The sequence below is a fragment of the Perissodus microlepis genome, chromosome 2 (genome assembly GCF_051167445.1).
Source record: "Perissodus microlepis isolate ML-2025 ecotype Zambia chromosome 2, ASM5116744v1, whole genome shotgun sequence".
NCBI lineage: Eukaryota > Metazoa > Chordata > Actinopteri > Cichliformes > Cichlidae > Perissodus > Perissodus microlepis.
The window spans coordinates 6,330,583-6,402,052 of NC_140462.1; the positions used below are offsets into that span (position 1 = coordinate 6,330,583).

General features: G+C 40.0%; 4 protein-coding genes across 6 annotated transcripts; all 4 read left to right on the forward strand.

The window, feature by feature from the left end:
• Positions 1-21,568: 21,568 nt before the first annotated feature.
• On the forward strand, positions 21,569-28,048 carry stc2a (stanniocalcin 2a). Its single transcript, XM_084942214.1, has 4 exons — positions 21,569-21,929; positions 23,932-24,074; positions 24,688-24,899; positions 25,108-28,048. Exons 1-4 carry the CDS (start codon positions 21,788-21,790, stop codon positions 25,469-25,471), a joined length of 861 nt encoding a protein of 286 aa, XP_084798340.1. The 5' UTR covers positions 21,569-21,787; the 3' UTR covers positions 25,472-28,048.
• Positions 28,049-32,536: 4,488 nt separating this feature from the next.
• LOC146392134 (cytoplasmic polyadenylation element-binding protein 4-like) lies at positions 32,537-43,237 on the forward strand. Of its 3 annotated transcripts, none has more exons than XM_084942227.1 (11): positions 32,537-32,673; positions 33,547-34,660; positions 34,769-34,867; positions 35,727-35,820; positions 38,023-38,046; positions 38,414-38,590; positions 38,855-38,944; positions 39,044-39,162; positions 39,648-39,762; positions 39,848-40,029; positions 40,188-43,237. In XM_084942227.1, the coding sequence occupies exons 2-11, from the start codon at positions 33,602-33,604 to the stop codon at positions 40,413-40,415; spliced, it is 2,187 nt and encodes a 728-aa protein (XP_084798353.1). In that variant the 5' UTR covers positions 32,537-32,673; positions 33,547-33,601; the 3' UTR covers positions 40,416-43,237. The 3 variants fall into 3 exon arrangements, with proteins under 3 accessions (XP_084798353.1, XP_084798369.1, XP_084798361.1); XM_084942243.1 differs by having other exon boundaries at positions 35,730-35,820; XM_084942235.1 differs by lacking the exon at positions 32,537-32,673 and adding an exon at positions 32,715-33,115.
• A 2,514-nt stretch (positions 43,238-45,751) lies between these two features.
• LOC146392135 (uncharacterized) lies at positions 45,752-49,527 on the forward strand. Its single transcript, XM_084938634.1, has 3 exons — positions 45,752-46,122; positions 48,433-48,509; positions 49,201-49,527. The coding sequence occupies exons 1-3, from the start codon at positions 45,810-45,812 to the stop codon at positions 49,291-49,293; spliced, it is 483 nt and encodes a 160-aa protein (XP_084794760.1). The 5' UTR covers positions 45,752-45,809; the 3' UTR covers positions 49,294-49,527.
• Positions 49,528-59,546: 10,019 nt separating this feature from the next.
• On the forward strand, positions 59,547-61,446 carry LOC146392136 (homeobox protein MSX-2-like). The gene is made up of 2 exons (XM_084938644.1): positions 59,547-59,990; positions 60,548-61,446. The coding sequence occupies exons 1-2, from the start codon at positions 59,687-59,689 to the stop codon at positions 60,982-60,984; spliced, it is 741 nt and encodes a 246-aa protein (XP_084794770.1). The 5' UTR covers positions 59,547-59,686; the 3' UTR covers positions 60,985-61,446.
• The last annotated feature ends 10,024 nt before the right edge of the window (positions 61,447-71,470 follow it).

The window sequence follows — 71,470 nt, forward strand, 5'->3', positions numbered from 1 at the left end:
TTTCAACCAATCAGATCAACAAACCGCAAGACACACAGAAAAACAAGCTGCTTAAGGAGCTTTAAAGGCTGTCAGTGATTACAGCCATCATTGTAAGGAAAATTTATCTCTACAAGGCATTCACAGGCTCTCACAAAATACTTGGCAAGCGTTTGGATTAATCATTGGCCTGTTGTCACACCAAAAAACACTCCTGTTCCAGCCAGAGTACAGGTTGGTCTGAACTCACTGTGGTTTGCCTCCATACATATATCTTGCAGGCTAGTAGGCTGGATTCAGTCATGATCTTGCCATCTAACGAGGATCCAGATGAAAAAGCAAAGAAAAAAGTAAAGTACCAGGACATGTGATGGGCATGTTAACATGATAATATTTCTGTCAAGTCAGAATTTAAAACACGTGCCCTCTTTATCCAAGAACATCTACTTTGAAATCGGCTTCATCTTTCCGTGCTCTTGGATTGTGAAACTCCACCGTTTGTAATGACAAGACACCTGGAACTATATGTGGACAATTACTAGTTCATTTTTATGCTAAGCTAATTATCTCTGGCCTGCAGCCTCATATTTGGCATGAAGACCAAAAGAGGTGCATTAAATTTATCACCTAACTCTTGGCACAAGAAATATAGCCGTTTCTCAAACTATCGAGCTGATTTTTTAGTATCTTTGGAAAAACGTAATCTGCATCCACTTCAGGAATTGATGGTAGTTATCCATCTGGCTCCACTGTCCAGCTGAATAATGAAAAGGTAACAGAGAGAGACAAAAGCTGCTGTCATTGCTGAGACCTCAGGTTCAGGTATGAGGCAGTGAATGGAGTGAGGTCATCTTGGACCTCAATGGGTAACAAACAGAAAAGGAGTGAGAGCATTCAAGAACTGCCCCCTGGCTGAACTTTAGTTGATCAATTAACTCCATTATGTTAATCTGGGATGCACTCCATGTTCCCTGTGGCTCTTAGTCTACACAGGAACCTACGGACGAGCCAAGACACAGAGAAGTTTATTTCCCCGCTTATCGGTGAATGAGGTCACGAAATGAGGAGCCTGGGGGCATCTGTCCTTGTGTGAGGTCACTCAAGGTCCAAAAATACAATACACGTCCTATGAGTGTCCGCTTAGATGCTTTGTCATGTTCAAATGAAGATTTAGTAGACTGTCTATTTTTATTGTGTTGTCATTTGCCAAAACTTTAATGAGCTTCAGATTTTTCAGTGCATGATACCATTTAAACCTGATGGAGTGAGGGGCGAAATCAAACACACACGCCTTCTTGTAAATGCACACCCAAACATGAGCCGTCACACGGAAGAGCTAAAAGACAGACACATTCTTGTTTCCCAACAGATCCAGGTGAGTGGTCACATCTGCGGCTTTTAAAAGCAAAACAGAGCTCCTTTTTGTGTTGGTCGGAAAGGTTGTGACTGTGGGGAAGAATGCATCCCAAAGGTGATTCATGACAGTTTAGGATCTGTCGCTTTGAACTAACACACCACATCAAGGCCATTTAAATGACCCAGAGAAGCAGCCCTGACTAAAAATAAAGAGGCAGCAAGGCCAAGAATAGCCTTGGCATGAAAGGAAGGAGTGAATTACTGCCGCGATAAGCCATGATTCCTACACATGCAGTTGGATCACGATGTGGCGGGGGAATGCAAATTGGTACCAGCTGTGTGGCCTTGGAGTATGCCGCTGCAGACAGGAGACAGGGTCCAACTATGCGGATTAATCATTTACTCATATAACACAGCCATGCTGGAAACCTCAGGCACTCACTGCATTTATCTCCATTCATGTGTGGTGGCACTCAGGCTTGGCTCTGGGCAATCGCCGTGCGTGTGCGTGCATGTGTGCATGCGTGTGACTTCGAAAACAATGCAGGCCTCAGTGCCCACCAACTAGTCCATCAAGGTTACCAAAGAAGAATGCTCACTCAGTTGATCAGTCATTTCAGTGCTCCATATCACAAGTAATAAGACCCAACCACAACCCCATATCATCTTATTTGCAACTATAAAGTTCTCTATTGAGATAGCCCAAAATGTCTTCGTGTTAGTCCGATACCAAGTTTGACTTTCGTAGAAACCATTTTGGTTTTTGAGGCATTCCAGAGATTTTGCACCCAGTTTTCTAGGAGCAAGGAATTCTGGGAACACTTCACCATGCAGTATTTCAGAGAACTATACTTCACTGGAATTTTTGATTCAGGGACCTGTGATTTTGAAAGTCAAGCCAGTGGGAGAGCCAGCCAACACATAAAGTTTATTACCATGAGAAACCCAGGCCTTCAAGGAAAAGCTGAGATGTCAATAAGGAGTTTGCTGACACAGTGCTAAAAAGACTACAGATATGCAGCATCTCTCGTCAGGTCCAATTAACTGCTGTGATCCTGTATACACAATCACACACCTGATTTTATAGATTAGGGTTAAACTCTCTGTGTTACAACCGAATTTTAAAGGCAGCACACACACATACAAGCACATATAGTAAAACCATTGCCTTGATGAGCTGTTGGTTTACGGGACGAGACCCCCATGTGTTACTCAGTGAAGCCTCTGTTTATGGTGCTGTTTTTATAGGTCTATAAAATATTAGTCTGAACCACTCTGCTCATGTGTGTGCAAAAAAGCCACATCTGAAGCCAGCTGGTTTGTCATGAGTGGCTGTGGGGAATAGGAGCTAATGCCGTGGCTTGGGACCCTTCCTGTAACAACACAGACTTCTTCAAGGGTCCCACTGTGACAGCCATGACCACTGCTTGGACCTTGAACATCAAACACTCTACAGGGGACCTGTGCTGTGTTTACCAACCAACCTGTCTGGTCATTTGCCAGGAGCAGGCTCTCAGACATAAGACATTACTCTGACATCACTGCACGTTGCAGCCTGGGAAGGATGGATGGTAGTGCTGTGTGAAGCTATAAGAAACTACGATTAGACTAAAGCAATGCATGCAAACCTCTGGTTTCTGGAGAAGAAGAGGAGGTTTGGTATGTCCCTGTAAAACCTTCAGCCTGTCTCCATTAGCATTCTGTCCTATGTACAGTTTTGTTACTGTAAATTACACTCTTTTGGATCTTAAAAGCCTCAAAACCTTCCTTAACTCTTAGTAAAGGAATATCATTGTTAGCTGACTGGATTATAATAATAAGTCTTTATTTGCTGGTCTCTATTATTTATTCATCATGCAATAATGATGTATACTTTATTGATCCCCGTGGGGAAATTACTTGCTTTTCTCTGCATGTGACCCATTCACTCAGTGAAGCAGTGGGCAGCCCCTAAGCAGGCGCCCGGGGAGCAGTGTGTAGGGATGGTACCTTGCTGAGGGGTACCTCAGCATAACCGTTCAGTGGATTCGAACCCCCGACCTTCCGATCATGGGGCGACCACTCTACCTACTGAGCTATCCCTGCCCTAATACACAATCATATCAGTTCAGACACATAGACAAGTATATGTGTGTGCATAAGTTCTTGGATTTTTCACTTGCATAGCCAAGATCTCTGCTCATTTACAGTCCTGTGAAAAGCTAACATGATTCAATAGTTTGTAGAATCACCATTATTATGAAATAATCATTTTCTATGTGACTTTATCAGTTTCTCACATCATTGTAGAGGAGTTTGGATTTGTGTATTCACAGCTTTTTTGCTTTTTGGATATTGCCAAATATTGCATTGTGCATTATGGATAAACATTCAGATTTGTCCATAAACATGACTTCTTGACTTTTTAAACATGTCCAAAGGACATTGTTTAAGAAGTCTTGCTGTTTGCTCAAATGCAATTTTGCAAACCTTATGCAAAATTGGGTTTTGCATTAGGTTGGCAAACTTAATGCAACATACATATGCAACAGCTTTAAGGTTTAACATACTAACTGAGACCTGTAGAGTGTGAGACATAACTCTGGCTTTTTACAGTTTCTCTGAGCATTACACAGTATGAATATCAGGTGAATTTGTGAGGACATCCACTCCTGAGAAGATCATGGCATTATATTAACACACTCAAATGCTCCAGACTCCAGAGGTGCTCTCACTTGCTGATGACCAATTAACCAAGTGCATTTGATCATCAGTATCTGCTTGCTACTTGCCCTCTCGATTCCTATGAAAGCAGTATGGGTGTACTTACCTTTTCATTCACAGAGTCTTGTGAAAACTGTCTTTTTCCCATGACTGATATTTGGAAGGTATTTATGGAGGGTGATGCTAGCTCATTTCATAACAGGTACACTTCAAACCCATACCAGCAATGTCAGCCAAGCAGATGTTGATATCTTTGCTTATCTGGAAAGTGTGCAAACAAGAGATGCGAAAAAGCACTTTTTTCCTAATGAAAAGAATTCATCCTCTCTGGAGACAGGCACAACTAATGCAGCTAAGGCTTTGCACATCATTACAAGGAGAATGTTTGGAATCTAACATACACACAACATATAAACAGACTGAGCTATATTTGTATATTTAGCAAATAACTCAGTCGCTGAAAAATGTAAATAACTCAAAAAGATAAACTGAATCTGTACAGGGGATATAAACCATGAGAAAATAAAGAAGTGAGAGAGAAAGGGAGAGCACTTGGACAATTAGGCATTACAATGGAAGATGGCCCAAGGCTTTGAATGTGGTGGTACACACCATATGCAACACTTTGAGTACTGAATGCATGCATTTACCACACACACGCATGTGCGCGAGCACACACACACACACACATAAAGTGCATCATAGCCACCAACCCAGCAGGAGGAATGCAGGTCCAGTAAATATCTAGAAGGAGAGTTGACAGATTGCAGTGCTGAACACAATAATTACCACATACTTCCCACCACTGTGCATGTCTGCTACATCCTCAGCTCCTCAGGCCAACTCCCTCTAACCCAACCAACAGCGCACATTCAACCAGCAAGTAGCCCACACAGCAAAGTCATCCAGCTTAGATCTCATAAACAAAGCCTGGCTTCCAATTATCAGCTCAGCTTTACCCACTGCGCATATAGACTGGCTAGCTATTAACTAAAGGCACTAGCCCAAAGACATATAGGTTTAACCTAACTTGAATCATGTGGTACTGCAGCTGAGATCAGCTCTCACTAACCACAGAAGCACCAGAGGAGCCATTGCCTGTTTCTCTCACCAAACCTACCGTGACAGACTCCACTAAAACCACGCTTAGACCCAGGGCTGCTTCTCACACCATAAACGCTCAAATTCAATTCACTAGCTGTCTGCATCTCCCACCCAACCCACAGGTATGACTGTACAATCCTGAATGGCCGAGACAGTGATCATTAGATTTGGGGGGGGAGGGGGGTTGAAACCATGAGGATGAGTGGCGCCCACCATTACACTGTCATGAAAACTAAGCTGCACCTCCCTGAGGCTCCCTGGATTTTAAAAATGTCTCGCTCTGCTATGTGGTCTCCCAGAGGCAAAAAAGAGGTCCGCACTGGAGCAGGAGGACATTAGCATTGCAACAAGTACTCGTTGGTCCAGTTTATTTCAACTTATTGCACAAGAGCAACAGAGCTTTAAATGTTTACATTATGAGTTCTGAGCCGTGGGGTCAAGATGCTATTTGTGGTTGTTTAATTTGCAAACACGGTTGCAAGAGATTTATCAAATCGATACATAAACGTCTGATATATTTAGATGAAAAACAAGAAGTTCTGAATAAATCCAAACACCCAAGGGATCTTTTTAGGAGATTCCACTTTACTCTTAAAAACAAAAAAAAACAAAAAAAAACAAAAAACAGAATTCCGACATACAGGATTTCAGGACCTGAAAACTGGGTCAAAAAGTTTCAAAAACCTTTATCCAAATGTAAGAAATAACAGCCTTTTATCTCCAACCTCACACAAAACAGATTTATTTCATGACTCAGTAAAAGTTGCTCACAGGCAATGGAAAAAAATGGGTTTAAGGGATAGATAAAGGATTGTGAGCAGGATAAAAGTGTGCTCTGTGTGTGCACAAACAACTAAAAGCAGCCTGATCCCTCTGTCTTACTGTGATCTTTCAGCACAAAGTAATGATGAAGGATGAACTGGCCTTCCAGGGTTCACTGAGTTGGTCTACAAGTCCTCCACTGGCCCCTCCTCTCGGTGCACTCAGCTCCGATGCGTGCCCATGCCAGGAATGTTCACACATACAGATACAAACACAAACACTCAACGGGCGTGGCTTTAAAACTGGTAGAAGGTTATCAAACATTCCTGACCTGAACGGCATTGGCTAAATTTGGAGATTTGACCTCACCAGAAAAAAACTAGAGCACCGGTTGTTTGTTCGAATGCCTTAAGTGACTTATGTTTATGATTTTTCTGAGAAGGATCTCGTGTGGCTGTGCGAATTATGACTGTTGTCTGTCAGAAGCGAAGGTGGAAGCTGTGTGATGTTGTTAATGGACCACAAAAAAAAAAAAAAACTTCTTATGGAAGAAATCTGGGAGACACCAGGGCTGTTGTTTACGTTCTATTCACTACCAGCTCTCAGCACCGTGACGTTGATCCTTTAATACACGTATTTATTATTTTTATCAAACCATACCCTTTTTCTAACTTTAACAAAAACACCATGCCATGCTGGCTCTGTCATTCATATATTTCAACAAACTTCCAAACTATTTTGTACAAGCAAGTTTAACCCAGTTTATATGCGAGGAATGTGTTTTGGCATTGTCCTGCTGAAGTTTGTAACACCTTCCTTAAAAAAGATATATATAGCCACATATGCTGCCTTAAAAACTGTATATATTGTTCCGTACTAATGGTGCATTCCTAGATTATTCCTAGACTTACCCATGCCACAGGCACTAATGCACCCTTATTTTTGCCAGAGCGTTTGTGCTCTGTGCTGATAAATGATAGTTCCCTTCCTCTTTATCACTGAAGCTGTGGTGCTCATGATTTGCAGAAAGAATTTAGAAGTTTGATATATATCAGGTAGATTCATCATCCGAATTTGCCTCAGGCTAGAGAGAGCGAGAGAGAGAGAAAGTGACAGCATTAATACATCTTATTTTTATGTGGGTTTTCTTTCTCTGCATTTTAGAGTTTTAAGTTGCATTTCTGGATGAAAAGATACCATAAATTGTCTATTGAGAAACCACAAATTCTCTGCAATTTTACTTTGAAAAACACGATGTTTAACTTTAGGTGAACTACATTATGTAATTTAAAAAACACAAACAAACATTTTTTCTTGGTGTGGGGTATTATGTGTGATTCCTTATGCTTCCAAATGAGAATAACACATATACTCAGCTGCCACTTTAGTAGGCACACTTTGCTAATATGGTTTTGCCTTAACTCTTCATGGTGCAGATTCAACAAGGTGCTGGAAACGTTCTTCAGGGATATTGGCCCATATTGACATGATAGCATCAGACAGTTGCTGCAAATTTCATGGCTGCGCATTTGTGAAGCAAATCTCATCATTTCACCACATCAAACAGTTCTCTATTGGACTGAGATTGGGTGACTCAGAAGCCTAATTGAGTACAGCGAACTCATTGTCCCGTTCAAGAAACCAGTTTGAGATGATTTGTATTTTGTGACATGGCACTTTATCCTATTGGAAGCAGGCATTAGAAGATGGGTAGTGTGGTCATAAAGGGATGGACATGGTCAGCCACAAGACTCAGATAGGCCACGGCATCTAAAAAATGCTCAGATGGTACTAATGCAAAATTCTGACCCTATCAAATTTGCAGCAGAAATCAAGATTTGGCAGACCTACCCTCAGTTTCCTGTCCTTAGCTGACAGGAGTGGCACACAGTGTGATCTTATGCTGCTGCAGTTCATCTGCTTTGAGGTTCAACATGTTGTGCATTCAGAGATGCTTTTTTGTATATCTTGGTACACCCATTCAACTCCTTGTTAGCATAAATATCTAGTCAGCCAATCATATGGCAGCAACTCAGTACATTTAGGGATGCAGACATGGTGAAGATGACCTGTTGAAGTTCAAAGCAAGCATCAGAATAGAGAAGAAAGGTGATTCGAGTGACTTTGAATGTGGCATGATTGTTGGCGCTAAATGTGCTCATATGAGTATTTCGGAAACTGCTGATCTGTTGTATTTTCCCACACAGACATCTCTAGGGTTTATAGAGAATGGTCTGAAAAAGTGAAAATATCCAGTGAGTGACAGAGGGAGATCAGAGAGCCATTATGATATGGCCATGTGCATTTTGAAAGGCAATAAAAAAGTTGCCATACTACCAAAAAGGGCATGGAATCAGTAAACACCATTATCAGTCATTTTAGAGTTGGATTGCATAACAAGCAATAAATCACCCAAAACTTCTGATGTAGGCTAATATAGCACTGGCTTAGAATAATTAGTAGCTTGATTTTTTTCATCCAAAAGCGGTGCTCAGAACTTTTATAAGAAGTTTAAGATATTTAACCAACTACTTCTGTATGATCTTGGTCCAGCATATCTAGAATTTGCCTTCCCTTTCTTTCTCTGTCCTTTAGTTCTGCGTTTATTCTGTCTCTTTCCTTCTCTCTACATATGTTTCTCTGGTAGAGAGAGAAAGCGAGTCTGCCTTCCAACCACGTAAGACTGGACTCTATCAGCCATGAACCATCAGTGATGGAACCACAAGCACTGGTAATCACACTACCAAATGCTTATGTCAGATGTTATAAAGTGCCCATGTGGGCCTCATGAAGGACTCCTCTGTGCCATCTCTAATAAAGGGCCCTTTTATTCCCACAGCGACTCACTGAGTGGTCTGACCAAGGCCTCAATCCTAAAAATAAAGAAACATACATATGCATTTTAGGCACTGGTATATTTTGGTCATGGAGAATTCTTGCATACTCATCGGTTGTTATATTCATTTTGAAGAATTTTATTTCAAAAGTGGAACCTCATTTCTCAATTTAAGTGATTCATTAAAACTTTATAGTCTGACAAAAGCACTAAAATAGGCAGTCTTCTGACCCTTTTTTCAGACAGCATTGGAATGAGGTTGGAAACATGTTGGTCAGTAATGCTGTTTACAGAACTGCCAAGCACATAAATTCATCTTCGCTCCCTGTGAGTTGACATATTGTCAAAATAGTAGCACTTAATCAGTGAGATTTCCCCAAGGAACAAAATGTACAGAGCAAACAGAAACACCCATGCTCAGTTCATACCTCCCACGAGTCACACCAGAGAATTTGAGTCCAAAAGCATTTCTGGCACATGAAATGAAGAGGCTGTACGTGGAGCCAAGCCTACAACACAGTTAATAAGCCATACACTGGTTGAAGTGAATGAGAAATGTTGGAGCTAGAAGATATTTTTTTGGAAAGACTACATTACTTTGCCTCCTTAGGGTGGTCGATTAACATTTCTTTAGTAACAACAGATCACATGACTAGAAAACTTGGGATCTTCCCTTAGTGAAACCATTTAAAGCCATTAGCAAAATCTGCAATTTATCATCTGTGTTTTGGCAACTTTTAGGTTATTGTTTTTAGCATTCCAACTGTCTGATTGACTGTTACTGCTCTCATTAAAAGGCTTCACATTTGCTCCTATTCAGGTGCAGGTGCATTTTTCTGATAGGGTTGGACTTTTCAAGAAGAGACAACACCCCAGTTATGAGCAGAAGCTCCATCCCGGCTATTTCTTTTGCTGTCCTGTTGAACCTAATTACATACGTTTCTTTTTCTAAAGACACCATATAATTCAGTAGCTTGTAGAACCATCATTAGCAGCATTAACTTGAATTGTTTTCTGTCTAACTTTATACATTCATCATGTCATTGTAGAGAAATTATGGTCCTTACTTCTTTTCAGTGTTGCCTTGGTTCATTGAGGTTCGCAGGTATTCATCTGTACACAGTTCTCTTAAGGTACCACCACAGTCAGGGTTGTCATCTGGACTCTGACTGGGCCATTGCAACATTTTCATTAATTTCTTTTTCAATTTTTCTTTCTCAGCCATTCTGTTATAGAGTTGCTGCTGTACTTGGGATCATTGTTCTATTGCACGATCCACATATTACCAAGCTCTAGTTGTCAGACAGATGACCTCACATTTGACTTCACAACACTTTGGAATACAAAGGAATTCATGGCTGACCCAATGGCAATGAAAACAAGGTCATGTGGTTGCAAAACAAGCCCAAATGATCACCCCACCGCCACCATGCTTGACAGTTACTACAATTTGTTTGTCCTGATATGCTGTGTTTGGTTGATGTTGAGCATTATGGCCAAACATCTCCACATTGGTCTTTTCTGTCCAAATGACATTGATCCAGAAGTCTTGTGGTCTGTTGAGTTTCAAATCTACGAACCTAAGTTGTGCTGCTATGTTATTTTTAGAGATAGGAGGATTTTTTCTTGTTAAGCATTTTCCTGATAGTACTGTCATGCAGTTTAACAGTTAACATGTTAAATAAGTCTGTAGAGTTTGAGTTATAGCTCTTAAGTTTTTTGTAGTTGATCTGCGCATTGCATGTGGTGAATTTGCTGAGGCATCCACTCCTGGAAAGATTGTAGAATTGTGTTAAAACACACTTCGATGCTGCAGATCAGCAAACTGCTCAAACTTCTGCTTTTATGGAGCTGGACACACATGCTGATGATCAATTAATCAAATGCATTTGCTTTGCAGCCCCTGGCTGATACTTACCCTCTTAATTCCAATGGAAGCAGTAAGTGTGTACTTGTATCCATTAAAAACAAACAAACTAAGAAATAAAGCCAGTATTTTTTTAAAAGCTTTGCCACGTTCCTCTGTCCATCATGCACACTGGCAGTTTTAAGCTTTGAAGTAAAACTTCAAACGACTTCAAACGACTTTAAACGACCTCATTTTGCTTTTTAGCACATCTAATTGAAAAGCCTGGGCTTTTTTCCTCCAAAAAGCTGAGCGAAAGGATAGTGTCATGGTCTGTGGGTTGGTGACCCAGAGTTTTGAGTTTTATGGATTCAAGATTTATTCTTTGGGATTTGTGATAGTAATTGTATTCGTGCTCCCTGTGTATGATAGTAGTGCTTCTGAGTTTGTCATCTTGGACTCTAGTTCTCGATTTCTCTTTAGATGATAATTCTTTTCTGTGTCCCGTCCATCCTGGCCTCATCTCTGTTTTCCTTCTGTCTGCATCTTTGTCTCAAGCATCTTTGTCTGGGTCTACGTGTTGGTCATGTCTCCATGTTTATCTTCTGTTATCTCCATGTCTTAGTCTCTATATTTGTTCACCTTCAGAGTCAAGTCTGGGTTTCTGCTCCCGTGTTCTGTTACTTCCTGTTTTATTTTGGTACCCTGTGTTCCACGTGTATTATGTTCAGTTTTGCTTCCCCTGTCTCCTCAGTCTGATTAGTGTTAGCTGTCTTCCCATCTGTGGCCTGTTCCATGTTGTTCTCTGCATTTATATATTGTCCGAGTCTCTTGCTGTTCCTCGTCGCAATCTCCCTTTTGCTGTGTGATCCATTTGAGTCTAGTTCATGAATCCCGGCTTCTTCCTTCTCAGAATCATTTTGTATTTTGTATTTTGTTTTCTTTAGTTTAGCAATAAAGCCGCCTGGAGTTGAAGTTTGTCTCGCCAGTCCTGCATTGGGGTCTTTTTCCTGCCTATCACGCAGCGATTCCTGACACATAATAGATACTGGACTTTGGTTTGTATGATTTATGTGAATAATTGCTCAAATGAAAACTGAACATTTCAGATGTTTTTTTTTTTTTTTACAGTTATCTAAAAAGTGCACCGTGTCAAGGTAAAAAGTGATCATTTGCTTTTTGTTTAAAGTTTATTGCTGCTACCACCATGTGGCCAAAATAGTCAGACATTACAGGCTTAATTCAAGTAAAAGAAAGAAAAGTAAAAATGTAGCTGTCATTTAAATTCTATGTAGCAAGGATTGACAGCTAATGTTAGCTTAGCTCAGTAGTTCAGTGAGCAGCTCTGCTTTATTAGAGAACATAGTTTATATTTCTAAATGATGAATGACTAAAACAAAGTATATTTTAATTCTAAGTAATTTATATGAAATGTTTTTTTAATATAATAGGTGCTAATAATATAAATATAAATATAAATAATAATAAAAATAACACAAATGGTTTTTATACACATTAGACTGTCAGATATAATAAGTATATCGTTATATAAACAAATGCCCATGATAAGGTTTTTCTCAAACATACCTCCAGAACTGTTAAAAATCATGGAGAGATAGAAAAGCAGAAATAGAATTAGCATGTAATTAGCTTTTCATGGGTACACTACGCAGATGTAAAAAGTGTCATAATTCTCTCAGTTGCAATAACTAACAATAATTAGCTAACGTATAACAGTCCAGTCTGGTGAGTTGGTGAAATTAAGCTAGATGGCATGTAATGATCTGCCACCATGTCGCTAGCTACAGGGGTACTGTTTAGGTTAAAAATACCTATGTATCACCACAGGTAATGCCTTTTTAGGGTGAGGTTTAAATAGTTCTAAATAACAGTACACTATACACTGAGGTCCAGTCAGCACAGCATTTTGCAAGTTCTGACAGACAAGTACCAAGATGGCACCAAGGCCACATGGTTGGACATATATTCTACAAAAAGACACGGGTAAGCTTAACATTCATTATGAATTCTTAGTTGGCCATTGGGTTAAAATATTAGTGTCCTAGACCCTGACCCCAGATGCTCTTTTGCACAAAATGCTTCCTGTTTTTGTGAAGTTTTACAAATTGAGCTTAAGCACACATAGTGCTAATAAAAAGCTGTGAAGGGTTGAATGAAATTTTTTTTTTAATGTATTATATCTTTTAAACAACAAGATGAGGGAACTGTGGCATGTTGGAACAAGAGTCCAGCTAAACAGAGGAGGCTTGGACCTGGAAGCATTATTATCTGAGAGTTCATAAGTCATCACTTAACAAGGAGACCCTTGAAGACCAGTTGCTCTTCCTTTGCCTTCCTTTGTCTCTGCATCCTTTCCTTTCTTGTACAATGCCACTTTCAATCTCTCCTCTGTGATGATGCTAGAAGGGTGGTAATTAGTATAAGTGCACTTTTGCATGTGTGCGCATGTATTTGCACAAATCTTTGTGTGTAATCTGTGTTGTAGTGCTGCTGGTGGTGGGGTTGTTGGACTTCTGCTCTACGGATGTCATAATTAGGAACTGGAATTCTGTGAATTCCTCGGAAGGCTACACGGTCCTAGAAGGCTTTTCATCTGCTGCATCAGCCCTGCCCCCTCTCAGCCTCTGGCCTTATGGAAAAATACAACATGTTCCAACACACACCATCACGGCAATCAATTACCCCTAACTGTAGAAAACACATCGTAAACAACAAATATCCCAAAACATCCTACAATTGTAACCTCATGGCACTGAGGTTCACAAACATCTGTGACATGCTGGTTTGATCTGGACCCAACCACTAATTCATGAGCTGGCTAATTAACCTCAACTATTCTAAATATATCATGTGCTTTATTTGTACCACTATAAGAAAATAGTTCCTTACTTGGTGTTTTTGTTTTCCAAACAAGAAAAAAAGTGGTAAATGCATCCTCAGCAATACAATAAAATGCTTTCCTTAAAAACAGGTACTCATATATAAGCCGGTTATATGAACACAATAACAGTCAAATGCTTTCTGCATATGCAGGCGCCAGAATAGAAACAATGCTTTCCAATCAAGCCATGTCAAACAACACTTTTCTAATGAGCTGCCTACCAGGGTTATTATTGCTCGCTGATGTTGCGTCCAACATGTATGTGAGAAGCATAAGCTAATCAACGACCCAAATAAAAGTGTGGCTACTCCTCCTACAGAAAGTAACTGCTTATATACCAGCGATTCTTCAAACCCACATAAAACTAAGCTGAGAATTCGGCAAAATTCACTATTGTTACTTTGAGGTTTGTCACTACACACCAAGAGTGAGGTAGCTTTTCTAGACATTTTTGGCTGCTGATTTTCAACTTAAATGGGGGCTTTGGTGAAAAGCCTAAAATTATCCTGCTGGTTATTGTGAGGTTAACTAAATTTTTTTGCTTCATTCTGCCATGAAGTACTCGTATTGTGATTTTTGGACTTTTATGCTATGGTTAGAAATGGAACAACAGAGGGTTCGTTTGATATCACCAGAATTACTGATACTAATACACCTGGTGCTACTATAAAAAAGACAAAAAAACAGTAATAATAAGAGTAATACATATTTAAGCAATTTTAGTTCAGTGTTTTTGGATTGGATCTGTCTCTATGTGTTAGCCCTGCGATAGACTGGCGACCTGTCCAGGGTGTACCCTGCCTCTCGCTGGTATAGGCTCCAGCTGTCTTACAGCGAGACTTACAGGCCCCCCCCCCCGCGACCCTGAAAAGGATAAGCGGAAGAGAATGGATGGACGGATGGATGACTAGTGGGTTTGTTTTTAAGGTGTACTGCCATTTCTGACATGACTGACATGTCAGTTTTTGCACTGGGAGAAATGCATGTATCTTTACATTTGGTTGCCAATTATTTAACTGCCGCTGATCAGCAGTTGATCAAGTGCCATTTCTTGGAATATCTCGTTTGAGCATTGTGTTTAGGGCTCTGTCAAGTTGTTTCCTTTGTGTTTTGAGTAATGAAATTGATTTAAATGTTCCTTCACATTTGGATACCTTTTAATAGCCCTGGATTGAAACCCATTGCCCAAGACCTCACAGTGCCTTTATGTGACAAAAATCCGGGCATACGGCCAAATTCAATTTAGTTTGCCAGCCTTAGTGATGCTGGAGACATCCAACCTATTAGTTTTTCACAGGTTGGCCTAACATCAGGTTTCACTGGCCTCCGTGTAGGCTGGTGTTACTATGTGATGATAATTACAGAATAAACATACTGAAAAGTGTAAAACGAATTTCAGCATTAATACAAAACCCTATTTATAAATCCATCAAAGTGAGGTTTCAGCCACTGAACAATGGCCTCTGTAATTCAATTACATTCAGTTCTATTTTATTTACATAGTGCCAAATCACAACAACAGTCACCTCAAGATAAAGACTCTACAATAATGATGTAATGACAGCAAAAATGTAATTGTACCGAAGCAAGATATGCCACAGGATCACGGACTGCAAGAAGTGTATGTTCGTGTAGGTTTGTGTGTGTATTTTTTTGCGTGCACATTTTTATTAAAGGGCAGTGATCAGTCACTGCTTTCTGTCATGGTAGGCGTGCTGCCAGGAGATGTGGTGACAGTTGAAATGAATGACACGGAAGAAGCTGTGTGGTTGAAAAATCCTTCAGAAACTAAATTAAGTCAAATATATATGCATACGTCACACAGTCAGCTCATTCACGTAGCTTCCATATTACCAGCAAGTGAATAAATTGATAAATGAGGTTGCCATATGCCCTCTCAAACACATTTATATGCCAGGACCAGCATTTTAGTCTTACGGTGGAAAGAGGTATTGTTCCAATGCAAGAATACTGTGAGCCAGCTTGTCTTCTAACACAGTCTAATGAGGCAGCACCAAATGACTATCCACTCTAACACTCTTTCTCTACGTGCACTTCTCTGAATATCCCCCATGTCTTGGCTGACCTGACTCTGAATATGGGTCACAGGCTACACAATCACCTTGTAATTACCAGAGAGTAAACAAGCCAAGCCAGAGGAGAAGTTTTAATGATTGTCAGGCTGCCACAAAGGACCCTTCATTTCTAATGAGGGGTAAGTGTGTCATATTATGTTGCACAATTGTTGGACCTGAACAACCAAATAAATATAGCATCCCTCCAATATTATGGGATCAAGGACATTTTGGGCGATCAGTGCAATCAAACAGAAGTGTAACCCAGAAAGACTTCCTCTGCTTCGACAATGATGTCAAAGCTGACCTTACATAATAAGCACTTTGCCCAATTCTTGAATCAGATGATTAATTGCTCACCAGTCTTTTCAGCAGCTATGACACTATGTGCCACCCACGGAGTCCACTCTGGCCTCATGTCTCACTCTCATTAAACGGGGCCTTTGTGTCCCAGCTGCTCTCGTTTTGTCCCAGCATGCCCACCTGTGTCTCTAGCCATGATGACATCACCTCTGACCTAATCGAGGTTAGAGCAGCCAAGGTGAGGGCTCTCACAGGCAGCTACAGTCCATCTCTTTCCCCTTATCACTCAATAACTCCTTTGTGCTGGCGAGGCCTGTGGGCTTATATGGACAGTAATGAGACGGGGCACTTTGTAATCTGCCAGCACTGTAGCAATATAACCCATACAGAGCAAACTCTATAATAGCACATTGTTTGAGGCAAGTTAAGTGATGGTCTGCGATGTGGTGCTTTCACACCACTTGGAGTCAGAGCCCAGAGCTGGCCTGCTGAGCTGGGCCAGTAAAACCTCTCTTTTCACGAGTCAGGTGAGTTAACACACCAAGAGACCGGGAAAGGCTTTGCAGCTTGCTGCTGAAATACTGCGATTTTTTATGCACACTCACAAAAAAAGTTTAATCTAAACACACCTAAATGATCTCATGGTTAAAGAAAAAAACTGCACTGTCGTCCCGCTAAATTCGGAATGGTCTTATAAAATAAGTTTTGAAAGTGGTCAGGGTTTGGGAGATGCAAGGAGAGGAGGCAGCATCTCATCTCTCTCTCGCGCACACACACACACACACACACACACAAATGCACACAGCCATAAACTGAGCCAGATTTAGAAACTAAGATATCATATTCAGGTTCCTCGAAGACTTTGGTATGTGATATTTCACAGCTTCTTCTTCTCACAGCCCAGCACTCCTGCTTTCTCGTGCGCTTTCTATTCTGAGAGAGTTTCTGAGTTATGTTTACACAGCAAAGTTTAAAATTCTGCTTTGATTTACTGCTTAGATTTTTTTTTTTACAGCATCGTTTTTATTAAGGTTTTTTTGTGGCTTTATTTAACAGCCCTGAGACAACGTAGCAAGTAAAGACGTGGTATGCTTGAGTAGAATTATGTCAGTGATATAGAGGTCATATGTCATCACACCGTTCCAGTGGCTCACTGGTTGGGTTGGTTTGCACAAGCGACTAACTCAGTATTAAAAACTGTTATATAACAGTTTTATTAGCATATATTTTGGTTTTAAAGGCATAGTTTACTTTTTATCTCTCTTGCTGGGAGTTATTTGAGAAGACTGGCACCACTTGTGCACATGTCTGTACTTAGCACAAAGAAAGAAAAACAGTGAGATAGTCTTGTATTACGCCCTCGGGGGAACCTCGTTTTGTCAGCATAAAACTGCACTTTACGTGTAGATTAAAAAGAAAAAAAAGACACAAGTTGCACGTTCAGAAATAATATCACCTGAGGTGACTTTTTTTTTTTTTAAGTTACTGTTTTGACAGCACAGGATACCGTAAGGTTTCGAATCAATCCTCGGTGGGGTCACTCAGGAGTTATTGTCCGGCACTTTTCCACAACAAAGCCTGAACTTGTAACCAAATTACACACACATGCTTCCCGTAAAGCACCGTAAAGAGTCTGTAAACTAGTAACATTAATTGCTGTCACAGAAGCCTCTCTCGCAGTGAAGCGTCCCCCTAATTCACACACAAATGCGCACACACTTGCACACACACCCCAGCTTGGCCTCTCTGTTGTGGTTTCATTGGTCGGTCACTTGCCAGGGCCCCAGGGGTCCCAACTCAGAACACATGTCCGCTTTCTGTATGTTTACAGTACAGCAGTCACAGTGAATGAACGTTACGGCTGTCAAAGCACACTTGTCTCTTTTCTGGACGCTGTCACCGCAAGAAGACAATGCCTTTGTGCAATGTAAACATGAAAAATATTCTTAATACACCGAAAACAAAACACAGTTAAAAAGTAAAAATAACAGCTTTAGCTGCCACGTGAACCAGACCACAATGATGCTCACACTTTAGATGTCTCTCATCCACACACCGTCACTGCTCTGCATGCATGCATGTAGATATACAAGTGTGCAGTCAAGTTGTAAATGACAAGTGCTTGGAGGCTGATGCGCCGCATCACTGTCACATCCCCAAAATGTGAAAATAGCTCAAATCAGCACTGTAGACTTTATAGATGGGAAGACATTACTTAAAACATAGTATGTTAACCTCTGTAGTGGGTACCAAGCAGTAAACTTAACCTGCTACTGACAAAGTGATTGGACTAAAGGTGCAGATTAGTCACTAAATGGAAGTTTATGTGAGATTTTTCAGTCAAATTTGCAGCTGTGTTTTGAAACTATACTGCAGCTGGACAATGTCTGATCACAGCATAAGATTATCTTTAACCTTGTGCACAACATTTTAAGTCATGTCATTCATTTGGTTTGTCAAACCGCTGAATGTTCTGGCTCTCTGTGCCAATGCTTGGTGTTTTGTGTTGCATTCAAGTAAAACATTACATACGCATTATGCGATAGAGGTCCTCGTCTCTCCACCATTCACCAAGTAACTTTTTTTTTCATTGGTTGTACTTATTTGTATTTTTGTATTTCCTTCAGATATCTGTACCTGAGCTGAGGTAATGCAAAAATTTCCCTGTCGTGGGATCAATAAAGTCTTATCTTATCTTATCTGTAAATACTGGGATGCACAATTATATGAAAAGGACGAAAATGCCACAAAACCTGTGAACCAGCTCTTGAGTTGCGATATTAGCATCAACTGCATTTATCTTGTAGGTAAAAGAAATAAATGAAAAAAATTTACATGTCTAGGTGTCCATCAGCTGGTGATTTCTCTGTTGTCTGGTAAACCTGTGTTTCTGAAACTGTATGACAGGCCCAACTAGGCTCCACATAGAGCCACTGTAAATGGGGTGTACACAGTGAAACTAAGCGAAACAAATGTTGATGCTATTGTATTTACCTAAATATTTCACTTTATTCAACTTTGATCCTTTTTTTTATTCTTAACGACTGATTTTTTTTAATGTGGTGAATGGTGAACGAAGTGAAGTTGTTTCTGCTTCCAAAGCGAGGCATGCCAGAAGAAGTTTGCAAACTGCTGATGTGCACTGACTCGCTGAGGACTCAGGTATTCCTGTGAAAAAGCTGCAGAAAGAAGCAAGTGCACGTGCCACGAGTGACACTTTTGCTGAAAGTGACTGCGGCTGTTAAAATGCCAATGATCACAGCAGAAAGGTCGTTAGGTTTTTGTGCCTAAACTCTCCAGGGGTTATTTTTCCCATACGGCCTGAATGCAGCGTCAGTAGGCAGCGGTGACGCACACGCTATTACGAGCCTGTGGTCCACTTCAGTGCCCTGATTGGGCCAAATCGAGGGTGTGTGGACAGCGTGGGCAGTTTTTAACAGACATGAATTGAGCAGGAGACTTCACTTTGTGGTACAGACACAACTGGAAACGGATCAAGCTCGTCTCCGGACACGTGCCACTGCGCGCTATACACCCTCCTGCGTGGACGTGATGGAAGTCGGCTGGACTTTTAAAATACTGGAGCGTTGCAATTTCCATTCCGTGCACATCAAGCTTAAGCCAATTCCTGACACTATGTATCACTGTACATTCTATATAGCTGTGTGTTTGAATTTAATATTAATAGCATATTCAAAAAAAATCGAGTATTAGGACAAGTAGAGAAGACAGAGTTGGGCAAGATTGTCATAAATTCATGGCAGAAAAAAAAGTCTACCACATCCACCAGAGGAATATAATGGGAATATTGAAATGCTGAGGTTTTCTGTGCTGCATCATCTCCTAGCCAAAATACCTCCCATTTCTCAGCTGTGGTGACTTCTCCAAAACTCATTCCACTGACTAAAAACCTCAATTAAAACGATAGATACTGCAGTCTCGAGACAATAATCATCTATATTTAGAGCTATAAGTGATCATCATTTTGGTTTAGGTTAAAGCGGGAGTCCAGTTCCCACTCTAGGCTAATTTCATTGATGGTCTAAATATAGCCTAGGTTCTTTTTTTCTTTTAGTTTCCTTTTTTCCTTTTAGTTTTTTCCAACAGTCAGAGCCAGAGCTTCCCAGGAAAATGATTTTTTCTTTCCCTGAAAATAAATTAAATGTTATGATAAACAGATTTCAAAGTCACAGATCTATGAAATTTGGGCTGCCACAATCAGATGCCTGCTTGTCTGTCTCTTCCTCTGTCTGTCCTTCACTCTCCCACACACATGCACACATACGCACACAACTTCCAATAGTTTATGGGGCATCTGAGCAGTGGCGTAATGTATTTATCTTGGGTTCTGGTTGTAGATGGGCCGTTACCACCCACCCTTCCACCCCCAACGTAGTTTGTTACACACCTCTGGGTTTTAATAGTCAACCAATGCCTGTGGTTTGAGGAGGTCTCCTTTCCTTGCACGTTAGGCAAAGAGGAGAGTTGCTCAGGTTGTGGACGTGAGTGCGTTCATCCTCCTGTGTGTGAGTGTAGACAGCTGGGTTCATTACAGAATGGTCGCCCTAGTGCTGTGCTGTAATTAAAAATGAAAAGGAACAGACAATTAGTATCAGTGGGCCCCCTGGAGGCTTCAGATATAAGTGCATTTCCCACATGCTGCACCTTGATGGTCATTTCCTGCTGTCCTTGCCATTTCTTTTTTCCACATGTAGCAGCCCTCTGGCATCCCAAGCCATGCACCCATGCTTGCATCACTCTACCGATTCCTATAGAGGGCTTTACCTGAAAAGCAGCAACGCCATTAGGTCACTGGAAAAATTCAGAATATGGAGACTTAATGTTCCTTCTGCAGTGAGCTTGCAGTCATTCCACATGGCATCCTCAAGTGTTGCTCTTGAAAAAGATTCCTCAAGCGTCTCCAAATGCGCAACCTTGCCAGTGTTTGTCCTCTATTCTTAGATCACTCCCTGTAGTAGTGAGTAGGAACTCATTGTCACAGACTAAACTGGGAATTGTGTAACAGAGCTCTCTGTATGTAGTTCCCCATAAAAAAAAGTTAAGGAATTCTATTTATAGCAGTCAGCAGTCAGTCATAAAAGTTATTATAATCTGACCTTAAAATCAGTGTATATTATTAATAGGCTGGTGTGCAATTGCCAGGCAGTTAAATTTCATTAAGTGTTTCTGTCACAGCAAACTTTGCACTCACCTTCTGTGGAAGCAGTGTTCTCACACATGTTGTCGACACTGCGCTTAATTTAAAAGCTGCCTTGGAATAATGAGTAGTAAGCTGCAGATCCACTGACATCAGATTGCTTTTTTATTGCAGAGTGTTTGGACATTACACATGTTACATTTTCCAGCATATTGGTAAGCGTAATGCGTCTTGAATCTCCCACTGCTCTGTGTATCCTATGTAAGTGTTTCCATGGCATGACTTTCTGTTTACTTTTCATTGCTGCAATAAAAAGCAGGAACTGCAGCTTATCTTAGATCAAATCAACTAGATAAAGACTATTAAACGTCTGGTTGGGATATTGGATGTCTGAGGGGTATGCTGATTGTAGAATTCAAGTCAGCTTACTCATGAATATTGCCTTAGAGGGCCAGTTTTTATGGCAAAAAGGGGACTTTTCACTGGACACTCCCCTAAAACCTTGGACGTGGATTTCTGCGTCTCTGATTGGTTGTAAAGCCCCGACCGACAACACCTGCTTAACTCCTTCATCCAAATTGACACCCGGGGCTCTCAGAAATATAGGCAGCATCACTTCCAGCTCTTGCATTCAGTCCAACAGCTGCCCCATAAGCCACCGAGCAGCAGCTCCGTCGATCCAAGGTGCACCCTCACCCACGCAGAGACACTCGCACTCGCCGGATCTTTGCAGTGGGGATAGAAGCTCATTGTCGGAGAAGCAATGTTTGTCAAACTGGCCGTGCTGCTGCTGCTGGTTTTGTCAGTACTGGAGCAAGTAGTGGGAACGGATAATATTGACATTTATGACACCCCCCCGGAGAAACCTGCGAGCCAGAAAGGACGCCTCTCCCTGCAGAACACAGGTAAGAAATGAGTGGCAATAAAGGTAAGAATCGTGAGGTTTGTCCGGACACGTGTTTCTCGTGGCTGCACAATTAAACCATGCAGGAGGCACGTTCAGTCGGTTTTGGCAAATCCGGTTTTTTTTAAAAAATGTTTTATTTTTATTTATTTATTTTAACTTAAATCCCGACGTTTCACTCGAGAGACGTTTTTCGATACCTGCGAAAGACGATATTCTGTAAATACTCAGATAGAAATTCAGTATGTTAGTAAACTATTAATAGAACGGCGCAAGGTAATAGGCAACGTATACGGCAGCGCATCTAGGTGTGCGTGCGCGCTTGTTAATGTGTGCGCGCGTGCCACAGCTGATTATTTCAGTGGTTAGCTGCTTAAAAAAATACATGTAAATATGTATGTCTGCGCTGTGTAGGCTGTCTCCTGATATCAGTGCTGGGTGAGGTGTGCAGGTTAGTAGAGCGGTAATGAGTGCACTAGTGCGGTGCTTGGTCTGCGCTGAAGGCAAGCTGGAGTTAATTTACTGAACCAATCCTCTGAGGCAGTAGTGCTTATTAAATACCATAAAAAAGGGGAAGTATGCTTCACCCAATTAACACAAAGCCCCAACACCAATACCACCACCACCATCACCTTCTCGGACTGCTGCTCTTTCCCTGGAACTTGCACTTTATATTGGGTGATTTTTACCCTCACAGACCGCAAGTCTTGGTCGAGACCGACCATGTGAACCTGTGTCAAAATATTAGAGCCTAGTTGTTATCTTTCCTCCACGCTGAAAAAAAAAATGGGGACAAACTCCAATGCAGGTCTCTCTCTCTCTCTCTGCAGAGACCCTGGTAACACCACTGTGTAATTCAATGCAAGCTGCGGCCAAGCTCGTACGATCCAAGCACATTCCCGTGATGCCAAAACAAGCACTGCTGACAGCGGCTCACTTTTCCTGCGCACTAAAGTTCAACTCAGTGCCTACAAAACCCCCGTAGCAGCTCCCCGCCCCTCTCTCCTCCAAACACACACACACACACACAGCCTCACCACCACCACTACCACGAAAAAAAGAGGCTCTTTGTTGACAAGCGGGATTTCTAATAAGTCACACTTAATCCTTTATTTGCTGTGGTCGAGACAGAGTCTCCTTTTCTTACAAACGGGGGCGCAACTCCGACTGTGAGACAAAAACTGTTCTCACGCCCATCAGTTACCAGCTCCAAAACGTATCACCTGTGTAATGATGTATTACTTAAGTTAACAGTTAACGGTTGTCAGAGCCAGACTGAACTGTAAATTCTCTGTTGCCTCACGGGGTAACTTGCCATTTGCCACATTAATCTAAAATTGATAGGGGTCCCACTGTGATTTGTGATGTGATTCTGCCCTTTTTTTTTGTTTTTTTGATACTTGTATCTGATGCCTGCAGTTAAAACAAAAGAAAGGGGGAAAGAGACAAGCCTTTGATGTAAATGTGAAAAGTTCTCTTTTTTGTGCTTGCATCACTGCTGTTGCATTTTCAGTATGCACACTTGATTGGCTTTGCAAATATAAGAGTGCAAGACTTGTTGATGCACATTTAGGGGGGACACTGAAATGGCTGCTTGTGTTTCCTCCACAAGTAGTTAAGGCTGTATCTGCAATGCACCATCCTATCTCAATGCTAGGCAGTGCAGATGGATTGTGGTGCAGAATGACACAGTAATATCTGTCACCAAGTGTTCCTCTGCAGGAACCCCTCAGCTTGGGGAAATTAAGACTTCCTCTCATCCCTGCACACACCCTCCCCTGCATTTTTTCTCTCTCTATTAGAGAGAACGCACACGAACAGCATCTGTGGAAATAGTTATACGCCACATCAGCTTTATGATTTGTGCAGCAATCGGTGCTGAAGTGGAGTTGTGCCTCCAAGCTGTATGGTCTTCGTTGCCAGCACGCTTGTAACGGTCTGCGTGCTTTCTATGCTGAGAGCAGATGATAAGGTCCCTCCTCTAACCTGTTCTCTGTTTCCAGCTGAGATTCAGCACTGCCTGGTGAGTGCAGGGGATGTCGGCTGCGGTGTGTTTGAGTGCTTTGAGAACAACTCCTGCGAGATACGAGGGCTACAGGAAATCTGCATGACGTTCCTGCACAACGCTGGCAAATTTGACTCTCAGGTACTAAACTAATCTGTCTGTTTGCAAAAAAGAAAATGGTAAAACAAGAGGCAGCTTTCCTTTTTATTAGTCCATTGCTTCTGAATCGTCAGTTTTCTTTTTAGAAGTGCGATCATACATGCCCTGAACTAATCATCTATTTCTTTTTCCCTTTCTTGACAAGTTCACATGCCTTTCAGCGGAGTGATGTGTGTACAGTTAGGACTAAGCGTCATGAGCCAGCTGGCTAGAAGCCCAGTTAGCTGCCTTTTCATACATAGCAGAGGTTGAAGCCCTGCCAACCCAGGCTTGACTGGGGTGTTAATATGCCTATAGGGTCACATACTAGGAACTTACATTGTTGGCAGAAGATTTCAGCAGAAGAACGGCGGTATTTGACTACTGATTACAGAATTACATGTCCATTTTCCTTGTGAATAAAGTGTAGTTACCATTTATAGAACACAACCAAAAATCCACTCCAAAACTACTAAAATAGATGTACGGTACCCACAAAATGCCAAAGCTATCTGTGTAAGTAATATACATGTAAGAGAGAAGGAACACCACATGAGCTTGCTCTATAGCTGATTTTCTAGGAACTTAAAGGGAACCCGTCTTTATGTGTACATAGGGGAAGTCCTTCATCAAGGATGCTTTGAAATGTATGGCGCATGGTCTGCGACACAAGTTCAGCTGCATCAGCAGAAAGTGTGTGTCCATTAAGGAGATGGTGTTCCAGCTCCAGAGAGAGTGCTACATCAAACACAACCTGTGCTCTGCCGCTAAGGAGAACGTGGCCGTCATGGTGGAGATGATCCATTTCCAAGATCTGTTCCCCAAAGGGTAAGGGTCTGATCTGGACCAGGTTTAGATCGGTATTTTCTCTAAGCCGTCCCTTCTCTTTAATCCCAGATCTTTTTTTAAAAAATTAAGATTTCGTGGATATTTTTATTTGTTCTTCTGTTGATTGTAAAGATACATCTCAGTGAAGTCTATCCATTTGCTAGACGCATATTGTACTTCCAAACCTAATGTGCCTCTCTCTGCCCAGTCCATATGTAGAGCTGGTGAATATTCTCCTGAGTTGTGGAGAGGAAGTGAAGGAGGCGCTGACACGCAGTGTCCGACTACAGTGTGAACAGAACTGGGGGGCCCTCTGCGACAGCTTGAGCCTCTGCACCTCAATGGCCCCCTCTCCTGCCAGCACCCCAGTCGAAAACCGTCGCCACCTCTTGCCTTCACAGCCTGAACCGGAGCACCCTCGCCTGCCGCGGCAAGGTGAAAAGGAGAAAGCTGGTAAGGCAGGCTTCAGCTCTCACCCACGTAACCGCAGCCAGGGACCCCGCCGTCATAGTCCGGAAGCTGGAGTGGTGGCTGAGGAGGAAGACCCCAAGGCCACCGACATCCGGAGGTGAAAGCTCAGGAAATGGACTTTTGACCTCCTACACCATTTAAAAGCCACACTTGCAGACTTGTGTACACCTTCACACAACTACAAACACACACATATTCACACACCTTTCAACACACACACACACACAAATTCCCATAGACTGAGCTGAAGGAAACAAGCCCCGACTTTTCCTATCCTTATTCCGCCCTTTCTAGTCATTCCAGCAGTCCCACATGGTAAATGTGCAGGGTAATCATGGTGTAGCTCATGCCAGACTGTAGGCCACATTATCATTATTATCATTATCATTATTATTATTATTTTAAAAATGAATAATAATTGTTGACTATTTCAGCTGTTAGGACTATTTTGGCTCTAATATAGCATTTTCTCAAATCATACTTACTGTAAGATTTGATTATATTTGTATTATTTATTTTATTCTTTATGCAAAGTTGAAATATCAATATGTACATAGAATATCTATATTTATATGAACATGTATAAATATAGTTACAATATGCAATACTGATATACTATAGGTGACATAGTATATGGTGTGCTGTCTGTCATTCTCTTCACAGTATTGCACCCATCACACAAAGGTCTGTAGATATGTAACATACACTATGTGCTGTTTTCAAAGTGGAGATATGTATTATAACTATAGATACTTGATGATTAATACAAATTGTACAGGATTTAAGTCCAGTTCTGGCACATATGAATTGTAGTGCATGACGGCCATTAAATGCATTCTTCAAAGTGTAAGTCCACTCGGAAGAGAATGCAAACGTAATGCTACGAATATGAGCAGTTAGTTCACACTTGTATGTATCGATAAGTCTCTCGCAAAGCTAGAAATAAGAACGCAGAGACGCTTCGTCGATGTCACCCTGGCACCGCTCTCTGGGCAGCAGTCAATGGGGATCTGTATGCTTCACGAGTATTAGATATATTCTATTCACGTGTCTTACTTTAAATGCAAGTATCACACCACTCTCATTCATTGTTAATAGAGCTCTGGAAACTGTGTGTCAGAGACATTGCAGATCGGTGTCAGTGTGTTTGGTTTCAGGAGCCGTCACTCATGTTCACAAACAGCAGCTGAACTGTCAAATGTGTGACTGTCAGCTATCAGCGGCAAAGAGGATGTTCGATTTCAAATGTCCCCCCCCCCCAAAAAAAAACCAATCACAAACATCAGCGTGCCTAAAGTCATTAATGTCCACCGTGACCGCTTCTCTGTGATTTTAATTGAATCGATGATACTGTGTCATGAGGGAGGTTTTAATGTTAAAGCTATTTTGCGAAGGTGTTGAGCCACAAAGTCTCGGATTTTGCATTGTCGGTTTGTGTTTGACCAGTGCAGCTTGAGAAATAAGACCACATTAGCTCAGTAGTCACCCTCTAGCCAGAGACGGTTTCCTTTAAGCAGCCTGGATTTCCTCTCGACGATGGCACCAAAAAGGCCTGCATCCTCACTGAACCAGGTCGAGCTGTGCTGCCCTTCCTCGGTGTCCCAGTGGGTAGGAAAGAGGCTTGACAGAAACCCTCCAGATCTCCTGGCCCCTATAAATTAGTCCTTATTCATCTCTGGTCCCATACCTAGGTCAGACACGAAGGCCTGTTTTTCTACCCGTTAGAGCCGCAAGCAACACAGCGAGGACCCAGGAACTGGGTTAAGTCCACACACGGGGGCTCTGGCGCTGTTATTCTAAATGTTATATTTACAGAGGCCACCAGAGAATTCCTCTGGGTCACAGCCAAGAGCCAGCAAAACAGAGAGGCAGAGACGAGTGGAGCAAGGAGTGAGACGAGCCCAATGTCTTTCTTTCTTTCTTAAATGTGATGATTCACTCTGTCTTTCCTTCTCCGAGGACTCTTCTTTTCCTCCTTTAGGGCACAGACATGCAGATTTTTGACCATTTCAGGCCAGTCACATGCTTCAGTTGTGGAAGTGCAGTTTATGAACACATTTCACCACATGCTGAGGAGTGCTTTGTGCAAAAATAAAAATAAGACATGTTCAGATTTTGTGGCTCAGTTAAAGCTTTTTCACAGTTTCTTCTCCTTTTACTACATACTAAAGATAAAGATTTATTCTCCCATTCTCCCACTCATTTAGACACGATCTTAAGTGCAACTTTGAGGCTTTTTTTTAATCATTATTATTATTATTATCATTATTATTATTCTTTTGTGGAAGTTGGGATTCCTGTGACATCCCAGCATAAGACATAAGCTAATCCTATGAGAATGTACTGTATGTTTGTAACGTGACAATCTGTTAAGCGCTCTGTCATTAGGTTTGATATGCCTTTTTGTAATACTATAGTGGCTTGAATGGCTTTTTTTGCCCTGTATGTGTTTAGAGGAAAATAAAACTAACCAGGTTTCCTGTATTCTTAGTGCTCCATAACTACATCACAGGTTTTCCTCTGTTAAGCACAAAGTCTCTGCTTTCACTGCTTCAAACTACAGGACATCATCTAGAGACTTGTAACTTACTTGGGTGATGTTGGGTTTATAACCCTTGAAGTATCTTTGGACTCTTTAAGTCAGATGAACATTGTTCATTAAAATATTTTTGTCTGCATTTTGTGTTCTTCAAGGCAATTTTCTTTCTTTTTATCAATGTTAAAGTTGCATAAAACTGCAAACAGACACCAGAGGCAAACCATTTACTCAGCTCTAAGTAAGTTAGCAGAGAAGGCCTCGACGTCTCAGGTGTACCCACAGGTTAAAAGACACCCTATTCTCATTTGACTTGCTGCCTCCTTTCTGACAGTGAAATACGGGCTGTGTTTAAAGTTTCAAGGACTGGAAATATCCTCTCTTTTGAAAGGGCCCAAACATTTACGTCAGCAGCTCTGGATTGTATGCAATGCCGGGGCTGGGTTTAGGGTGTCAGTTTTTATGAGAAGGCCCAACAGTGTACATTGCCTCACCAAACATTTAGACAGTGCTCTGATTTGAAAGGTAGACTTTCACCTGTTATTCAGGTGCTCAAAATCATTCTAAAGTCACTTGTAGGTCATACACAAAGGTGGTAGTCACACAAATCCTGTATTCTATTTTTCCATTTGTCTTACTGTGTGGCAGGGGAGAAAGGCAGCAGCATGTCTGTGATACTATACCATTTGGCTTCATTCAGATATGGACACTCTGCAGTTCTGTGTGATTCTGCTTTGCACACTGTGCACTGCTGCATTTCTCAGTTGGTAGTGATAGGGATTAACCACTGGGTGGCGACATCTCTCTGCTTATTGACACAAAACTAACTGGAGGAAGCAGGTGATTGATTATTAAAAGTTGAGATTCTGAAAGGAAACTACAAATTGTTTTATAGATGAAAGAAATAAAGACAAAATATTTCCAGGTTTACATTTTACTTTGACATCGGCAGCCTACAGAGAAGTCGTCATAAGGCCACGGATTAGAGTCTAAATGTCAAGAATGTGAATACAGCTTTAACCTCTTCATTAGCTTTAAGTTAATTTCTGACTTAAAACATGGATTTAAACCATCGTGAGTTTGTGTATGTCTGATACCAACCTCATTGATGTATCTTGTTTTGGCACTTTATTTATTTTTTATTCAAATAGGTATGTGTCTTTAGTTTTTTAATATAGGTTTCATTGCAAATCATAAAATGTCCCTTCTTTAGAAAGAAGAGTCACCTTCAGATCATTGCATGTTATATGTTAAACTTCTCCATATATTCATATGTAGTTAATACCACACCCAAGAGGTAAGATGCTGGGCCACAATGTGTTTCAACAACAGGTCTAATGCACTGTGGTATTGATTCTGCCAGACTTCCATTTTTCCAGTTTTCTATTTTTCCATTTTCTTAACTGCTTATCCAAGTAAGATGTGGACAGTTTCCACACTTTGTTTTTTGCCAGTGATAATATTGATGGTAGAGCATGCTGACTAATGTGTCAGTCCATAATTGTGACTCCAAAGGCCATTGCGCCATTTTCTTCATACTTATCAAACTATATGTTGAAACCTCTTATCATTCAGATTAAAAGAAAATGATTCCAGAAGCGATAACTCCCGTAATAACAGAAATGTTTCATCATAGTATAAAGACTGTCATTCAAAAGATTTCTTTTAACTGATTTGCAGTGAGGATTTCTTCAAAGGCAGGGGAGGGAAATTCATTTTCCCAAGGAGCCACATGGAAAACTTGGACTGTTGTGGAGGGCCACACCACTAAGCTTATAAATAATTTATATTCAGCATTTCAGCTTATTGGTGCGGCCCTCCAAAACAGACCCAGTTTCTCATGTGACCCCTTGGGAAGAGTAATTGCCCAGCCCTGTTCTAAGGGGACAAGTGGACCCAAATCAAGTTAGCAGGGATCAAGGGGGTTTGTGTTTTTTCTTTCATTTGTCACATATCAGTATGTACATTGAACATATTCCCTACTTTTGATTTTATATTTATGTGGAGTATAAAACATTTCTGCTCGCATTAACTGTACGGTGTGGCGTCAAACAGGATTAGAGAGCATGAGAGAGATTATGCGGTGCCACGCTAAGCTTTTTACAACCATGCTTCGAGTCAGAGATGGATGACCTCCTGGACAAACAATGGGCTGTTGACTGGACCAGAAATCTCCCAGCTTTCATGGTTGGTATGGCAACTGAGCTCTGTCAATATGGAAGCGACAGTCATATCTCAGACAAGACTGAACAGAAGCAAGAGAGGATGTGCCTCCGAGCTGCGAAACCTGAGAAAGCTGGTTCCAGGCGCTTTGTGAACGTCTGCCCCGTGTGCTCCAATGTGAACTAATGAATAAATGACTGGGTGCCCAAGTTTCATGGATGAATCATTTAAGAACCATCTGGGGTTAAAGTGTGCACACCACCTCCTTCTACTGTTGGTTTTAAAAAGACAGATGTCCTGTATGTGTGTGCTACAGCTATCAAACACGCCAATCTATTTTCTGAGCTGCATGAAACGTCTGCAGCAAGGCCTACGCTTATTTGGAAATAATTCAATACACTTTCAATTCGATGCAATTCACTTTACCTAAATTTAATTCAGGTCAGTTTTTTTTTTAATATAACAGTAATTCAGAACAACAGTTATCTCGAGGCAGTTAGAAATTGTGGTCGCTGGCCTTAACTTTGAAGAAAATACATGCTTTAATAATAAACACTCAGCAGGCTGGTTGGGCCAGGACAGAGATGAGCCAGAAATACCTGAAAAAGTCCCAGGGAAAGAAAGGATAGAGAGGACAAGGACCAACGAGAGAGGACACAAAGATAACTGCATGTAATAGTAATGTGGAAATAGCATATGAGGCCTGAGTTATACCAGCATACCTAAGGGATCATCCAGGGTCATCTGAGCCGACCTAAACTATAATGTTTACCAAATAACACAGCTCTAAGCCTAAACTTGAAAGCAGAAAGGGTTTCTGGCTCCAAAACCCAAACTGGGAACTGGTTCCACATCAGAGGTGCCTCATAGCTGAAGGCTCCACCTCTTCTTATATTGTCAATACAGAGCATGTTGCTCTCCAGACAGAAAAATGGTGTGTATGTGTAAGTTTGGTGATGGAGTTTTTATTATGAATGAATGATGAATTTTTATGAATTATTATGTCTATTTTTTTATGTTTAAGGACAACCGATGGAAATTAGCCTTTGGCTATAATCTGGCATGTTTACATTCATGTAATTTTTTTTTTACATTTATGTTCATTAACATGCACTGTCCTAAATAAATAAATAAAATAAAATAAATAAAAAAATGATACCATTTATATTGCTTGAACTCTTGATGGGCACAATGGCATAGCAGATGGTTGCACAAAATGTGCAGCATACATTAAAACACACAAATAATATCACATTAATATAATACTGAACTAGTAACACTCAGATCAGCTGCCTGTTATTTTTCACAAGACTCCAAAAGCTCAGCACACACTGCAGTGTTGTTAAACCAACCCAACAGGCCCTGCAGGACATGGGTGGGAAGAAGTGATGTGTGTCACTACTGTTAGCACTTACAAATGAAGGGTGGGTCTGCCTTGGGGGTTTAGGAACACTGTTAAGAAGACACACTGAAAAGGCAAACATTAACTTGTAATCTGGTTGGAAAGGAAGTGAAATGGAGTAGTTATGTCTGCTTGTTTGGATACTATTATAAAAACCATTAAGGTTATGAATGTAAGCACATGTGTTCTTAAAAAAACAAGCCCTGTTTTTCTTGAGTAGGTTTAGCCTAAACAAAAGTAATTTTACTACCACAAGAGTAATGTATACGCTGTGCAAACAAGTGCACTCCTTTTGAACAGGACAACCTTTCATCTCTTGTTGAATGGCCATTTACATTGTTAATGAATCAGCTTCTCCAGAGGGGAATTAAACACCTATGTAAACTTTTGGTATGCAGGAGGATAATGGGTGTAGAAGATGACATTCTTGTGTAAAAATGTGATCTAGTAAGTGAAGGTATGATATGATGGCATGATCAGAGGACAACTGGCCAAAGTGAAATGAATGAACCTTTCAAGCTCGATTACATTCTGAAAATAGCAGCAGCTTATTTTAACGAGATTGCTATGCGGGACTATGCTGTGGATAGGGATTGTAGCAGATCAATAAAATCTCCCTACTATCTATCTATCTATTGCTACCAAAGTATGCTGCTTTTCAGGGCCAATATAATACTACAAACATTTGCTTAGCCAAATAATCTCATCTGCATTTGAAAAAGGTGGTTGTAAATACTGGCTTTTTACTCTAAAAGCCTAAAAGTCACTGAAATTATTAAAATGCTTTTTTTTTTACTCTTCCATTGTGGTTTAGACAGAAAAAAATATACAGATAATTTTCCTTATATAAAATACTTTTCCCTACAATTTCAAGACATCCTTATTTGGGACTAGAGCGTCTTGGGTGTATCTGCCATTCATCGAGAAGGCGTATGATGGGTGGTTCCTCTTAGCAATTAGCCAATCAGCTAATAGAGCTAGGGTTGTTTAGGCGGGGCTACGGAGGGAAATCCTGACACACACTGGCTAGCTGTTGAAGCTGGGGGCAGGGCTTGTAGACGGAAGTGTCTCCCGACTGGTCCAGCTGTCATCTAGAAGAGAGTGGAGACCATTTACACCGGCTGCATAGGAAATGCAGAAAAAGGAAAAAACGCTAAAATATGGCAACATCTAAACGATAAGGTCATGACGCCGAACTGAAGGTAGCTATGCCCGACATGTCGACGCTTACACACGTCTGTCGTTACGTTGGAGTAGGTGTCGAAATTGCGTCACGGCATTTCGGGATGTAGAAATGATGACAAGGATTGGTAGGCTGTGTGACATTGAACATACAGGACACGAAACAGACGAGGTCGTTTAAAGAGCCACACACCGGTTCCAACATGTCACGTCGCGAAAAAGGTTTTTGACGCTGACGGAAATTCGAGGAGACGTTGCAGCGACTGAACTGGTTTATTGCTTTCTGGCTGCTGTGCCAGTATGCTACAACGTCTCTGCGGTTATCGGCTATTATCCTAGCCTAGCGGCTCGGTGAAGGGAACTACCCTAGATTCAGAACAGACTGGAGACGTCATCAACATTTTCCTGTATTTAAGTGGTTGCTTATGGGGAGGTCATTGCTTGGAAAAGGGAGATTATTCGGTAGGTGTTCGTGGTGTTGGTCACCGTGACTCTTGAGCGTTCGTGGTTAGCCTGCAATGCATAAACGTACTTTAAAAGTGACTGCATGATTAATGGGGCACATGGAAGGTGGCGGAGCAGCTGTTAGCTTGCTGCTAGCTGCGTAACGACCTTTTGGAGACGTCAGCTTCACAAGCTTAGACTGTTAGCTGCCTGCGCTTGTTTTTCCGTGGTTGCCTTCCTGCTTTAGTGTTATATTTCATCTGAGGCCTCCCATAGCCAAGCGAGTCAATGATTTAATCTCATTGATTGCATCACAAGACCAGGCAGGGTGCAGCCCAAGCACATCTACTGCGTTTGCAAGGCTGTGTGTGTATGTTTTTTCTTATTTTCTAGGTGCCAACTCTAACAATCTTTTGAAATTTTGTCATACATTTTCTACCACATTTTAGGATAAAGAAGACGGAGTAAGTCAAAAGTGAGCTTAAGATTTACTGGGTGTCCTAAATGGGGGACTACGGGTTTGGAGTTCTGGTGAAGAACGGCAGTGGCAACAAATCTACTTTCCCTGTAAGGATCCCTCCTCACCTGCAACCCCAGCACTCTCACCACCCTTCCAACCCCCCCAGCCCCCCTTCCTTTGTAAACAACACCTGCTCCACCAATGGGGGAAGTGCTTGGCTGTTTCCTGCTGTAACCCCGCACACTAACATGCAAGATGAGATTCTGGAGTCAGAAAAGTCCAAGGCCTTGGACCTCCAGGATATGCAGGAGAAATCTCAGGCCCAGCCTCAGGCCCTGTCTCCAGGCCAGCAGGAGGCCGGGGGAGGCTTAGGAGAGCTTGAGGGAGCTCTACCTGACGACGGCTCCCTGGAGAAGGGTACTTTAGAGAGCAGTGCTGGCAAGGAGAAGCTGAGGATGGAGTCTCCGGTGCTAAGTGGCTTTGACTACCAGGACACCCTGGGAATGGGTACAAGCTGTGCACAATCCACTTCTTCCTCATCTTCTCTGACCAGCTTCAACAACTGGTCTCCTGCTGTCCCATCTACCCAGTCTCCTGTGGTTGGGGAAGACGTTGGAGGTTTCTTTGGTCCCGCTGGCTCCAATGCTAATGGACCACATTTGCTGTTCCACAACTTCTCCCACCATGCTGGCCCTGGCTTTGGAGCAGGAGGTAGTTTCTCCCCACAGATTGGACCAGTCTCCCAGCATCACCCTCCCACACCTCACCCTCAGCACTACCATCCCCAGGGACAAGGGGTTCCACAGCAGCACAGGCGCTCCCCAGCTAGCCCTCATCAACCCCAGCCTTCCTTCCCTCCACATCCCCATCGCACTGGACCATTTACACAGCTGCCCCACCTTGCTCCTACCCAGAACAAACCTCCCTCCCCTTGGGGAAGCTACCAGAGCCCCTCCACTCCCACATCCACCTCGTGGAGCCCAGGTGGGTATGGCGGCTGGGGAGGTACACAGGGGATTCGGGATTACCGACGGGGTGTCGGCGGCGGGATGACAGGCCTGAACTCTATTTCACCACTGAAGAAGTCCTTCCCTAACAATCAGGTAGACGGGGCTGTCATGGTTAATCTCATACTGTGTATATTCATAGTAGATATTTGCATTTGCTGATATAAAAGAGACTTGTCATACAATTATTAACATTTTCTCCAGGTTCCTTTGCAAAAGTTCCCCAGAAATAGCTCTGGCATCAACCACAAGGGCTGGGTGGAGGACAGCATGAGCCGCAATGACAGTGTTTATCCTTTCCAGGTAGGCATACAGGCTAAAATGAAACACAGGCTGTTGTTAAGGGAATTACTCAATATCTAAATTAAGTTCAGTAGGTATTGTGAGAAATAATGAACAGATATGGACTGTGATTGTATATGTGTTTTGTGTATTTTTAACAGACTAATTAAGTATGTAATCCTGTCATACTTGCTCAACTGTATCAAATGTAACAAATGAACCATTGAGCAAAACGGGAGACGTGACAGGCAAGCCAGCTAAACGGATGACTTCAAACTTATTGTGTACTAAGATCTTATCTAGATCATTTGGTTAAAAGAGAGCTGTCTCATCATCTGGTTGATCACATGGGTTTCCTACTGTCCTGATTCGAGATGTCTTACGCTCTACTGCAGCTTTAAACACACTCGATATGCTTTTTATATAGAGTGACAAACTTTTACTTATGTAGTCTTTATCACCAGTTGTGTGTTGCTCACAGATTTTCTTTGTTTTTAGAATTTTTAAACATCCAATTCTCCTCAGTTTTGGTTAGAATTTGTATTGATTGCAATGTGGTAAAACCGAAAGTAGGTTCTTCCTTTTTTTTTTTTTTTTTTATTTTTTTTTTTTTTTCTCTTCTCTCACCGGCTCATTTTATGCAGTGTATCTTTCTATCAGATTCAGTGGAAAGATGTCACATTACAAGCGAATGCAGATGACTTTGTAACATACTTTGTCTCCATTTTCTGTTTAGTGCTGGATGTCACCACAGGGAAAAATGAATTTTTATTTCTCCTTTTAATTCTTATTAGCATCATGGGTATCTCACAGCTTATACTGCTTTAGATGGTGATTTTGGGAAGTGAGGAAGCTAATTGTTGTTTTCCCCTCCTTTCAGCAGGAGAGAACACGGTCCTTTGATGGTTTCAGTATGCAATCTCTGGAGAACTCTCTGATTGACATTATGAGGGCTGAGCAGGATTCCTTAAAAGGTTGGTTCCCACACTAATAACAGTGAGACCCCGCTAGATTTTTTCACTGCTGGCTGTAAATAAATGTATTCAGAAATCTGTGTTTATTCGACACGTAGGAATTTTTTCCATATGCCCTGCAGGACTTGAGTAGCAAAATGCATATGTAATTGCATATGTTATGTTTGAATGTTTCTCTTGCAGCATTGTGCTTTGATGTTAATGGCACTACCCACAAATATTATTCAGCTTTATTAAATTCGTGCTTACTGCAGGCAAACTGTTGCATTAGTAGATTTGGATATCATTGACATTTCCAATATGGATGCCTATATCATTTTCAATTCTTGGGTTGCAGTCAGACAGTCAAAACCCCCAAAAAAGTTAATGTAGCTTTCCCTGAACACTTTCCAACAACCTTAATGGAAAACATCAGGTCAAGGCAGGATGTGAAGGAAAATTCTTAAGGACAACCACGGTGCCAAGATAATCAGAGTGCACTTTAGACTAGCTGTGCAATTATGCAACCTTAATGTTGTCAATGTGGTTTTTCTATCGTGAAGCTAAAATCTTCCTAAAAAAGGTGGCCTACAAAAACCCATATCTGAAGATGCTTCACCTTATGTGACACCGTGTCATTTCGTGCATGTTGTCCACCCTACGTATAAAAACCCAGTTTAAATAATTTGGGGTCAAAGGTGGAACCACTGCTTGCTGTGGCTGTGAGTGGAGCTGCTGCAAGAAATTTAACACTGATTTACAGGTGTTGCTCATGATTTTTCTATCCACTAAAACTACCCCAGCTCATGCTTTATAGAATTGGATGCTGTAGCCTGCCCAAAAGTTGGCTGGATCTTAAAAACCAGCAGAGCAGAACTGACTCAACACCAAAGCCTACTTTACTCGTTGGTCATACCGATCGGGTGTTTTCATGAACCGTCGGAGCATTATCTCTTTCTTTTGTTAAAGATTGTTTCATGATTTATTTAGATTCATTTATTTATTTGTTTATCTTTTTTTTTTTTTTTGGGAGGGGGGGGTTTAAACTCTAGGAGCAGCACCTTTCCTTAAAGTTGTGAGAATTCCAACCAGTAAAAGACTATTTGACTGCAACCTTTCAGCACCAAAACAATTCCATGGCTCCCCGGCAGCCATTTTGGTAATTCCCTTGCGCAGTTATTGTGGGCTACGAAGACCGGCTTAGACTAAGTGAATTAGATAACCATAAATGAACACTAGGGCACAAAGTCAAATCTGATTTTTACAAAGCCACATAAATGCCTTGGTGGTTTCCCCCAAACATGCATTAAAATCTAACCACGTACACTGTGAATCTATTAAGTTATGAAACCAATCATATGCAGCATTTTTCCACTGGCATTTGTTTGATCTCGACGCAGACTGCCTTATTAATAAAACATCTACCTTTTGTCACCATCAGTCAGAAAGGAGCCATTTTGCATCACAGCCAGTTCTGTTAATGCTAATTTGAGAGCGTGGATGTGCGTACCTTTTTTTTTTTTTTTTTTTTTTTTTTTTTTTTTTTGTAAACCTGGTCTTTGATCTTTTATACAGTCATACATGCCATTTTTAACGAGGATGTTTTCCATCTCTCTCGGCTTCTCGGTAATCAAAATCATATTCCTGCGGTCATATTCATAGAGGTGAAACAAAGTGGTTTAACACACATTTTTGGCCTCATTTTAATGTATATTGCACCAAGATGCACATTTAGTTTACTTGTACTGACAACGTGAGTTGCATTTGTGGCCTTTTCTAAATTTTTTTTACTAAATGCTGTCATTTTCCTTTTCCTGTACATGAAGAACACCCCCTCATCATTTCAGCTATTTAGACATGAGAGAAGAAAATTAATAGAATTCCTACTCCATTTGGGAATCATTTCATCTCTCGGTTTTGTGAAGCCGCTCCTGTTTTTGTTTTTTGTTTTTGTCATTCAGTAAACTTCAGCTTCTTTCACTAGGGTGGACATTCACCTCTACCATTGAATGATATGTAAATGATATACAATACTTCAGCTGAAGTCAGCATAGCAGACAATAGTGTCCTAAGATTAAAAAAAAAAAAAGTTTCTTAAAATTGGAGTCCAGACCTTTACAACTAATTGCAAATGGTTGATAGAAATTTTCTATATATTTGTGTTTATCTTGTGACGTTTTTCTAAAAACAATTTAAGAGTGTCTTGTTTTGTTTTACATGCAGCAAGAAGTTATGGGAGAAGACGAGGTAAAGCTTGTTAATGTCATATGTCTGTCATTTTGATTTATTTGATGTGATTTAAAGAGCATCAGTTGCCTCTGACATGATTGCTTTGTTTTTGCCTCTGTCTGCTTGATTTTTTTGTCTGCGTCACTGATTATTCTGTCTTCACTGCTTGAGATCCTTTTTTCCTCTTCAGGGAGTTTACACCTTTGCAGGCTATCCATCAAGAACTAGTATTAATAGTAATCCTAATTTTATTGTGGGATAAGAAGTGGCAATTGTCCTTTTTTTTTTTTTTTTTTTTTTTTTTTCTATTTCTTGTGATTGAACTTATTTGGATTAATTCTGATTGGAAGTTAAAATGTGTTAATTAGATCCTTCTCTCGATTAGGTCATTCGTCTTTGTTCCCCATGGAGGATGAGCGCTCTTTTGGAGATGATGAGTCAGGTGACCAGGGGCTTGCTGGCCTCGGTCCAGGCCACTGCTTTGCATCCCTTAATGGTGAACGTGTGGAGCGATATTCGCGCAAGGTGTTTGTTGGAGGGCTGCCCCCAGACATAGATGAAGGTGAGTCATGTTAAACCTGAAGGGGGTCCTTGACTAACTGCAGTTTTTACAATAATGTAAACAACTTTTTTGTGTTTTCACATGTTTTATGGCATTTCTAGATTTATTTCTATATTTCAGCTACTGTATCAATGGTGTCTTGTGGCATGGTAGTGATATGCAGTGCCATTTTAAATAGGTTTGCTGATGTGCTTGTTGACTAACTGTTCTTTTTTTTTTTTCTTTTTTTTTTTTTTGTTTTGTTTTTTTTGTTTTGTTTTCTAGATGAAATCACTGCCAGTTTCCGTCGGTTTGGTCATCTTTTCGTGGACTGGCCCCATAAGGCAGAAAGCAAGTCCTATTTTCCACCCAAAGGTGCATCAGAAAAGTTTAATTTGATATTTTGTGCCGTTCAGATTAAAAATTGTTATTTTCTGGTGAGCACTCATTGTTCCGAATGCCCAATATTTCCAGGATATGCATTCCTGCTGTTTCAAGATGAGAGCTCTGTTCAGGCCCTGATTGATGCCTGCATTCAGGAGGATGGCAAGCTTTACCTGTGTGTCTCCAGCCCCACCATCAAAGACAAACCGGTGAGTTTTAGCATTAAAGCTGCATCCACACCAGAAGTGACTTGCAATCATGTGGATCGCACATGTGTCGATGCCAAACGTGCAGGACCTAACAATCTTTCCTCAACTTCCAGACTGAAGAATATTACTGACTGGAATATTAACAGTAGTAAATACATTAGAGGGGTTAACTCTGCAATAAGAGCCTGCAAATGACCGGCCAGCAACTTCAAAGTTGTGAAACAAGCGAATCACTTCCAGCGTAGATGCAGTGGGCTTTTTTTGTGTCTATCCTCATTACAAATGTTTTGCATTCTGCTGTATGCTAAATGCAGCACACAAGAGGCTCCTTGTAAAAAGCCCCTGCTGCAACTGACAAGACTATTCAGACTGTTATAATCTATATTACATAAGCTCCAAGGCCTTAAAATTATCAGTTCTAAATGTATCTTGGTCAGAAACAAGTAGGACACTGGGGAAATTATTATGTATTTTAAATTTTGTAGGTCCAGATCCGGCCCTGGAATTTAAATGATAGTGACTTTGTAATGGATGGTTCTCAGCCATTGGACCCAAGGAAGACTATCTTTGTAGGAGGTGTCCCTCGTCCCCTGCGTGCAGGTATACATTTGAAGTGACTAATAAATGTATCAAGCTTCTGAGATTCAAACTGTTAAAATCACTCTAAGTTTCATTGCTATTCCAGTTGAGCTTGCCATGATCATGGACCGTCTGTATGGGGGAGTGTGTTATGCTGGGATCGACACAGATCCTGAACTGAAGTATCCAAAAGGGGCAGGGCGAGTGGCCTTCTCCAATCAGCAAAGCTACATTGCAGCCATTAGTGCCCGATTTGTTCAACTGCAGCACGGGGAGATTGATAAACGGGTGAGTTGATCCGATTCTAGTTCCATATTCATATCCTGAAAATGTAGATGGTATGTTTCAAAAATATAAATTTCCCACTTACCAGACATGTTGCATGAATTCTAATCGTTCTCAGACTCCATTTAACCACATTTTACACTCTCTCTCTCTCGTCCCAGGTGGAAGTGAAGCCATACGTCCTGGATGACCAGCTGTGCGATGAGTGCCAGGGCACTCGCTGTGGGGGGAAGTTTGCTCCTTTCTTCTGCGCCAATGTGACCTGTCTGCAGTACTACTGTGAGTACTGCTGGGCAGCAATCCACTCCCGGGCCGGCCGCGAGTTCCACAAGCCGCTGGTGAAGGAAGGAGGGGACCGACCACGACACATCTCCTTCCGCTGGAACTGAGACAAGAGACCTGGGAGGGACTGAGAGAAAGGGGTAGTTAAGGGCGGGGTATGGGCTATGATGAAAAATAAATGCACTTTTCTTTTAAGTTGAGAAAAAAAAAATGGTAATATTGATAATTTATTTTTATTTTTTTATTTTTTTTAAACTTGGGCCCACAAAAAGTAAATGCTAAGAAGAGTGAAATCCCATTTATGTTTTGACTTTCAGTGTGCATGAGCATATGGATGCATTAGATTTGGATTTGTGTTTCTTGTTGACTTGACTATATTTTTTTCCTTTTTCCTTTTTTTTTTTTTTTTTTTTTTTTTTTCATATTAGCTGGCAAAGCTGCTTACATTTGTTGATGAGAGTAACATAAAATTTAAGTGAGGTTCATCACACCTAAATCAGTATACTAACTATGGGAGTTTAGGAAGGGTGCATTTTCTTACTTTTTGCTTGCAGGATTAGAGAACAACTGTACAATTTACCAAAGGTTTAATGTAAATGGTTGAGGTGAACAGTGGTGGAACTCTGTTTCAGATGGATGGATGGATGAGTTTTCCAAGCAGCTCAGCGTATAGCATCTGGCCACGTCACAAAAGACAAAAAAAAAAAAAAAAATCTCCCCCTCAGTTCAGTACACATGTTTAAGATTGTCAGCATGAGTTTTCAGGTCTTGGTTTAAAAGTCAACACTTTGTAACCAGAAAGGGCAAACCAAAGATTGGCCTAAACACATCACCTAAAACAGTCATTGATCTGAGGGTAATCAGGATAATGTTCTCGTACAGTGGAGGAATGGCTGGAGTTTTGGTTTGTGAGTTTCAGCTAACAAAGACACAGCCCTCAGGGCTCAGGTATTGGCAGTAGTATTTACTCACTTTATATTGTCAGGGATATTAGCACTGGAAGCTAACATGCTAATGTAGTACAAACTAATGGGAATGCACAGTCCAGTCTCCCTGAGTTGTCCTCATGGTGTACCACTGCACGCTCTACCGTGACTGGAGCTTCTCTCACAAGTGTTGTGGTTGGATATGGTAGTAGCTAGAATTTGCTGTCACAGAGATAAAGATATTATTTTATACATGGCCTGCTGATTTTTGTACAGTGTTTTATAGCTGATTATTTTGTCATGAACATATATACATTTATTATGCACTACTTTTCTAAATATTTTTTTCAATAGTCATTTTAGGCACATTTTTCACAGATGGGAGAACTCCTTTTGCAATACCTCATTTTTTTCACTTGGTGAAAAATAATTTTGTACCTTTGTTACTAAGAGATCTGCATTTATGGTAAACTTAATTTAACAAAAAAAGAATGATATTAATATAATTTTCAATTAGCTTTTATATATTTAAGTGCTGGTAAATCTGAAAATTGTCTGGTGCATTGGTGTGATTCTGTAGATTTAAAAAAACAAAACAACAAAAATATATAAAGCTATCATTAGCCAGTCATATATGGATTCTCCTCTGTCCTAATAAACATCATTACAGGATCCTAAGGCATGGCAAGACCTTTCTAAACTGATTTTGATAGTCTTGAAAATGCATATAATCTGATATTTTGCTCCTAGGTGTAGTCACTAAGATTATCATTAGGGTAAATGTTTTGGCTTTGATCAATGTGAAATCTTCCCTTCTATCACCGGAGTGGATATCAGCTGTTTGAATATTTAGATCCTCTTTCTGGGACTGCCTGTGAGTTCTACTTATTCTTGGCATGCATAAGAAATAAAATGACTAGTGATAATGCAGGACCTAATGTAATGCACTAGATCTCCTTTTTTTTTCTCTCTCTCTCTTTGACTTTCTTTATTTCTCTTTGAGATTGCCTCTCTTGTAGCCTCTCTTTACATGATGGAGTCTGCCTTCCTTTACACAGACGTAATGTTTATGCAATCTACACGGTGACAACACTTTAGGTCTGTTTTTTGTAACATAGAGGACACTCAGTAGGACATAGGTGAGGAGACTTGATCACTTTGACCCCCTTTGTGATGTGGCATGCTTTGGGACATAACCTGAATGTGATTTAATGTTGCAAGTTAACTTTGAGCCATTATGTGCAATACTTATTCTTTCCAGAAACAGTTCTCCGCAGTGTAAGTCATTCAGTCCATATAAACCATGCAGTCATTTACACACCTTTGTTTCCTATTGTTCATGCTGATGTCTGCAAAAGGAAAAAAATAATTTATACCTGAATTTATTTTTAAACATTAGTTTTGTGCTTATTAACATATTTTGCTACAACCATGCTACTGTGATTGAAAACATTGTATATACTAGGTCGATAATGTATTTACCGTTTGCTATATTTTCAGTTGAAATGAATTACTATCACTTTGATCAGTTTTTTTTTTCTTTCTTTTTTTTGTCATATTTTTTTGGGGTGATGTGTTCAACTCGTTGACGTTTCTAGTTTTTCTAATTGCTGTATCTGTGCTCCACATTTTCACATGGGAAAAAATGATTATGTCTGTTAGTATTACTTGATTGCAAAATTTCAATAGTTTTTAATTAAATGATGGGAAGATTATATTTATTAACTTTTTTTTTTTTTTTTTTTTACCTGATATCATTTAGATTTTTTTTTTTTTTTAAAGTCATTTCACATTTATATGTAAGTTCCAATTTTTATATTTTCTCGATTAATTTGCGCTACAATACAGACGTCAGTTTTTATAGTTGGTTTGTAGTACTGAAGTAAAACAAAGATCTAATGTCATATATTCATTTGCTGCCAACTGTTTGTAACTGTATGCATACATTTGAAGTATTTGTAATGTGAGATGTTGAACGAATAAAAAAACGCTGTGAGGAAGAATCTGTCCTGTGTGTTCACGGGAAATTCTCTAAACTAGAACCGCGCATCTATTGTGACAGGGTTTTTTGTTTGTTTCTTTGTGTGTCTGTTTTGGTTTGGGGTTTTTTTGTTTTGTTTGTTTTTGGCACAGCCATGGGTTAAATCTGCTCATATTAAGCAGTATTTAAAGACTGTTGCTTGTTTAGTCTTCTGTCCTGAAAATCTTTGCCTGTGTAGCTGCATTTGTTTTCTTTGCAAATTTTTAACTTGAATAAATTTAAAAAACATTATGGGTGCATAGAAGACTGTTGGTGCAAACTGCAAATCTAGACAAACTACAATTTCCAGACTGTAATGATTTTTGTCCTTGGGCTAAACCTGTAGTTATTATCTTGCAACATCTAATTAAGTTTCATGTTCCAGCTATTCCTCTAACCTTTTCATGTACTTTATACATTTTTTTTGTTTTTAAATAATACTCCAAACGTCCATAAGTGGGTCAATAATGACCTGCATTCATTTCTTATGGAATTTCATGGGAACTTATGATTTGTAACTGTCAGACAGAGAGAGATTTATATATTTAAAAAAAAAAATTGGGGGGACCACACTTTGTGGTCCTTAAGATTATTTTACAAATGACAGACAGCATTCATTCAGCATTCAGACAGCGATTCATCAGAAGTGATTGTGCATTACAGGGGCAGGTTTCAAATGTCTACTGCACATGCCAAACAAGCTAGTATGACCAGAAGATCTTCTGGGTTTGTGATGCAAGAATCCTCTTTGCAGTATTTGGAATGGTTTACAGGGAGGCAAATTCAATAGAATCTGAAGGAAAACATTGTCCAGTAGATTCAGAAACACACGATGCAACATTACCACAGTTAACTTTCTCCCCAGTGTGCCTAAGGCAGACATCGTTCCTCTGATGAAGCCTTCAGAGTCCTGGTTTACAGCACAGAATTAGGATTCAAACTTACTATGGTCAGCTATGTCAACAGGAAAGGAATGGGTGTTGTACTCCTGAGCACATTGTATCAAAATTAAATTGTGAATAAAAATACCAGAAAGGGGGGGAAAAAACACAATTGATCATATTGTATAAGACCAAAGGAGGTGTAGATACTATGGACCAGATGGCACATATATCTGCCAGTGTAGAACCTAGAGGTGGCCCATGGTGCTGTTGTACAACTTGACGCTGCCACCCTGAATGCCTACACCTTTTCCACGGCTTAGCGCCCCAAATTCAAGAATGGTATTGTAAATCCATGATGGGTCTTTTTCACTGGGCTCTCAAAGGAGCTTGCCACACCACATATGAGAAGTCGACTGGATGGTTGTTCCTAACTGCAAACATCAATCACTGAAGAAATGGGAAGCTGTGGGATGAGAAAAACCACAACTTGGCCACGGGAAAAGAAGCAGACAGGGCCAGCCAAGAGAACAAAATTTCAAGTAATGAAGATTGTAAAGTCAGAAGTCGGTGTGGGAAATGCAACGTACCTGTGTGTAGTAGAGATGCACCGATACCGATACTGGTATCGGTTATCGGGGCCGATACTGTAAAATGTGTGTGTACTCATACTCGTAAAAGTTAACCGATACCATGAACCGATACTAACTTATTTCATTAATCAGAGGGTGGCTTGTCATTTCTGTTGTAGTTTTTTAGATTGGCCACTAGGGGGACATCCCGCGCTAAACAGGCACAGGGTTAGGCGAGTGAGACTGGCGGCTCCAGATAAAAAAGAGAAACTGGAGGCTGCTGTAGCTAGGCTAAACAAAATGTCAGCAGTGTGGACCGGAACAGCCAACTTTAACTCAGGTTTTGGAAAAGCGAAGAAAAATGTCAAGAGGAAATCCACAGGCAGTTAAAATAACAGAGGCTCTGACTCAGTGATATTTTGTTAAATTACAATGTGGAGACTCCGCAATAATTTAACAGAAGTGCTTATTTTTCACTTGAAATTTTTTTGTGGTCATTTTTATTAAGATTTTATTTTTTATCGGCAGAGAATAAAATAAAACCTGTCTTCCAATCCATTGCATTTGTGTGTGTGTGTGTGTGTGTGGTAGAAGTATCGGTTTTTGTACTCTGTATCGGCAAGTACTCAGATCCAAGTATCGGTATCGTATCGGTTTGAAAAAATTGGTATCGTTGCATCCCTAGTGTGCAGGGATTACAGCCTGAAACAGGTGGTCGTCACAACTACATTCAGTGAGGGAAAGGGCTAGAAAAGAGAGAGGAATGGTCTGGACAGTTACACACACATGTATATACTGTCTCACACAAACACACAAAATGGATTTTGACGTTCTGTTGCTGTTGTGTATTTTTTTTTCCTTTTCCCATTTTAAAAATGTTTTTTTTTAAAAAGTTTAAAATACAAAATACTTCAAACATTAGAATCATTCTTGTGTGGATAAATCTAAGGGTTAATTCAAGAGATAGTATTCTGGCTATTTTCGGCATCCACATTTTTCGAATAACACTGCCACCTGCTGGTCGTTACAAGCACAATACAGAAAAAGGCAGAGTAAGCACAAAGTGTCATCCGTCAAGTGTTAGAAGGTGTGAAAAAGAGAGATGCGGCGAGTCAAGACTGTGTATGTCCCCCAGTTTGGGTCACAGCAGAGCTCGAGTCAAAGAACTGAATCGGATAAGACAGAGTCCCTTTCTCAGACCCTGAGGGAGAAGACTGGGAACAAGCGCCGCAAAGACAAACGCGCAAAGCCTCGGTCCATCTTGAAAGTAAAAATACCCAGACTCACCAGCCACAGTTTGCTCGGAAAAGCGACAAAGGACAACAAAACGCCGGCAAGGTCGATGTTGGAGCCTGCAGTAAATGATACCAAGGCAGCAATGAACCAAGGAGGAGAAAGGCAGTGTAGTATTTTGGGTAACTTTAGCTAATAAGCTAACTATGTAGCTTTATTAAGGCTGAACAGTTAAGTGAGCTGTTGCTAGCTTAAAAGAGGAAAAGGTTTTGTGATTTCCGGTATATGCTCCCAAAATTAGTATAAAAATAAAGTATAAATGACTTGTTGGCCTATAATCTGTGAAAAATGTCTTTCATGAATAATAATGATGGTAAATAATTTGGAGCCAGAAAGAATATTCCTGTCACAATACACAGTACAAGTACAATAATGCAGTCATAAAGATACTTACAAAACACGTAATGTACGTCTGTGTGTTTATGTATATATAGACAGATATACAGTACCAATGTGTAAATAATGTTGACTACAGCCTATTTACCAATACAAGTAAATAGGTTACATATAAAACACATATATTTACAACCATGCATGCATAGTTAACTCATAGAGAAAATTTGCTTTGGGTGCAGAAGTAGATCAGTGAGCTCACCGCACACTAGGACAATTGAGTGTAAGTGTGCCGTGTGTAACATTTGTTTTGCAATTTTCAAGTAGGGCCATGCTTTAAAACTAGCTGTGCAAGCTGATGAATGATCTTCCCAAAGTCCGGCCTGCCCATCCATTTCAGTGTCCTCTTCACTCAGTTGCTGCAGAAACACTTAACTACTGTAAGCCAAATACCTAATTTGAGTTTGCACTGCAAAAACCTGTCGGTGATGTGGTTTGTATTTTTCAGTGCCAAATTGTATGAATTAGTGTAACGTACAGTTGAAAGTTTCAGTACAATTTAGCTAAGGGCCACAGTGACTTGACTGCGTGGGCCTGGACCTCCAAGACCTGTGCATAATACTGACACTGCTCCGGACTGAACAGAAATAAGAGCGCGCACATTCACATTCACCCCTCTTTTCTTTAGTGGCTGTGTTTATGTCTTGTGCTCTCTAAATGTCCTAATTCATGCGATGTCCTATTATTCAAAATATAGTTTAAAAATATGTAAAAGACAGCACTGAGGGATGAGTGAATGGCAAAATAAATATATGTACAGTATATTTATAGTTGTTTTTGGCTTTCACCAGTATTAATCAGTGTTCCTTGACACAAGTGTTAAAAAAACTTAAAGCTGTATTTTTTACAGAATGATTTCAGTAATTTTTAGTATTGTTCTGTTAGCTGCTTCCATTACTAAGTGTTTTGTATGAAGTTTGTCTTTGACTGTGTTTGAGTGTTAGTGTTGTTTACGTAACTGTATTAAGCTTTTTGCTATTATGTCCACCCCCAGGGCCAGCTCATTTCACATTGGCCTCCTTAATATCAAGCTGGTGAAACTATAAACCTAGACTGAAACTAAAAGTCTAACACAAAGCCAGTGTTCTTTTAGTGTCAGGCCCTAGCCTGGATAAATGGGGATTGTTGCATCAGGAAGGGCATCTGATGTCAAATCATGGCCAAGTCAAACATGATGATCATATGTGGAAGTGATGGTGGATGAGTTTAAATGGGATCAACCATCTAAAGTAAGGGACAGTTCACAAGTGAGGTGAGGAAGCGAGAGCAGGCTGGATAGAGCAACTGGAGATAGGTGTCAGTGATTTGTGACAGAAGGATAGCAAAAAGAGTGAAAGGGAAGGTGTACAAGATGGTAGTGAGACGGTTTGTAGACGGTGGAAATGAGTACATAGGAAGGGCACCTCAGGTTGAAAAGTTTGGAGACAAAGAGAGAGGCGAGGCTGAGATGGCTTGGACATATGCAGAGGAGGGATAGTGGATATACTGGACAAAGGAGGTTGAATATGGAGCTGCCTGGCAGGAGGAAAAGAGAACTCAGACCAGGTTCATGGATGTAGTGAAGAAGGATATGCAGAGAGTTAATTTCACAGAGGAGGATGGGTGAAATAGGGTGAGATGCATGCAGATGATCTGCAGTGGTGATTTCTAAAGAGAGTAGCTGTAAGAAGAAGTAGAAAGTGGGCAATCATGGCTCAAGAGTTGGCAGTTTGTCTTGTAATCAGAAGGTTGCCGGTTCGAGCCCCGGCTCGGGCAGTCTCGGTCGTTGTGTCCTTGGACACTTCACCTATCGCCTACTGCTGATGGCCAGAGGGGCCGATGGTGCAATATTGCAGCCTCGCTTCTGTCAGCCTGCCCCAGGGCAGCTGTGGCTACAACTGTAGCTTGCCTCCACCAGTGTATGAATGTGAGAGTGAATGAATAGTGGAATTATAAAGTGCTTTGAGGGTCTCAAAATGCGCTATATAAATGCCATCCATTATTATTATATAAGGAAAAAAAAGCCTAATATTCATCCTGTTTGTCATTGTTGCGGTCAGGTGCTGACACTGCAGATGGAGATGTTTTCTTTTTTTCCCAAAGATCCACTGGCAAAGCAACAAACGAGAAAGAAAAGGTAGGTGGTGTGCAAAGTGTGCAGCAGAAAAATGGTAACAATGTGTACCAAACAAGTTTATATAGTTAAAATTGGTGTAATTTTAAATAGCTTGGGGTTTAATGGCAAACAGAAAATTGTCTTCTGTCAGGCTCACTGTATATGTTTTACTTTGTAATTTAACTTTAGCGTGACTGATCTTTCCTTAAACTCTAACTTTCAAAAGTTAAATAAAGGCTCAAACTGTGCATCAGGACTTCTAAACAGACATACAGTTACAGTAAAAAGTTTGTGAACCCTTTGAATTTTTCTCTCTTGTTGCAAAAATATGACTGAAAACATTATAGCATGTAAAAACCAACCAAAAAAAAAAATATTCTTTTCGTCAAATGCGAGTTGTGGAGATCACTTAATGTCTATGTTATTCAAATAAAATCATTTACACACGGTTGTGGTCCTGTTGATAGGACACCTGCCTTTAATGTACTTCCAAATTTACAGTCAGTATTTGAGGGTCATGTTAATTTCTGCTTGTCACAGAAATTAATTCAGAAATCTGATGTTTTGGGTCATATTTATGCAGAAATATAAATATGGCTCACCAAAAGTTATATGTGTATTTTGTGTCCTCTAGACCCACGAATAAGGCAAGATCTATTTACACCATTTCTCTTTTCCTTTTCCTCTGATTTTTTTCCCCTTCACTGGATAGGCGAAACAATTTGTCCTTAGGACCATCTCCAAGATGTTGGAGGAGAATCAGCTTATCAGACAGCGACTGGATGCTCTCACTAAGGCCAAATGAGTCTGCAAGGATCATAGTGGCCCACAAACATAGTAGGCAACTTGCTAGTACTCAGCACAAGTGTTTCTTTAAATCTTTGTTCTCATCGGTTGCCACATTTACTTTGTTAAGCATTGGGTGTGTGTTAGAAGTGTTGTTAAAGGTCAGGTTGCTGGATCTTGAAGCAGTTTGCATAGAAATGCATTTCTCAGAGAGAACCACCGTTTACTGTGTTTAGCTGAAACTGTTATCTTATTAAATGGGTCAGTGAAATAATTGTGCAGAAGTCTTCTTTCAGATACCTGGTAATTATAGTTTCACTTTACAGCTTTTACAGCCCATTGTTAGTTTAGACCTGGGTTGTCAAACATAAGGCCCCGGGAGCAGTATCGGCTGCTCAGCAAAGAGATTAGATTTTAAACCTTTAATTGTAGTTTACAGCTTTTTATACTGATAAAGAAAGTTGTCAAAACTCTGCTGATATTAGCATCAGCAGAAAATGCACTTGAAACTTCATAGCATGGGTTTGCAATGAGCAGCTTCTGTCTATATAATGTTTAGGTGCTCCACTTTTTTGACCATAAGGTGCATCAATATCATATATTGTTTATCCCCCTCAGTTACATCAAGTAGAGCATCAAATTATATATATTTTATTAACTAGATGTTAACTGAGTCTACATAACATGACAGCACTATAACAGGGCTCTAGACTAACTTTTTTCCACGGTTGCACTGGTTTTCTTAGGTGCAACTAAATTTTTCAGCCGCATAGCTTAACCCCACAGTTTTACATGTTCGCTTTTTTTTCTTTAAAAGAGATATCAAAGTTGATGATCCCGACTTCATCCATGGTCCAGGATGTTGCAGGAATTACCTTTATCCACCAGAGGGCACCACCGCCTCTCATATTTTTTGTTGGTCTTTTGGTTTTCAGTTATTCAGCAGCAACAATTTTATAACCAAAACAGGAAACCTTATAAATGTTTAAGTTGCTTGTATTGGGAACACTCAAAAAAGGGAAATTGGGTGGTTATTAAATTTAAGAGTCTAACTTGTAATTTGAACAAAATCAGAATATATAAACATGGTGAATGCAATTAAATCATGTATGATGTGCATGCAATTCAACGACGTAACACTTGTTAAATATATTCTTGTTGAAATGACATGATACAATCTAGCAAGAGTGGTTAGTTGCCTGGTTTCGTGATATCGCACAATCTTACAAGATTTCAAACTGCAGGAAAATCACTGAGGCAGAAAAGCGTACACACACCACATGTATGCTATTGTTATTTATTGTGGTTTAACCTGTTTAAGGACAAAATTGTAAAAAAAATTCTCTAAGCCTTGTTATAGCTTTTCTACTGTTTGTATGATAAGTATGGAGTGACAGCTCAGTAGCTCGTGGTGGTTAGCACTGTTGTCTCACAGCAAGAAGCTTCTGAGTTTGAATCCACCAAAGGTCAGGTTCTCCCCGTGTTTGTGTGGGTTCTCTCTGGTTACTATGGTTTTCTTCCACAGTCCAAAGACATGCAGTTTGTGGGGTTAGGTTAACTGGTGATTCTAAATGACCCATAAGTGTGAATGTCAATGCAAATGATTGTCCGTCTCTCTGATACTCTTGCGATAGGCAGGTGCCCTGTCCAGGGTGTACCCTGCCTGTCGTCCTACGACGGCTCGGATAGGCGGGGTACACCCCAGAGTTCATGAGAGAAAATGACAAGCGGGAGAGATCAGTGGAGTGACAACTATGTGAAATTTGTTATAAATCTATTCAACTCGAGGAAAAAAAAGATGCATATGACAAGTTTCATGTTAAGTAGAATTTAGACTTTGTCAAACACTCCAAAAAATAACTCTTTTTAAGTCTGTGTGAACTTAAAATAATCATGGAAAGGATTTCCACGTTAATAAATGGCTTTCTGTTAGCATTTTGTTGGGCTAACGTGGCTTGTGTTTTGCTTGAGACTAAGAATTTGCTTGTAATGTGTGATAAAGGCTTCAAATTTTATAGCACATTCGGGGCCCGTTATTTTACATTTTGAGAAAGAAGATAGTTTGTGATTGTTTTAGCAAAAAAAAAAAAAAAATCTCAAAAGTAAAAAATTTAAATTGTATTCACTGTATTCATTGATTGATTCACTAGTTTAAAGTAACATTTTTTCATTAGTAGAAATAGGAAAAAATAAGAATTTTATTAATTGTATTGACCTCTTCTGGTTCCCCACAGGTTTCAATGTTGAACTTAGAACCAAACGTTTCAAGTTGATTCTCTTTGACAGGATTGATATTAGTATATCAACTTGAGAGGCATGTGGCAGTGATTATTTTAAGTGTAATATAATTGCTGTTAAACCATGGAATCGCACAATTTAATTTAAATTGTTCCGCAGTTTCTTAATGTTTTGATTGATGAGCCTCATTGCCTCGGTGTTCAGAGGTCACTTGTTTTACCCTTTTTTCCCTCCACACATATCAGGGCAGCCGTGTCAGCAATCTCAGCAAGAGTTCAGCAAAGTTGTGTCTCTGCGAGCATAGTGTGCGCTAAAAAATACAGCTCTTAATGTCTTAACATGATGTTGCGTGTGACACAAATTTTTACACAGTAGATTGTTAGCTATGTTGCTGTATTACCTTGAAATTAAATGGTGAAGGTCTGAATGCAAAGTGCTCATCAGTGGGTTAAACTGGTATACATTTAATCACCTCTCAGCCACCAAACTATAGAACACATGCATTCAAACATGTGTCTCTCAGACCAGCAGCCTGTCATTTTAAACAAGTCTGATGACAAGGTAGGTCTTTAAAAGTAAATGCTTTTTTTCTGAAGACCCCACAACAAAAATTGCACAAGTTTTTGTACATTAAAGTCCCAATTGACAGGATCATAACTGTGTCAGGTTTAAAATAATGTTGCTCGAAAACACGAATTCACATAAATCAGTTATGCTCAGTTTGAGGGGAGTTCTTTTTTCTCCTTGTCCTTCCTGATGTTGTGCATTTTTCCATTGTTCGGTTCCGGGTCGCTGCTTGTGCAGCTGACCGGCCAGCTACCTAGCCTGACCTGTCTCCCCCATGTGATGTTTGTGTATTGTATGTATGATCTGCAAAGTTAATCTCTTAATTGCCCCTTGGGGATAAATAAAGTCTTCTGAATCTGAATCTGAATAACCTCTGTTCATAATTTGATGTGCTCTGTAGCAAATAGGGCGCATGGTTTTGAACATAGTAAACAGGCAGTTTATTGAGGGTGTTCTTAAAGCATGGAGGATAAATGTGCGTTGGGGTGGTATGGAGGCCTTCAAACAATCAGAGCTGCGGTCTGCAAGGAGACTGGCAGACTGGCAGCTGTACCTTCAGACGGTGTTGCCAAGCCTGTTGATCACTGGTTAGCTGCATTGTTTACATGGTCAGAGGCGTTGGAATGTCAGTCCACTTTAAAACCAGCGCTTTTCTTTTATTTCAGGAAATAATGTAGTTGAGTACAGCTAAAAACATTACAGGGAAATCATTCACAAGTGGATACAAGTGCCCAAAGTGGCATATTTACTATGATGACTATCCTTTAGTCTCCTGAAAACTCAAGATAGTGGGCATTTTCAACATGGCTTCATTTATTCATTTATTTATTTATTTATTCTTCAGATAATGTAAACTAGAGTTGCCATTTTTAATGATTTTAGCCAATTCATATACTTTACCATGTGGAAGTTGAGTTTGGAAGTCTGATATTATTCAGAAGTTTGCCTTTTTTCATAATAGTTTGCTAGCAGGGGAGTGGGCTGTAGTAGTACAAGTTATACTTTTTGCTTCACTCGCATCTACTTGGTGGGCCTGTTACACTCCTCAATAGTTACCCCTGTCTTACCTGTGGCCCCCCAATAGCTTGCTGTGTATGGTGACATAGGATTTAAACTGCATCCACACAGGAAGCTGGTCACGTGTTGCTTTGTTTGGTAACTGGTCGGTAGTGGACATTTCAGGCTCTGCTTTTCTGATATATTCACTACTGATCATGTGTCAGTCAATGGTGTTCTGCTTCTCACTGATAGTTACATCAGCCTCTCTCCTCAGTGTTGAGAGCCTGACATCTTGGGATTACCCCCTGGGGTTTTTAATGTGGTCGATTTAAGACACAAATGTCATTAATCTTTTATAGGCTGAGGTTGCCACACTGCTGCAAATCACCTGTAGTGTGGATGCAGCTTTAGAGGGATTTCAGAAGGTTTTTTGTTTAATCTCTGACTCCTGCAGTGCATGTCTTGGGCAAGATACTGAACCCAAAAGCTTGTGTTTGCATGTGTGCATTACCATCAAAAAATGCGTCTGTGGATCAGCTTGCAGCGTACAAAGTACTTGGTAAGAGTAAAAAAGCGTTCTGTAAATTTAAGTGCATTTACCATAGATTAAAATAGTAGACTGAAGAATGAAGCAAACACTAAAGTTCTAAAAGTTTAGCAGACACTTGCATGAAAATCTGATGGTGTAGTTAGATTAGTTGAACAGTAACCTCACAAGAAGAAGCTTTGAACCTATCCAGGGTTTACCCCACTTCATACCTAATGTCTGGTATAACTTCTCATGAAGTGAGAGTGAACATAAGAAAGCAGAGCAGCCAACCTTTATGCATTGAATACATGAAATTCATTGAAATAGATGGAAGAATTTGGTGCTGGGTGAATGTCTGAACCTAGCTGTATGCATCATAGTGCTACAAAAGTGGGGGAAGGGAAAATCCACGTAAACATTGGTCCACCGTAATCTTAATCATTTTGTTTTACCTGAAACTAAGACACTCAGATACATGCAGAGAGATTTTATAGTTATAGATTATGGTTACTTTTGATCAGAAGCATATAAATCAAGAGCACAAACTCTGAAATTCATCAGGTGGCTGAACTTCTATAAGTCAAACAATTGTTTTCTAAGATAGAAATGATGACTGAATTGGGAAGTTTTGACATTTTGAAAATTCAAGGGGCTAAAGTGATTTTCTTTTTTAAAATTATTGGCTACAGAGGGACAAATATGCAAATGTTGGTGCTTGTAGATTGTTTCAGTTATCCGCTGCACTATTAGCAGGAACAGGCGATGTGTACTCTTTGGCCTTTAAATTCATGCTTATCTTAAAATAACCTGTGTTAGTTTCTATAAAATGCAAAGTCTTATTACCCTTGATGGCATTGCAGTGGTGTTTCTACTTTTTCGTGATGTTGGATGATTCATTACTTTTTAACACCTTCTATGCCACATCCTGACTGAGACAGCTTAATGTGAGAAAAAGCGCCTGACACTGTCAGCAAATTTGAGCACTGACTGTGTGGCAAGAAAGATAAGACCAAAGTGGGTTAAAGTTGTTGTTTTTTCCTTTTTAAATTTTTCAAGATTAGATTGATATTTTGCTGCTGGATTTCTTTGTTTTTGGCCAATGATTCTCAAATATGTAGGGGTACGTGGGTGGAAAATTTAACAGATGAAGGTATTTGGGACCAAATAGCCCTGGGGACTTTCTGGTGGGCGCCTGACCATTAGATCACTTAACTACAAATCTTCTAGGTTTCTCCTGCTTTTATTTGCACTGACAGCAGAAAAATTATGCAATGGCTAGCTTCTAATTGGGATAGCAGAAGTTACAAACGCACTGACAAGATGGTAAATTGCAGCTGTGTGCTTTTGGCATTTGGGGTACTGCGACTGCTTGCTCTTAACTTGGCCATCAGACAGAACCATGCTTAAATGTCACACCATCACTTTAAAGTATTGCGCGTTAGTTTGCTATCAGCCTAAAACACAGACCCAGGGTAGCCATTTAAGTCCTTTTGTAATGCAACAGAAAGTCAGTGATCATCATCTACAGCTTTATTACAGTGCTGCAGTCCACTCTTATCTCTGTTGTTTCCCTTAAAAGTCCTTAGTATAATCCATGAGCCTAATGTTACCCCATACTGCAGCAAAGATGTGCTTTTGTTCATTATATCTATATATTGTAGACCAGCGGTCCCCAACCCCCGGGCCTCGGACCGGTACCGGTCCGTGAGTCGTTTGGTACCGGGCTGCGAGAGTTGAGGCTCAGGTGTGAAATGTATGGTTTTCAGGGTTTTTATCGGTTTTCAGCGTTATTTTGTTATCGTTTTTATCGTTTACTCGATTTTCCTGGGTCTTTTCACGTGTGTTATGAATAAATCTTCTTTTTTTCGGTACCGGTACTAGTTTTATTTTGTTGTATTTATCCGCGACACCTTAAAGGCCGGTCCGTGAAAATATTGTTGGGCATTAACCGGTCCGTGGCGCAAAAAAGGTTGGGGACCGCTGTTGTAGACAATATACAGTGTGATTATGGTCAATTATAAATAAAAATGACCTCACAAATTCTGCTGCCTGGAGTTGCTAGCAATGCCATGCCATAGGTACCATAAAGCCCATACAGTTGTACACTAAACTGATAAACCATTTTGTTCCATATCAAATACACCTTAAGCTTGTAACCGTTAAATATTGTACTTTATTGTACTTATTCTTTTTTTTTTTTTTTTTTTTTTTTTAACTTTTTTTCATTTGTTCTTAAAGTTTAGTAAAAAAGTAAATAAATAAATAAAAGGTAAATGAGTGAATAATCATACCAAGTTGAAGCAGCCCCAAATAAAACAATGGGAAACGTAAATCAGGTTTATGAAATATATTTGTAGTTGGTGGGTATTGTAGGAATTGCTACATACATGATGAACATGAAAGTTGACTTCATTGCTGTTTGTAATATGCAGTGCTAAGTTTAACACATCGGCACACTCGCTTCTACTATTTCTTTCTCGTAATATTTCTGCCACTTGCGATCGTGATCACACTAAAGGCTGATGTTTCCCATCTGCTACCGTGTTCAGAAGAATCATAAATGTGACCTTTTAAGACTATGGTGCATCATGAATTTGTGGTGAAATTTGTGAGATACTTATACTGAATGCTTGTTGTGGTTTGATTTAGCAGCACATGTGGGTTAAAGGCTGACTTCCTGTAAGACTTAGAGTGTCACATGCACATTAGCATACAGGGAAGCTGTAACTTGTGGTGAGATGGGGATTTTTTTTAATTACTCAGGGGATTTTATTTATTGATGTTTTCCATGGCTACAAATTAACTACAGAAAAATGTATAGAATCATTATTGTGGCAATGAGTTCACTGTCATGTTTGGTGTGATTTAAACTTTGTGACATGGTATATTATCCTGTTGGAAACAGCCTTCAGGAAATGGGTACACTGTGGCCATAAAGGCTGCTCTTAGTTGGTACAATGATTCCCAGACTGTGCCCCCACCAACACTACCATCTTGATATAGGTAGTATGGCTCTAGTCTGTGATGCAGTTGAGGCTATCATTCAAATGTCGGTGCAGAAATAAAACAGTTGTTTTCTGAGGGGTTTTTTTCTTACCCTAATTTGGAATATTGATTTGGTTTGAGCCCTGCGCCAGACTGGCGACCTGTCCAGGGTGTACCCCGCCTCTCGCCCTATGACAGCTGGGATAGGCTCCAGCGCCCCCCGCGACCCTGAAAAGGATAAGCGGAAGCGAATGGATGGCTGGATGGATTTGGTTTGACTAATGTCTGTGGATTGTAGTTAGTGTGTTTAACTATAAAGCCGTTAAACATTATGCTACAAGTCCTGGAAATTATGTTACTGCTAAAAAAAAAGCATGTAGCTTTGCAGTTTTTCTATTTTGACTGAAGTAAAGGTGAGCTGTCGTCTGTCTTATTTCGTCACTGTGAGATGCTGGCGTGTGGTACAGCTTACATGTGTCGATGTTGCTGTGGTGACTTCAGAAAGCTATTACTCATTACTATAGAGCTGCGGTTGTTCGTAAGACGAGGAAAGGGCAAATATCTTGAGTCTGAGTGCATCTATACCTGAAACTTGCAGCAAAATGAATGCAGCTCAAGTAAATTACAAACAAAAAAAGAGCAATGGTTAAGTTACTTCAATTGTTGTTAAAGTGTAAGCAGTTATTTTGCTGGTGGTGATGGTGAGAATGAAACACTCAGTTTGAGGCTTTTAAAACGGGTTTTCCCTAACAGACTCTCTTATATACTGTCTGTGGCACCGTCAGTAACATGGGCTTCATCACTTGAAGAAACACATACAGAATTACATTTCTGTATGTGTTTTGGTGACATGTTGTATAGGGCATTTATCTGTCTTTTAAGAATTTTTCTTTTTTAGACAAAAAAACAAAACAAAACAAAAAACGACTAAAGCAAATGAAGGTTAACTATCAAATGTTTCTTTGTAAGATGGGGCTGTGATATTTCTTTGATACTCAGGATAAAAGTATTCTTTTTATGGTATACCTGGGTTATGTCCTAAATTATTTAAGCATTATGTATGTTGGAAAAATAAAGTACTGAGGGCAATGATTTAATTTTGAGATTGACCTCAAGATAAGCTCTTTTCACGAAAATCTGGGTTTTACATGTGTTTACATGCTTCTAAGTCAATACAGTGGTACCTTTTTTTAAAAAAATTTCCCACTGTATGTTGAATGCATTAAACTTCTGTGGGTTATAGCTGCTGCTGCTATTACTATTTCTGTAATTTTAACTAAAATACTCTGGATGATTTTTTGTGTATGGTTTAATTGAAGTTGCAAAATGTTCACATAGGATATGCCAGCAGTTGGCTATCAAATGCTCCTTCAATTACATATAGTAGCCTAACAGGGCTGTTGTCCCACCTTAAAGTGCATGGCCCTCTGTCCTCCTGTCTTATTATTTTTTAGAAACATGCGTGCAAATGCATTTTTTAATCATTTAGAATTTTAAACGCTATTGTAGTTTTATCAGTTTTATGTGTCCTGCTTTTAATATAAAATATGATGGTATGTGGTGATGTTTCTCACCATTATTCACCTATACCCTTCTTGATTCCCAAAAGTCTAACAGCTCTGTTTGAATTTCAAATATAAGCTCACACCCAGTTACCCGTGCACATTATAAACCTGTAGGTAGGGAATCGGTAGAAAAGCACTGTAATGACAGAGAGGCTCCTTTGTTAAGATGCACGTGCGTATTACAGGAGACTAAGCTCATGCTGTGTGAGCACTTTGCTTCACATGGAGCGTAACTGTGTTGTGGAGCTGGGGAGCTGAGACCCTGATGCCACTGTAATCCTGATGATTACAGAGAGCACACATTCTCTGTGAGGGCTGATCACAGAGCACTGGACACAGCAGTCACTTCACAGGAGGTCTTTGCGATGTGCGGACATGTGTCTGTGAGGGAGAGACAGACAGAGTGAGCTAGAGTATGCAGCAAGCACATTCATCTTGCATGAAGTTAGGTGTGTGTCACCTTTTTGTGTCACTTGTAAAACCCATGCACTGCGCTGGTATTCTTCACTGAGTGGCTAGAGGCTGCATTTAGGATGTTTCGTGATGTTTCCTAATACTCTGGAGCCCTACAGGTATGAGCTTCAAACAGGCACGAGACACCTCTGTCTCCATCCACACAGCAGAGACTGGGACTAATCGCAGCGGGCGCCACACACCTCAGGAAGGTAGCAATTTTCCATCATTACCGTTAAATCCTGCTTAAAAGAACCGGATTCCACAGGCCTAATTACAAGGTGTTAATAATAACAATGTAATGACAGTCATTTTAAAGCCTGCCCAAAACCATAATCCATCGCCCAACTGACTCTCACATTTAAGTGTGTAACTGCTGTGTGATTTCTGAATTTTGAAAGCACCATGGTTGTTATTGATTGCCATTGTGATTACTCCAACAGTCGGTGTGGCAGGGTCTGCACGTTGGGGCTTGAATTAGGAGCGTCGTCAGCTTTTGTCAAATGGAAATGCAGCTCTACAGACAGACGCTGATGCTTGAAGACACGGCAAGCCAATCTACCAGCCTAATTGCTGTACGGGACAGAGCTTAGCAGGCAGGGAATCGATTTACATATATTAGTAAGGTTTTGTATTCGGCCTCTGTCTCATTTAAAATGATTCTGCATTAATTCAAGACATCAAGCATGACTATGTGCAAGCATTTTCAATGTTAACTAAGGGTATGCAGTTTGCAGAGTGAAAGAAATACAGCCAGGAAACAATCTTCCACCATGGTAATTACTGCTAAATGAGGCTGATGCGAAGCTGACCTGCTGTCTGGTTAGGGGTGTGGCAGAGTGCCCTAAACAAAACGTCCAATCACAAGTCTTCCCCCAAACCCTGGGATCAAGACTCATCATTGGCTGAAAGTCCCAAATGCACGCCAGACTTTTTCCAGCACTAACTCTGTCAGCTTTGTGACAGCTTAAGAGAAGCTACTCCAGATTCCTCTCTGACCGGTCTCATTCTGGGACCAGAAAAGTGTCTTATGGATTGTACTTAAATTCTAATACTGAAAAGAAAGAGAAGAAAAAATGTCTGCGTCTGGGGACTCAAGAAATGAGTTTTCCACAGAAGAGGATGCAGGATTAACGCAGCTGAAGCTCGGGCGCATGGCACAAACATCCTGTCTTCCCTTCAGCGTTGAAGCTCTCATGACGGAGACGAGGCCGCTGGCTGTGACCAGCAAAGAAAAGGGAAATTATGATTTGAAGGAGGATGAGGCGCAGCAGACAGATGAGTGCACCCAAAACTTAATATCTATTAAATCAGAGCCACTGGAACAACAGGAATTTCCCTCTTGGATATCCAGCTCCATTAAGATGTCTACTCCCCCACGTAAGTCATTGTTCAATCCGGTTTTATTACTAGTTAGTGGTTCAGTTTTGAATCAGGGCTTTTTTTTTTTTTAAATCAGGGTCTTCGAGTACTCTAAGTCATCCAGTTTAAGCTTTTGTAATGCAAATGTGTAAGGTTGGAGGTCCCACAGCTGGCTTCAAGTTCATAATTTTAAGAAAAAGTTTTTATGCATAATTAATACTGAATCAATAGACAAATCAAACATTTTTGACAGAACAAGAAGGAGTAATAAAAAGAGAAATATATTGATTTGTTTTTAAGAATTTTGTATAATGATTTTTCTACTCACCAGTTTCACATTGTTTAAAGATAATCATCTTGCATTATGTACAATTTTAGATAGTAGTAAATACTCTAAGAAGCAGGATACAGGAGAAGCGTGGCTTTTCCATCAGTATTGCTGTCCATTAATTTTCTGATCATTACTTTTCCTGTTTAGTCATTTGGTTTTAAACCACTGAAAAGGAAAGAATTAAAAGTCTGTTTGTCCAGCTTTGACAGCTGATTTAGTTTCATGTTTTCCATATATCCTGTAGGGCAGCTTAGTCCGGCAGTCTGCTCATTGAGGAAGCACAAAACCAACCGTAAGCCTCGTACTCCCTTTACCACAATGCAGCTTCTGGCCCTGGAGAGGAAATTTCGTCAGAAGCAGTACCTGTCCATCGCCGAGCGGGCCGAGTTCTCCTCCTCACTGTCCCTGTCCGAGACCCAAGTCAAGATCTGGTTTCAGAATCGACGGGCCAAAGCCAAGAGGCTTCAGGAGGCTGAAGTAGAGAAACTCAAACTAGCAGCTGGTGTAGGCTCCAAAGCTGTCTTCTACCCAGGATACTCATCCTTGGGTTTTCCCCTGCACGCTGGTTCGGCAGGGCTCTATGGACTGGGCTACTCATACGGCCGCACCCCTGTTCTCCCTGCTGCACATCTGGCTATGTACGCCTCACAGGTCGGCTACAGCCTTTTCCACCTCTCCTGAGACGAAAAAGAAATATACAGACAGATTGTGCTAAAAAGGGATGACAAGAGTGTATCATTAAATCATGCACCTTATGCAAAACTTGTTTGCATGTGACCTGAAGTGGACTTTAAGCTTCATTGTTTGTCTTAAGAAGGATTTACAAGTGTTCTGCTATTTGCAAAAGACTATGGAAGGATACAGCATCCCGAAGGTCCCTCTTTGCAAACATAATACCAGAATACATATTGTTCAGATTTTCAGTTTGTCTTTTCTGCCCTTTTTCTCTCTCCTGAACGACTAAAGTGTTTTTCACTTGTTACCCTTCAACATGCAGGGATATTTCACTGCACCTTTAAATCATCGAATACTCAAGTCACACATATTTATTTGTAATAGTTTTAGAGTCACATACTTGATGTTACATATCTTCATTTTCATTAGTTAATATTTTATGTATATGATATTAAATTGAGATCCTTAGCGCGCCCCCTTGTTTGCTGTCTTTATTTGTGACCTGCATACAACACAAGCTAGAATTGGTAACCTGGTGCGGTTACTTTAATGCAGTTGTCTGCTTCTTTTGATGTGGTCTTCTGTTCGTACCCAAATTGTGTTTTAGTTCTTTGTTTGGTGGCCCATCTGCTTCTGAAATTCAGTGGCCTCCTTTTGTTTACCACACATGCAGGAAGAGGCTCTTTTCTTCTCATCTCGTTTAACACACCTCATATGCTTTCTTCTACAGAAATGTTAAGGTCAGTGCAAAATATAACATATTTCAACTGCAATTACACAAAAATAACATTTCCCTCGCTGATTTCCTTCCCCTCCTCTGAATGCACTGTGAGCTCTACCGTCTAACTAATACTGTCTTTGTTTCCCAGAAAGTCGTCATTATATCATTATTTCTTTTTCTCACTTATGCTGTTTTGGGTGTAAATTATCTTGTAAAAAGATCAATGAGAGATTTTAACTTTTGATCATAAATGGTTCAGTTCCATTCTGGATGAAAGTGATCCTAGCTGCTTTATTGCTATAGAGAGGCATCATAAACTTCAACTTTTGGCAAGAATTTGGAGCATTTAGCGTCTTTATTTGGGCCTAAAAGCAGCGCTGTAATCTTAAATCCCTAAAATGTGTTATGTCTTGTGCTCTTTTGCTGTTTGGGCTCCAAACTATTATGCAAGGAAAAATATGCTTTTTATTTTTTTTTAACAATATGTTGAATTTCTGCATTTATTTTTCAGGGACTCTTTGAAATAAGAAACTTGTGTGTGACCAATCAAACAAACTACTCAAACTATTCACTTTACCAATGTGCTTCAGGGATTTGCACTTCAAAAATGAAAGCACGGCATAAAAACTACAGCTGCCAGCTGCTCTCTAGCATTAAGAATAATGAAGTAGCAATTTCTATACATGGGTGGATATACAGCGGGGTGGTCCAAGGGAAGAGGTGTTGCACTCTTTAATGAATATTTATTCTGCCAAATTTCCCCCTAAAGATGAGAAATTATATAAACAAAAATGAATGCTTTCAGCAAATAGCACGTCTCACATTGTCTTAATTGTAAACATGTGTTTTCATATTGCTCTTGGATCTCACAGAGGTAGAGATTTATTTTCTTGATGTGAGCCTTATTTTTAAACTGTATACTTTAAACGAACTCTCTCTGTGAACTTTTTAACACAGCATTATAGCAGGCTGTCCCTTTGCAGTCTGTAGTTTAATTGTGCTTGTCTCAGAGTTCTGACTCCAAAACTCTGTGAAATTATATGTGCAGACTCAGTGATAACAGAACGGGGCATTACATGGTCTCTCTGTCTCTGTGCCTCTTTCCTTCACCAAACTTGGAGAAGTCTTGTTACCATTAGCACATATTTCACAGTCCATTTGCTCCCCTCCATTTTGAAATTAAACCCGGCATTAAGCTGATAGGAAGGCCCTTAATAGCGTTGACTGGCCACAGTCTCCAGTTTCAAATGTTTTCAGTGTGAAACTTAGGCAGAAGAAATTATCACAGCCCATTTGAGATCGGATAAAGAAACAGAGACGTTATGTTTTATAATGAATAGATACATTAACAGTAATCATTATAAACACCAAATGTAAATGAAAATCACCACAAGATAGATGTGCAAATTTGACAAAGCATGATGTTATTTTCATGGAAATGTGCCTTGAGGGTTATTTACATTCTTACAAAGCTAATTTGAGTTTCTTGGGTAGTTAGCGAGGGCTCGGGTCATACAGTCTTTCTAATGTCCTCAGCCAAGAGAGCAAAGGGTCAAACACTTCACATGTTAAAACAATACTCGCATATTTATATGAACACTGAAATACTCTTTTTTTGTATTAGAAATTTAAAGGAACCTACATTTACAATTGCTTTAACCCACCGCTGTCAGTTTTACCCTTCATAGTTTACATTTAAGTGTGTTTGGAAGACTTTTAGAGTAAGAGAATCTGAATACAAGGGACACATCTGACAACCAAACAACCAATAACTCTGATGATGCACTGGTAGACAAACAAGACTATAACCTCTAAAACTCTGCATATTGCTTTTAATTACTTAATATTTTTGGGAAGTAAAATCTATTGGTCAACATCCCCCTGAGACCCAGTATATTCACTATGTTTAACACTATGTTCTTTCAGTTTAACAAAACAAGTTAAACTGAAAGAACCTCTTTGAATTTGTCTTTCAATTCTTTTACATATCAGGACATATAAAATTAAGCCAAAATGCAGAAGCGGTTTGGGAAACATTTAATACAGCTTCCATAGAAATTAAGATGGTAAGTAGCACTTGATTAAATGATCATCAGCAAGTGTGAGTGCCTGTTTATACAATGCCATAGAGCAAAGACCTCAGCAATGATCTTTAAGAAGTATGGCTCGTTTGGAAGGATTGCCAGAAGAAAGCCTTTCGTGGTGGGGGGAAAAACAAATGGCAAGACTTCTGAAAAAAATGTTCAAGCAATATTTGGACAGATTAGACTAAAGTGTACATGTTTGGCCATAATGCACAGCGCCATGTGTGGCAAAACCCAAACAAAGCATATCAGCACAAACATCTCGTATCAACTGTCAGGCACGGTGGTGGGGCGGTAATTCTTTGATCTTGTCTTACTGCCACAGGATCTCCGTACCTTACAGTTATTGAGTCAACCATGAGCTCCTCTGCATACCAAAGTATTCTAGAGTCAAATGTGAGGCCATCTGTCTGATAGCTGATGAAGCGTGAGCTGATTTGATGAGTTCAAGCACAGGAAGAATTCTACTGCATGGCTGAAATGGCTGAACCAGAGAAGAATCAGGGTGTTGCAATGGCCCAGTGAAAGTCCAGACCTCTGCCTGACTGAAATTTTGTGGCAGTACTCTAAGAGAGCTTTGCATAAACCTGCCCACAAACATCAATGAACTGAAACAGCGATTTATGGAGTAATGGACCCAAATATCTCCACGGTGATGTGAGAGACTGATAAAGTCACACAGAAAACACTTACTCCAAGGTAATGCTGCCAAAGGTGCTGCTTCTGAACTTTGGCTTAATTTTTCATAAGAAGTAATGACATGGTGTGGTGTGCCATGTGTTATTTCTCATCTGAGGTTGTATTTAAGAAGTTTAGAGCCTGGTAAGATCTAAATGATTGATCATGATTAAGTAAAACCTTAGGACTATCAACAAACAACACCATGACTGTGTCAGCAAGTCAGTGCATACAATAGGTGTTGTTACTTGAACCTAATATTCTTGCAGCTCTGCCAGAAATCCACTAGGTGTAGCAGCTTTCCATCTATTGCTGCTCATTGAAACCAACAACACCAAACAGTCCTTCTTATTCTAATAACAATATCAGTAAATTCATTCTCGGCCTTTAGGATAATTTTTAATAGTTTTGGTTGATGGCAAATTTTCTTGGATACAAAATTACACGTTATGTAACTGCTGTTAGATAATGTCTTTTTAATTCATCATGAGTAACCTGGTAAATAAAAGATGAAACTCTTCTGTGTTATTCCACTGTGTCTTTAGTAAAATGCACGAGTTTGGGCTTTGGGGATTTCTAGAGTTCAGTGTGGCAGTCCTTTTAACTGCATCACTGTTGAATTGGATCTGCTCACACAGAATGAGATTTAATTTGATTGAGAATAAATGGCCTTCCCCTCCACACTTTTATTTTGACAGATATAAGCAGTAATAGGCATTTGTCTAATTATACCTATTAAGCAGGTCCAGTACTGTGCAAAAAGTCTTTAGCCATCCATCACTTCTTTAACTTTTGTTACTAAGGAAGTCTTTTTAAAAAAAATAAAATAATTCAAAGGTCTTTATCAGCAGTTCTTTAGGATTTCTGAAGGTCTTTAAAACTGTTTGGACTTTCGGCTGATTTTTCTTTGTAACTGACCATTTTCAGAGGAATGTATTTGTTTGTTTGTTAAGTCACTTAACACTACCCTATGAATGATTCATGCATAAAAAGGCACCTAACTGTTGTGTCTGCACATAGGAGATGACTTAGCAAAGACGACTTAGCAAAGAACCAATATGATTTTGTAAAAACGTTTTTTTACTAGCAGTCTGTCAAAAAAATAAAAACACATAATGTGTTCCCATTTATTTAGCTGAATCTAATAAAAATGCCAACAATAACAGTTTGACAGGCACAAAATATCATTCTTATACCAAAAAGATGATCCTCAAAAAGCTATTAGCTGAAACCTTGCCATATCTTGGCAGTGTCTGCAGTGTGTGCTCAAAAGATTTTGAAAACTGGAAAGGGAAGGACAGAAACAGAAGTGGCAGGCCTAAAGAGCTACATATAGCAAAAGAACAGTATCTGTTACTTATATCCTCAAGAAATAGGAAAAATCCAGGAAAGACTTGACACAGAACCCAAGAGATGCATTTAGACCTTCAGTTGATCCATCCATTGTTTGCAGAAGGCTCATCAGAAAAGGTCTTGGTGGCTGTCAAGAAGCCATTCTAAAGGAAGGGAAACAGGGAGAAAAGGCTGAGGTAGTAGTATAAGTAATATAAAAGGAAGGTATATTACAACAATCTCATGACAGAGAATGGAACAAAAGGTAGCAGACATCCAAAGAAGAGTTTTCAAGAAGCCCAGAGAACTATTCCTAAAGACTAACTAAAGAAATTAGATGGAAGTGGCCTAAGAGACTTCAGGATGTGTTAAAGAATAAAGGTGGTCACACCAAATATTGTTAGAATTGTATAATGTATGCATGTTTTTGCCTTATTATATATCAATTTATGTTTGCACGTTTCAGTAAATTGCTGCACCTATTTCCCATTTTTCTAGAAAAATATAAAGAATTGAGGGGTAGCTAAAGACTTTGGCACAGTACTGTATTAAACATGGCTGCAAATTTGGTAAAATCTGTTTTAGGCTAAATGAAGCAGTCAGATCCGTTCCTTAAAAAAAAAAAGAAACCTTAATTTGGTATTTCTCCCTGCATCTCTCCTCTGCTGTCTTTGCCTGTATGGCAAACTGAAATCCAAGATCAACATTTTAAGATTCAGCTGCGCACTCAATCCTGGTATACAGTGCTTGCTTCACTGCACACAAGAAAAACACACAAATTTAAGGATCACTTCTCAGGAGGGAAGCAGAAATGTGAGCTATGACAAACATAAGAGGGGTGGGATGGAGGGGAGAGAGTGTGGTGATAATTTTTTATTTTGGTACAAACCTTGCAGGTCGGGGGAGTTAAAAGCATAGCTTGGTGTCCCTAAGAGCTCAGTACGCTTCATGTGAAAAAAACACAAGCAAACCAAGAAAACATTTCACCAATTTGACAACACATGGAGCATTTAAAGAGAAAATAGAGATAGCACAGTGTAGCAGACTGACACTAAAAAGAGACGGACACGGTTAAGGCATGACTGTCGGTGACTCATGCAGTTACTGACACTGATCACATGATGTCTTTCTGTATTTTCAGTGCATTCCTATATCTGGTTGTGTTGTTTCACTTGAATACTTTGCGGGTGTTGTCAAATCCCTGAATATTTTTGATCCTGTTTTGTGTATTTTTATCGGTTTTCTTTAAAAGTTGGGGTGCATGCACTCAGAGTCACCGCACACTGGCACTTGTATTGTTCAAAGTGCAGTGAAAGACATGGCATGCTTTTATCTTGTCTTCAAAGCTTGCAGGCAGGTGTTTCCCTGAACAACCCCGCTCTATCCTCCATCTTTGCCGTTCACTCTTAGGTTCTCATCTGCGTCTCTGAACACTTTTTTGTCCTCTGCTTTACTGCCTCCTTTTCTTTTTCAGTCCTGGTGTACGATGATGCAGTCATTGTGTAATTAGACTCCCATTCACTTGCACAAACTGTGGCTTAGTTAAACTAACAAGTTCAGAAGTTCTTTATCAGTGGAACTTGATCTTAACTAAAACACACATGCACACAAACACACACAGAGGCAGACCTTGTCCTATCCTGCCAGTAATTCCACCTCTAGCACTTTGTATCTTTTGTTTCGTTCTTTCAGCTGGTTTTCAAGAGATATCGCCCCCAAGCAGGTTTGGCCAAACAGGATGACCTATTTAAACATAAAGGAACACCTAAAAGCTTTGGCTTTAAGGTTATAAGACAGAAAGCTTCTCATGGGTTATGACTGTTTTTGTGACAATATGGGGCATAGAACAAGACAACCTAAAAAGTAATTAAAAATGAGACAAAAACACCCTCTAGGATATTCTTTTTATAGATATTCAACTTAACCTTAAACATATTCCTTTTTTCACCTTGGAGCTTTTTTTCTCTGCTGCTGTGCATTTTTTTTTCCCAGGTTATCGTTGCTCTTTCCCTCCTTATAAAGCAGCAGCCTGATGTTTTGTGTCCTGACACTGTTTCGTGTAGGTCTTCTGCTTTCAAGCCCCAGCTCTCTTTTGAAGCACTGAGGTGAACAAAGCTGGAATCAGCACTACAGTTGTTGACCTTTGTAAAGAAAGAACAGCACAACCTTTCGTGTTTGTTACAGTTTCGTATCATATTCGCACATATATTACAAAGTGTTTTTCTCCTCATTTGTTTCACTGTAAGCCTACGACATGCTGTGCGTCTAAGATTAGATTATTTTGTTTCCTCTGAAGTAACTCTTGCAGATAGGACACACTAATGTCAACTGAATTAGCATCTCCCAGTGACATCCATACATTGCCCCGTGGGAGGTTTATACCCCATGTCTGAGCCTTTTTAGAGCAGTGACATCTTTAGCCTTCACCATTGTCTGTGTTTCCTCACAGATCTGTCTCTCCTTGCTGTCTCCTGAGATCCTGTGACTCATAAATCTTCCCCACGGGCTCTATTGTACTAAAGGAGGCCTAGTTGCCCATCTCTTTGTGATAACTTAGTAACGCACTAGGTGTCATGACATACACAGAAACACAAAGGCTGGTTTACATATATTTAATGGTAATTATGGATAAGGGCGAGCTAGGTAGTAACTTTTTACTCTGTTTTGACTTTTGATTAAAGCAGGGATGCACATATGGCCCACCTTGGCCTCTTTGACTCCTCTTTCTGTGAGTCATCGGATATCTACACAGAAGAAAAATATTTCAGCAATTACAACAGCAGTTTTTTTACATAATGGAGAAATGCAGCTGTAGTAAATAAATGGAATCTATTAGTGTGGCTCTTTGGGCTTAAACTGCATGTGTAAAAATGTTCTGGTAGCAAAGTTTTTATTCAGTTTCTGTGAACCCACAGTAAAAAATAGACATTTCTATAGTAGATCATCATTTAAATATTAATCTGTTAATTAGTTACTTTTGTGCAATATGAATTGGAATTGGGGAGTCTTTATCAGTAGGAAAAGCTCTTTAAAGCTTATGAAAATATGTTAAAAAATCTATGTCCTCCTTCATATTTTCCAATGGGCTGGATTGGAGTCTTTGGCGTGCCAATTCTGGCTTATGGGCCAGAAAGAATAAGCCCTTATGGTTAAAACATATTTCTCAACTAGATAACAATGAAATTAAATCAGGCTTTTAAATGTACATAATGCTCACTAATGTAAGGGATTACATGAACAAATCTGACTTTGATTTTTGGTACTATATATATATATATATATATATATATATATATAATTAATAAATTAAAAAAAAAACATGTAACATATAATGTAATTGCAATGAGGTATTTCTGTAGTCTATTGATTACTAGATAGTGGAAAGGGGGTGGGATTAAATAAGTTTACGCTTCTTCCTGCTCCTTTTTGAACATAAAAGTTATTTGTAGTTGTGTTTGCTCGTTTTCCTTTTGTTTTGCTTTGTTTGTTTGTCTCTTTTTATTTCTATGTTGTTGTACTTTTTCAACATGTTCAAAATAAAGATTCAATCAATCAATTAATCAATCAATCAAAGGGTTGATAATTTGGCAAGCATGGTTGGGATTCACATATTGAATTATTGATGGACAGTAGGTGGTCTAAACAGGAGGGTAGACTTCGATCTGGGACAATTAAAGACGACCGATGCAGTCCACAGAAAAACCATCCATCTCCACTTCCTCTCCCCGGTGTTCATACAAACATTTGAATACAGATGCTTTGTTTAAAAGAAAGGGTTACAGTTCAACCTCTGTTCATTTAAACACCTTGTTAGCCATGAATAAAGGACCTGAAGTGATTCTGTAGTGACAAACACCTTAAAAGAAATCAGTCCGCTGATAAGCAGCAAACCAGTGGGTGAAGCAGCTTTACCAGAAACCTACAGTAGAGTAAAAATGGCAGCACAGTGATGTGATCAGGAAAGGGAAGAGGTTCGAAGTACTCACCTTGCTGTCCTTGAGCATCACATTGTAATAGAAGAAAGTGGCTGTTCTATTACTGACCCCAACCTTTGACATCTTTGTGGTGGAGCAGTTGGATTTCTTTCCGTATAGGAGTCTTGTTACATTCTTATTTACACAGTAAGCCCTGACGTGGCTTACAGCAGGCACATGGGTTACAGCTCCATTTGGTGAGCTGGTGAATTGTTTGGGATTTTCTACTTTATTCTCTCATGTTGCTGCTGAATCACAGAACAGATGGCTGAGGTAGTCTCTCCTATGGGAACTTCATTTCACTTCTCAGTAATAATAAAATCATGCTCTTTGGTAGATGCCATCGACATCCTGTTAGCCGTCCTCTCCTGTCTGAATTTATCTTGTAATAAGGTAAATGAAGGTGAGAGAATATCCTGAGTTTTCAGGGGGCTGGAGTCCAATGTGCCATTAAATATTTACATGAAAGGGTTAAAGCATTTTATGGTACTCGGATAGGACCAAAAGAAGGCTCTGCAGTCGTTGTTCCCACAATCCCCCAGCTGTGCCGCTCTCTTTATATGTGTGCGCACATTTATTTATGCTCGTGTGGTCCCATCTGAACTTTCCAGAGGGTAAAAGAGCCTCCTGCTGCGCTTGACAAGTCCTTTCTTAAAATAGACAAAATTGTGTCCGCTGTCTGCTTCCCTCCTATGGAATTACAAAAAAAAAAAAAAGCACAGTTGCACAGCCATCGTACCATCTCACTGCAAAAATAAATGTTTGACATGCTTCTATTTCTGGCCCATCTGAGCGAGACTGTGTTTTCCTGACTCTTCTCTTTGGTCATATCTTGTACTCAGTTCATTATTAATCCTGGTGTCTTGATTCAGTCACTGCATAAAATATTGTGTGTTTTAAAAATACTACTACAGAAACATTGTAACATATATATACATACACACACACACACACACATATATGTATATGTATATGTATATGTATATGTATATGTATACATATAGATAGATAGATAGATAGATAGATAGATAGATAGATAGATAGATAGATAGATAGATAGATAGATAGATAGATAGATAGATAGATAGATAGATAGATTGCCAAGTAGTGATGAGTAAAACCTGCATTTTCAAACTCCAATTAAATGATTGAAAAAAAGAACCCTGTGATCAAATACAACACATTTGCTCCAGTTATGGAGGTTAAAGCAGAAAATGTTTGCACAAGTTCAATATGATCTCACCCCTCTGTCTATACACCACTGTATTAGTGAAGACGATAACATTTTATGGTGGCGGTATTGTACTAAAGCGTAAACGACTCCTCGTTTACCCTGACCAGCATATGGATCCGGATCATCTAAGTTAACACAGATACAATAAAAGCCACTTATTTTCTTTCTACGATTAACTCTTTACTTCTTTAGCCCTGTAATTTTCTCTGTTATTATAGACGTTGCCTCAATCTGCTCCCAGTTTCTTCTTTAATTCTCAAACCGTCTTGTCATCTCGTTGTCCTTATCTCCCCCCCCCCCCGCCCGTACTCCTTCCTGTTCTTTCTGTCTCTCTCTTGGGGATGTTTGTTCAGCTTGTCACAGTGCCATCGCTCGAGTGGGATGTCTGTTGCTGAGTGGTCGCCTGTACTGTCCTCCCGCTCTGTTAATCTCCTTTTCACATGCACAGAGCAGAACTTAAAATTTATGC

Bases quoted from the DNA above. Each gene is read 5' to 3' on its own strand.
- stc2a (XM_084942214.1), top strand. From the start codon at position 21,788: ATGTTTGTCAAACTGGCCGTGCTGCTGCTGCTGGTTTTGTCAGTACTG. The intron at 24,075-24,687 runs GTACTAAACTAA...ATGTGTACATAG, and splicing joins CTGGCAAATTTGACTCTCAG to GGGAAGTCCTTCATCAAGGA. The intron at 24,900-25,107 runs GTAAGGGTCTGA...CTCTCTGCCCAG, and splicing joins CAAGATCTGTTCCCCAAAGG to TCCATATGTAGAGCTGGTGA.
- LOC146392134 (XM_084942227.1), top strand. From the start codon at position 33,602: ATGGGGGACTACGGGTTTGGAGTTCTGGTGAAGAACGGCAGTGGCAAC. The intron at 38,945-39,043 runs GTGCATCAGAAA...CAATATTTCCAG, and splicing joins GTCCTATTTTCCACCCAAAG to GATATGCATTCCTGCTGTTT. The intron at 40,030-40,187 runs GTGAGTTGATCC...CTCTCGTCCCAG, and splicing joins ACGGGGAGATTGATAAACGG to GTGGAAGTGAAGCCATACGT.
- LOC146392135 (XM_084938634.1), top strand. From the start codon at position 45,810: ATGCGGCGAGTCAAGACTGTGTATGTCCCCCAGTTTGGGTCACAGCAG. The intron at 46,123-48,432 runs GTAACTTTAGCT...TGTTGCGGTCAG, and splicing joins AAGGCAGTGTAGTATTTTGG to GTGCTGACACTGCAGATGGA. The intron at 48,510-49,200 runs GTAGGTGGTGTG...TTCACTGGATAG, and splicing joins CAACAAACGAGAAAGAAAAG to GCGAAACAATTTGTCCTTAG.
- LOC146392136 (XM_084938644.1), top strand. From the start codon at position 59,687: ATGTCTGCGTCTGGGGACTCAAGAAATGAGTTTTCCACAGAAGAGGAT. The intron at 59,991-60,547 runs GTAAGTCATTGT...TATATCCTGTAG, and splicing joins TAAGATGTCTACTCCCCCAC to GGCAGCTTAGTCCGGCAGTC.